Source organism: Rhineura floridana, chromosome 3, assembly GCF_030035675.1.
Source record: "Rhineura floridana isolate rRhiFlo1 chromosome 3, rRhiFlo1.hap2, whole genome shotgun sequence".
NCBI lineage: Eukaryota > Metazoa > Chordata > Lepidosauria > Squamata > Rhineuridae > Rhineura > Rhineura floridana.
In genome coordinates, this window is record NC_084482.1 from 155,887,414 (window position 1) to 155,948,361 (window position 60,948).

General features: G+C 43.0%; 1 protein-coding gene across 3 annotated transcripts; it reads right to left on the reverse strand.

The window, feature by feature from the left end:
* Positions 1–27,994: 27,994 nt before the first annotated feature.
* Positions 27,995–60,531, reverse strand: KLF15 (KLF transcription factor 15). Of its 3 annotated transcripts, none has more exons than XM_061618411.1 (4): positions 60,229–60,531; positions 59,606–60,027; positions 44,864–45,961; positions 27,995–31,701 (listed from the first exon to the last, which is right to left on the reverse strand). In XM_061618411.1, the coding sequence occupies exons 3-4, from the start codon at positions 45,904–45,906 to the stop codon at positions 31,533–31,535; spliced, it is 1,212 nt and encodes a 403-aa protein (XP_061474395.1). In that variant the 5' UTR covers positions 45,907–45,961; positions 59,606–60,027; positions 60,229–60,531; the 3' UTR covers positions 27,995–31,532. The 3 variants fall into 3 exon arrangements, with proteins under 3 accessions (XP_061474395.1, XP_061474394.1, XP_061474396.1); XM_061618412.1 differs by lacking the exon at positions 59,606–60,027 and adding an exon at positions 37,714–37,779 and having other exon boundaries at positions 31,616–31,701; XM_061618410.1 differs by lacking the exon at positions 59,606–60,027.
* Positions 60,532–60,948: the final 417 nt, after the last annotated feature.

The following is a 60,948-nucleotide window of genomic DNA, read 5'->3' on the forward strand; positions in this document are numbered from 1 at the left end:
ATGAAAGGTGTCCGCCTCTGTTCCTTTTCTCAGTGCTTAATTGCTTACAGTAATTAAGTGATTGATACTTAAATCTGACATTGACTCTCATTTGCCATTCTGTTGGCAAGTCACCCACTTTGGAAAGATTTCTTTTTTTAACTTTTACATTATTTTGTACGGTTTTGTAGCACCACCAGATTTGACCCTGGACTGTTCTGGAACCATGTTACCTTCTACCCTTATAATCCACAGAACAACTTATCACCATGCTGTTATAAAGCAGCCCCATATACAGTGCACTGCAGTAATCCAGCCTAGATGTTACCAAGCCGTGTGTGGCAGTGGTCAGGCAGTGGTCTGATTCAGCCTTCAGGCTCCTGAATGGTACAAACTTCTCCTTAGACCCAACCTGACTTTAAAATGATAACACTGTCAAGGAGATAAAGTGGGCATACCTCTGGTTATGCTGGGGACATGTCCTGTGTGATTGGCAGTCGTAAAGATTAAGAGATACACATTTGGACATGCACATTATTCTGTCTGTTCTATGTAACTCATAGAAAATACAGCTGATTCCCCTGGATACACATTGCTCTCCACAGAGGGGTGATCATTTGGCACCATAGTTCTTATATCTTTGGAGGTGAAAGTGGATTTAAATGGTCAGCACTATTTGTTGTCATTATTACTATTACGCTGTTGAAGCAAGCCAGTCTACTTGGGGGATTTCAGCCAAATAAGCCCAACAGCCAACAAAACAAAGCATTACATACATCTCTCATCTGGAAGTTATTTTTATTTGTGTTATTGTAAGTTGTCAGGGTGATGTCTGAGCTTGAGCCCCAAGGTGGAAAAATCTGGTGGTTGCTACACAGTGGATATCTCATGGCTGTTATGCTGAGCTGCAAGCTGGGTTGCCTCACAACAACACACGTTTGTAAAGAGAGGAGAATGTTGTCTGGTGCCCTGTGCTTTCTGATGCCAAGGGCACTCAATGAGGAGAAAATAGTCGATGGCTTTTCATAAGAGGAAATGAAGTCAAACCTTCCCACTTTTAAATGGGCACATAATATTTTGGGTTCCCTTGGTATCTGAAACCAAGCGAACCCAAAATACTGTTTTTAATACTGTTTTAATGGCATACAAAAGATCCTCCGTGGCGCAGAGTGGTAAGCGGCGGTAACGCAACCGAAGCTCTGCTCACGGCCGGAGTTCGATTCCAACAGAAGGAGGAAGTTGAATCTCCCGTAAAAGGGGTCGAGGTCCACTCAGCCTTCCATCCATCCGTGGTCGGTAAAATGAGTACGCGACATATGCTGGGGGGTAAAGAAAGGCCGGGGAAGGAACTGGCAATCCCACCCCATATATACGGTCTGCCTAGTAAACGTCGCAAGACGTCACCCTAAGAGTCGGAAGCGACTCACACTACAAGTGCGGGGACACCTTTACCTTTTAAAGGGCATACAACCCTATGTTCTTATAAGAAGAGCCCTGCCGCATCAGACCAAAAACCCTTCTCATTAAGATTCCCGCTTTCCACAGTGTCCAAATAGTTCCCTTTGAGTAGCCCTCAAGCAGGTGAAGGCAATAGTCCTCCACCACTGTTGGCCCAGCAGCTGGTATTCAGTAGGAGCATATTGCTTTTGAACGTTCAGGTTTTATGGCCATCATGGCAAAGAGCCATTGATAGACCAGAGCTTGAATGTGATGTGGGAGACATCAGCTGAAAACCCAGACAAGTCATGGATTCACTGAGTGGCTCTGGACAAGCTGATGTCTCTCAGCCTTGGTTCTCTGTCTATAAAGCTTAAGGTCTAAGTCCACGCTTCTGCGATACAAAAAGAAGTCTGTGCCTTGACAGCTCAAGCAACATCTTTTGCTAGGGAACTAGAGCAGAGTCATTTCCCTGGTGTAGAGGAAGGGAAGGCTTCCTCTAAAGATGTTTAGGCAAATTATAAGATAGGTCTATCAATGGGTATTAGCAATAAGAACATAAGAAGAGCCTGGTGAATCAGGCCAGTGGACCATCTGGTCCAGCATTCTGTTCTCCAGCCATGGGAAGCCCACAAGCAAGGCCTGAGAGCAAAAGCACTCTCCCCTCCTGCTGCTTCCAGCAACTGGTATTCAGAAACATGCTGCCTCTGACTATGGAGGCAAAGCATAGCCATCATGGCTAGTAGCCATTGAAAGTCAAATTCATGGAGGATAAGGCTAAGTCAACCAAGTTGGTTGCCATCACTGCCTCTTCTAGGAGCAAATTCTATAGTGTAACTATGCTCTTTGTGAAGTTCTTTCTTTTGTCTGTCCTGAATCTTCCAACATTCAGCTTCATTGGATATCCACAAGTTCTAAGTGTTATGAGAGAGGGAGAAAAATTTGTCTCTATCCACATTCTGCATGTCATGCATAATTTTATACACTTCTATCATGTCATCTCTTGCCTTTTCTTTAAACCAAAAAGCCCCAAATGCTGCAACTTGTCCTGCCCAAACTCGAAGGACTCAGACTCAGACAGGGCTGTGGTTTTTTCCTTTTATTGAAGTATGAGAAAGTTTCCATTCAGTGCGCTTCATGAATCTACCTACAGCTTACTCAGAACTCAGCCTTTCTCTAGGTCTAACAAGGCACAACTTCGCTTCACTAAGACGTTGACTCAGCAACTACTCCCCTCCTCCTCACTTGGCTTAAGTAAGGTTGGGCAAGCACTCTACTTGCTTGTGCTGTCACTGTTGAGAAAGCTCACACTGAGAAAGCACTGTTGAGAAAGCACTGTTGTAAAGCTCACACTGAGCAATGAACGTGGTGAACTGCTCCTTCTTCCCACTGTAACGGAGAGGCAGTCCAACGGGTGTCTTGACATGAGGCACAGGCACTGGTGGGGCTGGGGCAGCCCTCTGCTGCAAGGCTGACACTTGAGTCCCAAGCCAAGTCACTTGCAAGTGCAAGGTCCGATTCTTCGTTTGGAAGGTCTGCGTCTCGGCTCGGAGTTTCTCAACTTTGGCTAGCATGGTCCTCCCCTGTCCCACTGCTCACTTCCATCTCAGTCATTGGGCTGTTGGGTGAAGAAGGTGGTGGCTGAGTCAAATTGTTCTGCTTGAACTCGAAGAACTCAGACTCAGACACAGCTGTGCTTTTTTCTTTTATTGTAGTAAGAGAAAGTTTCAGTTCAGTGTACTTCATGAATCTACCTACGGCTTGCTCAGAACTCACCATCTCTCTAGGTCTAACTAGGCACAACTTATTATTATTGTTGTTGTTGTTGTTGTTGTTGTTATTGTTATTGTTATTGTTATTTATTACATTTATTAATCACCTATCTGGCTGGCCATCAGCCACTCTAGGCGATGTACAAAGCAAAAATGATACAGAAATGATACAGAATCTAAAAAACTAAACAATAAAATAATACCTAACCAGCATTAAGAATAACATAATACAACCAAACAAAACAATAAGAACAAGGAATCTTCCATGATCTTCTTCTGATCTTCTTCTCCAGGTGACCTCAAGGAGACTCCAAGTGCAACGCTAAGCGCACTTAGCATCGCACTTTGTGTGATGCCGAGGTGCGCGCCAAGGCGCTGCCTCAGGCAGCCCCTCTTCTTTATATGCCTGGAGCAGGGAAGACACAGGATGGCAGAGTTGTGGAGTAATTGGAGCAAGTGGCCACAGCTGCAACAGCATACAGGGTCTCGCAAACACAGCATTCTTCCACACACCTGCATTATGACATTGACTCAGTAACTACTCTCCCCTCCCTCAGCTTAAGTAAGCCTGGGGTGGGCACCCTACTTGCGTTTGCTAACTGTCACTGTTGGGAGTGCTCACACAGATGAAGACTCCACCTCAACTGTGCCTGTTGAATTTCCTGCTGCATTTGTGTCCTGGCGTGAGATGAAAGTGGAGCCCTGTCACTATCCTGTCTTCCCCCTCAGAGGGAGGAGGGCTGCCTGTGAGTGACGTGGGCACAGGGAGAGGGGAGCCATCAGGCTAGGAAACAACCAGCTGCTCAGGTTGACTCTCCACAGGGGGATCCAGAGCTGCTGGGGTTGAGCTGTCAAAGTCCAAAGCTGGGGCACCTCCTGAGTCCAACTCCCCACTCAGCCCCTCACTGGCTCAACCACCCCACTCTAAGTCCTCTTCTTCCTCTGCTTCGTTCTTGTCAGTCCACCCCCCTCCAGCAGGGCTCACAACACAACCTTTTCACACAGAGTGCCAGTGTAGTGTAGTGGTTAGAGTGTCAGACTGGTAGCTGGGTTCAAATCCCTGCTTGGCCATGAAGCTCACTGGGTGATCTTGGGCCAATAACTGTTTGTCATCCTATCTTACCTCACAGGTTTTGAGGATAAAGTTGGGAAGGGAAGAACCATGTATGCCACTTTGAGCTCCTTGGAGAAAATATGCCTTTTGCCATTTTATCACCCATTCACTTAGTTTGGAGAGGTCCTTTGCAATCCCTTTTTGTTTCAACAACCCTGAACAATATTTTAGTATCATCAACAAACTTTGCATCTCAGTTCTCACTCCTCACTTTAGATCATTTGTGAAGAAGTAAAAAAGCCCAAATCCCAATACCAATCCTTGAGTGGTTCCACTGTCTATTCCACAGTGATTCCAGTGAGAGAACTGTCAGTTTATTCCTATTCTCTCCTTTTTGTTTCCTAGCCAGTTCCTGATTCATAAGTGGACCTCTACTCTTATTCCATAACTGCTATGCTTACTCATGAGTTTTTGCTGAGGTACCATGTTGAAAGCTTTTTGAAGTCCAAGTACACTATGTCAACCAGATCACCTCTATCTATATGCTTGCTCAAACTCTCAAAGAACTCTAATAGGTTAGTGAGACAGGACTTACCCTCGCAGAAGCCATGCTGATCCTGCTTCAGCAAGGCTTGTTTTTCTATCAGTTTGGTTGTTTTATCTTTAGCAATACTTTCCACCAGTTTTCCTGGGACAGACATTAAGCTAACCGGCCTGCAATTTCAAGGATACCCCTGGATCCCATTTTAAAGATGAATGTTATATTGGCCACCTTCCAGTCCTTGGGTATGGAGACAGATCTGAGAGACGTTACATATTTTTGTTAGAAGATCAGCAATTTCACATTTGAGTTCTTTAAGAACGCTTAGGTAGATTCCATCTAGACCCAGTGATTTCTCAGTTTTTTATTTTGTCTTTTAAGCCTAGAACTTCATCTCTTGTCACCACTATTTACCTCAGTTCATCAGACTCCCTTTCTGCAAAAGTTAGTGCAGGCACAGGGATCTGCCCTATATCCTCTGCTGTGAGGACAAATGCAATGAATTCATTTAGCTTCTCTGCAATCTCCTTATCCTGCTTCTTTCAAAACTGAACAGTTTATCTTGTCAAGGTTAATTTCTGTAGTGGGGGGGGAATTGAAAGGACCCTCAGCTCCACATGTGTGCACAGGTTGCACAGACATAATGAAGTTGCAAAAATACCATATTAGTAAATTTATATAAACTTTAAGTTTCTAAATCGTCCAGTCCCATATTGTAAACAATGTCCTAGAATCTTTTCTTGAAAATGATAAATGCACACTTTACTGTGAAAAAACTGTAATTTGTAAGACAAAACAATTGACTTTAATATTCCTGTTAACAAACCAAAACCACATGGTATAATAATCAACATTAATTTCACAAGGAGTGTTGTTGTTGCAGGAGGCTATTAAAGCGCAGCAGGGAAAGCACCTGAATTTAGCAGTGACAATTCAAAGAGCACAGATGTGCAGAAAACCAGAAAAAAATCCAGTGAAGCTTTCTGCTACACAGCTCACCAAAAGGGCATTTACAAAAGACTGGAATAGATGGGGTTGCCAATGTGGTGCCCTCTAGCTGTTGAAGGATATATGGCCTGAAGGCACATGAGGTCACCACTTTGAGGAAGCTAAGCATATTTGGATTCACTTGAGAACCATGTGTGCTGCCCTCAGTTTTATGATGGAAGAAAGATGGGATATAAATGACTGGTGGGAGCTGGAGCCCACAACATCTGGAGGGCACCATGTTGACTATCCCTGACTCTCAGACCATTATCATTTCAATGCAAAAAGGAGAAGTATTCCAAATCTCCTTCTTGCCAGAAGCATCAGGTTTGTTGTTGCTGCTGTTTCATTCATTATACTGAATGACAGAGAGAAATAGTTCTGCCCAAACACAATCATTCACAGAGATAATAAAATGACAATAATGTACGCAGCTGTGCCTCCACAAGAAGAAGATCCCAACATCATGGCCAGAGAAAATCAAGAGCATCAAGACTCTGCCATTGATAGTACTATGCAAGTCCATCAATGCCATGAGTCATCCTTATCATACCCTTCATAACTGGTCTGGCTCTGAAAGTGCTCTAAGCCAGGCCATCCAAAACTCTTCCCAAAGAGCAGTATTCATTGTCTCCAATATGCTGTTTTCGGCATAGCCACAATGCTGGATAGACCTTGGGCATCTGAGGCTGTGTAGTGGAGTGATTGGGCTGCTGGTTGTCCAAATATGAGAAGCCCCTCACTCTGCTATGTGAACAGGAGACTACTACTACTTTGGTCTTCAGCATTAATTTTATCCTTATTTGTCACATTAGCTTGATATTAAGGCATCATTCTATATGGTTGAGTTCATAAACCTTGTATTTTAGCTATTTCATTTATATGTTTTATGTGTGTTCATATTTTTTGTAAGATTCAAGTTGGATTTTATTTTTATACACATTTTAGTAGCAATTCATATACTTTTTTGCTCCTACCCAATTGCATTTCCTTTTTTTATGTGTCTTGCTCATAGAGGCTTCCCTTGAAATGCAAATAGCAGCTTAGAAAGGCATTTTTTGTTGGGACCATGGCAAGGTCAGAAAGAGTTACAGTTCCTCTTTCTACCCCTCTATGATCCTGAGGTTGCTCAGGCTTCTCCATAGCTATTATTTAGATAACCAAATAAGTGCATTCACACAATTAACCTCATGTCTACTTGGGCCCTGTGAATTGCTTTGTTGGATCAGATCAAGATTCACTCAGGGTGCAATCCTACCTGTGGTGACTCCATCTATACGTGTACCCTAGGCTTCCTGGCCCACCTCAGTGACCCTCCTACAAGTCACAGTATAGGCCTTACAGCCCACAATGCCAGCAACAACCAGGGAAGAATCCTGTATATACTTACCTGGGAATAAATCTCATTGGAATCAGAATCTGAGTAAACTTGGAATCTGAGTAAACATGCATAGCGTTGCATTGTTTCTAGCAATGACCAGCCTGATCCTTCTGGGAATTCACAATACATTTTATTAGCCATGATAGCTAAAATAGAACCTCCATGTTCAGAGGTTCTTGAGTATCAGATACTGGGAGCATGAAGGTAATATTCCCCATTTGTTTGTCCCCAGTATCTGATACTCTGAACCTCTGAACATGGAGCTTCTATTTAGATATCATGGCTAACAGGATGTACATGAACACTAATGGATGAAAACTATAACTAGTGAGTGTGATATGGAGGGGTGTCACAAAATGGGGCAGAATGCAACCTATGTCCTTTATTTTGACCCAGAACAAACAAGAATGAGAGGAATCTGCAGAATATAGTTTTGCATAAGACACTGAAGTACAGTGAACATGTACAACACCAACTAGCTAGGATCTTAGATCAGCTCTTCTGGATCACACCAAAGTTCCAGCAAGTACATCCTATTTCCCACAATGGCCAACCAAATGCCTCTGGGAACCCACAAGTAGGGCTTGAATGTAAGAGGCATTTCCTGCTGTTGTTTCTCAGCAATAGGTATTTCCTACTGGGTATTCACTGGTATATTGCAATGCATCCCTCTTTAGTGGCATCCTCAGCTAGGGATGCTTGAAGAATCTGCCCAGCATGAAATACTTCTCGAACTCTATGAATATTCAGCAGAGGTGGATCAAGGTTATGATAGGCCCTGGGCTAGCAGGCTGTGGTGTGTCCCCTTATGCTGCTCTAACTCTGAACTCATATACATGACATTTGCATGCACACAGACACAATCAAAGAAAATATAATATAGAACAACAATGCAAGGGGAGAGGAATTACCACATATCTTAGTGAAACTTCATCTCCTATGCTTTCCTGGAAGCAAAGGACTCTAAGCCCCTTTCATGTGCAAATCATATGAAAGAGCCTTCTTGGGTACCATGGAGATGTGTCTCTGACCTGTTTGTGGGCTTCCCATAGGTATCTGGTTGGCCACTGTGAGAACAGGATGCTGGGTTAGATAGATCTTTGGTCTGATTCAGCAAGGCTCTTGAAGTCATTTGAATGACCTCTTATGCGCCCACGCACAGATTTGAGGGTTCTTCACTTTTCCCTTAAGCCTAAAGCTGTTCAGAGTCTTTGTATGTTAGCAACTACACTCACAGCAGTGTATCAGAACAGGCAGACTCAAAGAGGAAATTTCCACCAGAGATTTATTTTAGGACTGGGGAAAAATCAAGGTAAAAAGGAATGGAGTGCCACAGAAGAAGGAGATTGTGCTTTTTATTTACTGCACATTATTATACATGAGCATACATAACTCTGGCCATAGCCAGTAAATCAATAAATCAGAATTAATAATATAACACAAAACCAAAGGATTAAAAAATGTAAATGTACTGCCTTCAAGTAGATTCTGACTTATGGCGACCTTATGAATAGGGTTTTTGTAGTAAGCGGTATTCAGAGGTGGTTTACCATTGCCTTCCTCTGAGGCTGAGAAGCAGTGATTGGCCCAAGGTCACCCAGTGCGCTTCATGGCTGTGTGGGGATTCGAACCTTGGTCTCCCAGGTCGTAGTCCAACACTCTAACCACTACACCATGCTGGCTCTCTAAAGGTTATTAGGTAATACAATACATTCTTATACAGTCTAGATATCTTAACACATAGATAGAAAATTTAAATCTCACCCATGGGGGCTCAGATAAGCTTCGGAATCTCAGCAGTCAGGCAAACTGGCAGTAGCATTGGACCGGTCTATTAGGACTGGTGAAAAACTGCAGGTATGATCTCTCTTTTATAGTCTCTCAACTAGATCATTTGATCTGAAATTGCATCACCTTTCCATTCTCACAGACATTTTCCACAGACAGTTTCATATACATTCTCACAGTTAAGATCTATATCAGAACTCGGTTAAGGTAACTAACTAGACATCCGGAGAATCCCTAAAAGGTATTATTGTCCGGTCTCTTCAGTTGTATAACTCAGACTTGTTGACTTCTGTCTACTGTATGCCCAGACTTCCTGGAAGGGGAGAATGGGTACAGAATCAGCTTGCCTTTTAAAAGTGTATTTCATTACAACTCTGATGGGGGCAACTTCAAAACCCTCTAAAAACATAGATTTACATGCTACATACATAATATGTAAAGGGGCCTACTACACTCTTTTTCTTACAAAGGCTTTTCACCTGATGCCCAAAAGATCATACAAATAACTTCCCTGGTCCTACTCCTGACATCTAGAGGTAAGCTTTCTCTATGCCAACCTTTGTCCAACATGGTGCCTTCCAGCTATTTTGGACTGCAGCTGTTTTGGACTGTGCTGGCTGGGGCTGATGGGAGTTGTAGTCCAAAACAGGTGGAAGGCACCAGGTTGGATGAAGGCTGCTCTATGCAGATGTCCACCCTCAACTAAGTATGTGCTAGAATTTCACCCAATTTGGATTTGATACCAAATATTCCAGTAATTCACTGATTCTCTATCAGTGAGGATTGGATTTCTATTTACCATAGCATACAGTATACCATATCTACACCTTGTTCCTCTCTCCCACTCCTCTCATGGATGGGTTCCTCATTGCTCATCTGCTGTGCCCATTGGCCGCTATGTGTTGTTGTTTAACACCAGATCAGGACACAATAACACCACGCTAATCCATGATTTGATCGTGGATGAAGGTGCCGATTTGGTGTGCATTACCGAGACCTGGGTGGGTGAACTGGGAGGAGTTAATCTGACCCAGCTTTGCCCACCTGGATACTCGGTGCAACACCAGCACAAGCTGCAGGGACAAGTTGCTGTGATCTACAGAACGTCCATCTCGGTCACCAGGAAATCACTCTGTCTTGGAACTGGCTGTGAGGGCCTGCACCTGGTGTTGGACCAAGTAGACAGTAAACTAGGCTTGCCGCTGGTGTACCGTCCACCCTCCTGCCTGGCACCTTCTCTGACTGAGCTGGCTGAGGCCATCTCGGCTGTGGTATTGGAAGACACCAGAATGATAGTGCTGGGTGATTTCAATGTCCATGCTGAGGCTGCCTCTAGTATTCTGGCTTGGGACTCCTGGCCTCCATGACCATGGGGGTGTCTCAAGTTGTCATCGGCCCGACACATAGGACAGGGCACATCCTCAACTTGGTTTTTGCTACAGATGGAGGAAGGGGTGATCTGGAGATAAGGGGAGTGGATGTCACCCCATTGTCATGGTCAGACCACTTCCTGGTGAAATTTAGACTTATGGCTCTGATCCTTCCCTGCAGGGGTGGTGAAGAGATTAAGATGGTCCTCCCCCAGAGACTAATGGAACGCACAGATTCCTGAATGCCCCAGGGGAGTTCCCAGTAGATAGAGCAGGTGACCCTGTTGAAGCCCTTGTCATGCTGTAGAACAGTGAGGCACATCGGGCTCTTGACACAGTTACCCCCGAGCACTCTCTCCAGCATTGTGGAACCTGGTTTGCACCTTGGTACACCAGAGAGCTAAGGGCAATGAAATAGGCTGGACGATGGCTAGAGTGCAAGTGGTGAAAGACGTGCTGTGAGGCTGATCAGGCACGAGTAAAACATCATAACCGTGCCTACTGTGTGGCGGTGAGAGCAGCAAAGAAAGCCCACTTCTCTGCCACCATCACATCCTCAAGTAGCCGTCCAGTGGAGCTTTTCCGTATCGTCAGGGGTCTGTTGACATCAACTCCAGGAAATGGAGTATTAGTCCCTTTGGAGGCCCACTGTGAATTGTTTGCAAGGCACTTTGAGGGTAAAGTTGCTCGCCTCTGCAGCAGTCTTGATGCCCCATACAATCTACTATAGTCCCCAGTGAGGTGTCCAGTGCAACGTCTGCTGCAACTTCTTGGGAACAGTTTCCGTTGATGCAGCCTGATGATGTAGACAAGGTGCTTGTGATGATGCAGCCAGCAACATGTCCTCTAGACCCTTGCCCTTCTTGGCTTATTAAAGCTTGCCAAGGGGGTTTGACTGAGTGGATCCAGGGTGTGGTCACCGCATCATGTGGGAGGGAGTGGTTCCAGCCTCCCTGAAAGAGACGATGATTCAACCGCTCCTGAAAAAACCCACCCTGAACCCATTGGTCTGCGACAATTACCGACCAGTTGCAAATACCCCCTTCTTAGGGAACGTGATTGAGAGGGTTGTGGTGCAGCAATTGCAAGTACTCTTTGATGAAACAGATTACCTTGACCCATCCCAGTCTGAGTTCAGGCCTGGTTACGGGACTGAATCGGCCTTGGTTGCCATGATGGATGATCTTTATCGGGAGAAGGACAGGGGGAGTGCGACCCTGTTACTCTTACTTGATCTCTCAGCGGCTTTTGATGTCATTGACCATGGCATCCGTACAGTTCTGGTCGCCTCATCTCAAAAAGGATATTATAGAGTTGGAAAAGGTTCAGAAGAGGGCAACCAGAATGATCAAGGGGATGGAGTGACTCTTATGAAAGGTTGCAGCATTTGGGGCTTTTTAGTTTAGAGAAAAGGCGGGTCAGAGGAGACATGATAGAAGTGTATAAAATTATGCATGGTATTGAGAAAGTGGATAGAGAAAAGTTCTTCTCCCTCTCTCATAATACTAGAACTCGTGGACATTCAAAGAAGCTAAATGTTGGAAGATTCAGGACAGACAAAAGGAAGTACTTCTTTACTCAGTGCATAGTTAAACTATGGAATTTGCTCCCACAAGATGCAGTAATGGCCACCAGCTTGCATGGCTTTAAAAGAAGATTAGACAAATTCATGGAGGACAGGGTTATCAATGGCTTCTAGCCATGATGGCTGTGCTCTGCCACTCTAGTCAGAGGCAGTATGTTTCTGAAAACTAGTTGCTGGAAGCCTCAGGAGGGGACAGTGTTCTTGCACTCAGGTCCTGCTTGCGGGCTTCCGCCAGGCACCTGGTTAGCCACTGTGAGAACAGGATGCTAGACTAGATGGGCCACTGGCCTGATCCAGCAAGCTCTTCTGATGTTCTTATGTATTGGAGGCACTGTTTTACAGTGGTTCCGATCCTATCTCCAAGGTTGTTTTCAGAGAATAGCATTGGGTGATTATCTGTAGGCCCTCTAGCAGTTATGCTGTGGGGTGCTGCAGGGTACCATCTTGTCCCCCATGCTGTTTAATATCTAGATGAAGCCCTTAGGAGCAGTCATCAGGAGAGGGCAAAGTGTTAGCAGTACTCTGATGATACCCAGCTCTATTTCTCTGTAACATCTGAATCAGGAGAGGCCGTGCAAGCTCTGGACCGCTGCTTGGACTCGGTGGTGGGCTAGATGAGGGCCAATAAACTGAGTCTGAATCCTAGCAAGACAGAAGCACTGTGGGTTGGTGGTTCTCGAGTTCAGGTAATTGGTCAGTTGCCTGCTTTAGATGGGGTTGTACTCCCTCTGAAAGAGCAGGTCCATAATCTGGAAGTGCTCCTGGATCCATCTTTGTTGCTAGAGGCCCAGGTGACCTCCGTGGCTAGCAGTGCCTTTTACCAGCTTTGGCTGGTAAGACAGCTGTGGCCATTTCTGGACCGGGATAGCCTGAACACTGTTGTCCTTGCACTGGTAACCTCCAGGCTGGATTACTGTAATGCGCTCTATGTGGGGCTGCCCTTGAGGTTGGTCTGGAAGCTGGTGCAAAATGTGGCGGCGAGACTGCTCACTGGGGCAGGGTATTGCCAACATGTCACCCCGCTGCTGAAAGAATTGCACTGGCTGCCCATTTGCTACTGGGCTAAGTTGAAGGTTCTAGTTTTGGTGTACAAAGCCATATACAGCTTGGGACAAGGATACCTAAAGACCATCTTTTCCCTTATATACCCAGTTGATCACTGCACTCTGCAGGTGAGGGCCTCCTGCAGATACCATCTCATCAGGAGGTTCGTTGTGTACAATATAGGAAATGGACCTTTAGTGTGGCAGCACCTACCCTGTGGAATTCCCTCCCCTTAAATATTAGACAGGCGCCATCTCTGCTATCGTTTTGGCGCTTACTGATCTTCCTCTTTCAACAAGACTTTTAAGTTGAGACTTCATCCCAGTCTGCGTCTGTATTAGAATTGCTTTTTAATATGTTTTAAACCTCTTTTAAAAAACAATGTTTTTAATCTTTTTTTAAAAGACGTCTTGAAAGCTTTTTTTTAAAAAAATGTTTTTAAAGCTGTTTTGTTTTAATGTGTTTTAAAGTCTGTTTTTATTATTTTTTGTAGTGTTTTTAGTGCTTTTGTTTGCTGCTCTGGGCTCCTGGTAGAGGAAGAGTGGAATTTAAATGAAAATAATAATAATAATAACAACAACAACAACAACAATAATGATAATGATAATAAATGTAGAAATGTTCACAGCTATTTTTGAAAAAGGAACCTTTTTTTAAAAAAATGATTTATCAATATTTCCTTTGAAATTATCAATATTTCCTTGAAAATTATTTATATTAATATCAATATTATTTGTGAGGGAGAAAACAGCTCAGTAAAAGCAGCAGCTTTTGGACCAAGAACAAATTTGAATTGATACAGCCTGTTAGGTTGACAGAATGATTTTGAACTGGCACCAGCCAACAGATCCCATCCTTGCCCTTAACACATGGATGCTGAAGGAAAGCTCTGCATCACTGGGAGCAGAACAAACAGTGCAGCCATCTGGCTCTGTGTATTGCTGGAGAGTCCTTCATGTGATTGCACTGCCTACAAGCTGATTCCGACTTATGGTGACCCTATAACTAGGGTTTTCATGGTAAGCAGTATTCAGAGGTGGTTTACCATTGCCTCCCTCTGAGGCTGAGAGGCAGTGACTGGCCCAGGGACACTCAGTAAGCTTCATGGCTGTATGGGGATTGAAACCCTGGTCTCCCAGATTATAGGCCAACACTCCAACCACTATGCCACAAGAGGGCTTCAACCATCATCAAATGGTACATTCTGTGTCAGCTCATTTCCTCACTAGGACTCTAGTTGTTAATCTGTATGGTAGCCATTCAAAAAGACATTATTAGGTAGTGACTTAAAATTTTTGAGAAACCAAAATGTCAGATTTTTTGTATTACTTAAAAGGAGTTTATCTTAGGCACCCAGCTCATCTCTGGGCTTTGAGTGAAAAGAATAGATCCTCTCATGCTTGTAGTGCACATGAGCAGTAACGCAGCAGAAACAAAATTCCATGCTGCAGGAATTAACACATGAGCAACATTTTGGAGGCAAGCCTTGATCACTGATGGGCCCCCTGAGACAGTTGGCCTTGGGCTGTAGTTAAATTAGCCTTACCTTAGTTTGGCCATAATTATTGGCTCATATGCCTGTGCTCTCAGATAAGTGGAGAAAGTTTATTTAGAGTTCATAGTTAGAACAGCAACCATAAAGTTAGAACCATAGCAGAATCAGTTGTGTTTGCTGGACAGGCGGGAAGGAACAGCAAGTAGGTGATACAGATCCTTCCACCCCAATTCTCAACTGGGGTTTTCAATAATCACCTCAGCATAAGTATGCCTATTGGATCTAAGATAAAGTTTGCCCCTCAGTGTCAGTGATGCACTGATCCAATAAAACTGCTGAAAAGCAGATCACTTCCAACTAAAAGGACAGAATGTGAATATTTTAACATACCCTGTTTAATTCCAGAGGTCTGAAGCAAATTAAATGAATGATTAAATGAACTGGTACAAACCAAATGAAGACCTCTTTTCAACTAGTTTTCAAAAGTAGGAAGCCAACCCTATTCAAACACAATGTCCTATATTAATGGATGACAGTTTCAGTCACTAGATGTAGTGAATGAATTACCAGTTCTTCTGTTTTAAAAATGTGTTTTTACGAGTTTCCAGTTATTGCAAAGGAAGAAGGCTAGAAATGATTGGCAAAATAAAAGAAAGAATGAGTGAACTATAAGAGTTTATCCAGATGACAAAAACTTACCTTCTCCATCTCCTGCCACCTGACATTTAAACCTTTGTGTGATGTTTCTGACATCCTATGCACAACATCCAGTCTACCTGAATGGTTTGGAGGGCATCTTCTGGCTGCAGAAGACAGCCATATTGTGCTGTTCATCGTTTCTCCATTTTTTTAAGAGGAAGGTGCGGACTCCAAAGCTAGACAGAACCAAACAACTAAATCAAGCAAATCAAAGAAATCCAAGGGAAACAAAGAACCCAGTCTTGTATATAGTTTTGGGGGAGACTCATGAACACAGGTAACCACACCGAATGTGGTAGGCATAAAACAGTGTCAGAATCCAGTCACATTGTCAGAAGGCCTATTCCACACACCTGAAAACAAACAAAAATCTGAGTAGGTAAAGACATGGTCAGATTCTCCTAACCACATGGGTCCTTGCTATAGGCAACCAGGCAACCACAGGAAATTACTGTTTGGTAAACAGTCATCTATATTTTCCCTTTGGTGCATGCCACAAATCTCCAGATTCAACATGCAATCCTTGCACAGGATTTGACATGTGAGACTTTAATTTAAATTTCTAGTTCTCTGAGTTTCAGATAGCTGCTTGGGTAGATATTGGGTACACACAGAGAGGTGGAAGCTTGTTTGTTTGCTCACCTCTTTGTCTCTCCGGATGCTTCTAGATGGGAGTTTATTGTGGTATTTTGTTGGTGATACACACAATTTTTTTTCCTGCAGCATCCACATGGCATTGCCATCATGAAAATACTAGTCCATGCCTTTTTTTTTACATTGAATCTGAATTTCTCCTTATTGTGGAAAATTTGATAAGTAAAAATAACCCGTTATACATCTGCTGTCACTGTCAGTGTGGAAGCTCATTAGTGCTTTTTTTCCCCTTTTGGAGAACCGATATATCACATGTGTGGTGACATTTTACTGGGTGGCCTCTAACACTACACCCTTTCTTCTGTTTGCTCCTCACCTGAGCACATCCTAGACATTTTGTTCCTGGTGACCCAAACAACACAGGCATGTTTATTTCCACCTGCTGAAGGCATATGAGAACTTCAACAACCCAGTCTGGATGAGCGGTTCACTCAAGGTCTCCACACAGTACATGAAGAGGTTTAGCTATAGCTGCACCACTTACATAGGGCAATTATTATTATTATTATTATTATTATTATTATAAATGTATTGCAGAAGACCTCTTTATTATGCAAGCATTAGTCAGGGAAATTCTATCGCTCTTGCCCAAGACCTCAGTATTAATTGTTTTGCATAATCCAAACAGAAATGGATGCTGACACACACACAAAAATCACAAACCTCTGTTTTGCCCATTGTTAAACATAATAATTAAGCCTCTTGTACACTTCCTGGGATTTGTTTTTTAAAAAATGTGTGCATGCACAGGTACAGAAATACCCACATGCATGTCTAGAATGGAAAAGGGCAGGGGAGGGCAGGAGAGCCATGATTAAGAGGAGGGCCAACAAAAAAAATTATCTGGTTGCATTCCATTAAGCTCCACCCATTTCATATGGGCAGCAAGTAGCAGAAGAGCAATGAATACATGGGAATATGTGGAAGATAACGTGCCAAACGCACATGGAGAAAAGTCATTTGCAATCTTAGGGCCCCATCTGGAAGCACCTTCTGTCTCTGTCTCTTATAGCACCATCACTGAAGATGGTACTTTACAGAACTTCATAAGCAAACACCAGACAGCTCCCTGCCCACAAGGCACTTACAGTTTAGCATTCATACTGGGGAAGGCAACAGAGGGAGAGAGAAAGGACACTATTAGACTGTCGCTATCTGGGATGGGATTCAATCATATACTTGCAAACTCAGCCTGGGCAATTATAAAGGATTAGGAGGTCTTGTGCTACAAGCCAACTTTCCCCAGAGACCAGGCTTTTTGCAGTAAGGAAAGAGACCAGAAAATGCACTGGAAAGTGTGGGATAATCCTTCCTTTGATGCAATTGTCTAACCTCAGCACAAACAAATCAGAATGAAGACTCATTACATAGCTAGAGTCAGCTTATCTCCCTCCAAACAAATCAGGATAAATTTTCAACAAACAGGTTGTCTGGAAGTACCCAAAAGGAGCAAGCAAATACCTTTACATGTTCCTAAGCATGCTCAGAGTTTTGAAGGAGGATTAAGGGGTTAAGGCAAAGATCTTGAGGAAAAGGAATTTGTTGAGAACAGGAGAGGCAGCACCACATTCATGCTCTGGTAGTTGCAGACATCAGGAGCCATGGGCCAAATGCCCAGTGGTCAGGGAATGGACATGAATGGCCTTAACCTTCTGCATGTTTCCTGTGAGCAGTTTGCCACACTCTCCCATTGATGCCTAACTTCCATGCCTCCCTGCCTCCGGCCACCACATCTTTTACCCGTAAATCTCACATCCTCGAAAATGGATCTTGTAAAGCAGCAAAACAAATTATGCCAAAAAGTAAATGCTGGGATGCAAATGCAATTAATTTGCATGATTTATATGAAGCCCAGATTTATATTGCGTGGAGGGGGTTATTTTGGTCCAGAGCACATACAGATCCAACTGTGTGCACTCTCAGCTTGTAAACGACAGGGATTGGCACCTCTCCCAGCTGCTGGATCCTTTCTCTTTCCAACCAGCACAAACCCACTCTTCAGACTGAACTGGTGGACCTGTGTTTGTCATCCTTTGGCATAATAATATTTGCAAAACACTTTGCCCCCTCCCCCGCTGCCACTAGGGACCATCTCTATGTTTTCCGCTCAGTACGGCCTGGGACATGCTGTCCATGGAAAAATAACACTCATCAGAGAGAGAGGGAGAAAGAGAGAGGGAGAGAGACAGAGCAGGAGAGAAATGAGGCGACTACCTGGCTGCCATTTATAGAATCCTGAATAAATGCCAGTTTGAAAGCGGCCAAGCCTGGGTGTTTATGTCCTTCTTACATTTGCTATGGGATGGTTGATTAAATGCCTGGCGTCCATTTGGCACAATTGCCTGATATTATAATTACTCTCTGGAGCCTCAGCCAAGCCGCTGCTACAGATAATGGGAGCGACAGATGCTGACAAATAAGGTGTTAGAAAGACGCTATACAACTGTACTGCTCGGCTCTATGGACGTCCATGAAGCTCGTAATGCACTATAATACATTCATTACATTTTGTAGTAAAAAGCGAGTAGTGAATTCCAGTCGTTTCCAAAGGATATTGCCTAATTTTCCCTTTTTCATTGCATGTAATTAGGATGCAATCCTAGGCACAATTATTGGGGAGCAAGCTTCGATGACTACAATGGGACTTCTGAGTAAACATGCAAGTACAGAATGGAGCTGTTAGTTGCGTTGTTATGTGCCTTCAAGTCGATTACGACTTATGGCGACCCTATGAATCAGCGACCTCCAAGAGCATCTCTCATGAACCACCCTGTTCAGATCTTGTAAGTTCAGGTATGTGGCTCCCTTTATGGAATTAATCCATCTCTTGTTTGGCCTTCCTCTTTTTCTACTGACCACTGTTGTCCGTGCACTGGTAACCTCTAGGCTGAATTACTGTAATGCGCTCTATGTGGGGCTGCCCTTGAGGCTGGTCCGGAAGCTGCAGGTGGTGCAAACTACGGGGGCAAGACTGCTCACTGGAGCAGGGTATTACCAACATGTCACCCTGCTGCTGAAAGAATTGCACTGGCTCCCCATTTGCTACTGGGGCAAGTTCAAGGTTCTAGTTTTGGCATACAAAGCCCTATACAGCTCGGGACCAGGATACCTGAAAGATCGTCTTACCCCTTATATACCCAGTCGATCACTGCACTCTGCAGGTGAGGGCCTCCTGCAGATACCATCTTATCAGGAGGTTCGTTGTGTACAATATAGGAAACGGACCTTTAGTGTGGCAGCACCTGCCCTGTGGAATTCCCTCCCTTTGAATATTAGGCAGGCGCCATCTCTGCTATCTTTTTGGCGCCTTTTGAAGACTTTCCTCTTTCAACAAGACTTTTAAGTTGAGACCTATCCCAGTCTGCATCTGTGTCAGAATTGTTTATGTTTTTTAATAATGTTTTTAACCCTTTTTAAGGTTGTTTTTTAAAAATGTTTATAATGCTGTTTGGTTTTAATGTATTTTAAGATCTGTTTTTATGATGTTTTAAAGTGTTTTAGTGCTTTGTTTGCCACCCTAGGCTCCTGCTGGGAGGAAGGGTGGGATAAAAATTAATTAATTAAATAAATAAATAAATAATACTCCCTGCTGTTTCATATTACAATTCTCTGCATCTATTGCTGGAAACCACCTTGTGAGGACATTTTCTAAGAATGTGTTGCTGTTATGTGCCTTCAAGTTGATTATGATTTATGGCGACCCTATGAATCAGTGACCTCCAAGAGCATCTGTCATGGACCACCCTGTTCAGATCTTGTACGTTCAGGTCTGTGGCTTCCTTTTAGGAATCAATCCGTCTCTTGTTTGGCCTTCCTCTTTTTCTACTCCCTTCTGTTTTTCCCAGCATTATTGTCTTTTCCAGTGAATCATGTCTTCTCATGATGTGTCCAAAGTATGATAACCTCAGTTTCATCATTTTAGCTTCTAGTGACAGTTCTGGTTTAATTTGTTCTAACACCCAATTATTTGTCTTTTTCGCAGTCCATGGTATGCGCAAAGTTCTCCTCCAGCACCACATTTCAAATGAGTTGTTTTTTCTCTTATCCACCTTTTTCACTGTCCAACTTTCACATCCATACACAGAGATCAGGAATACCATAGTCTGAATGATCCTGACTTTGGTGTTCAGTGATACATCATTGCATTTGAGGACCTTTTCTAGTACTCTCACAGCTGCCCTCTCCAGTCCTAACCTTCTTCTGATTTCTTGACTATTGCCTCCATTTTGGTTAATGATTGTGCCGAGGTATTGATAATTCTTGACAAGTTCAATGTCCTCATTGTCAACTGTAAAGTTACGTAAATCTTCTGTTGTCATTACTTTAGTCTTTTTCACGTTCAACTGTAGTCCTGCTTTTGTGCTTTCCTCTTGAACTTTCATCAGCATTCTTTTCAAATCATTACTGTTTACTGCTAAGAGTATGGTATCGTCTGCATATCTTAAATTATTGATATTTGTTCCTCCAGTTTTCACACCTCCATCTTGGTCCAATCCCACTTTCCATATGATATGTTATGCGTACAGATTAAACAAATAGGGTGATAAAATACACCCCTGTCTCCAGGGCCGGCTCCAGGCATGCGAGGGCCCTTGGGCATCAGCTTGCCCTGGCCCCCCAGTGGGTGGGTGGGTGTGCGCGTATGTGTGTGCACGCACGGCCCCCCTGCTTGCCCCCCACGGGCCCCCTGCCTGTCTAGTCTTTACCATTGCCCTTAATGAAGATGGTGGCCGCAGTTTCCCTAAGGAAAACATCTCTAAGGCACATCTCTGCCATCAACTAAGATGGCGGCAGCGGCTTCAGTACCTTAGGGAAGCTGCGGCCGCCATCTTCATTAAAGGCAATGCTAAAAAGTCAGCTGACAGGTAAGTGGGGGAGTGGGGGGCGCTGATCATGGAAGGGGAGCGGAGGGCCCCTCAGGGGCCCCTCAGGGGCTCCTGTAGCTCCGGGGCCCTCGGGCCAGTGCCCAACCTGGCCGCCCTTTAGAACCGGCCCTGCCTGTCTCATACCCTTTCTGATGGGGAACCAACCACTTTCTCCATATTCTGTACTTCCAGTAGCCTCTTGTCCACAGTATATGTTGCGTATCAGAACAATCAGATGGTGTGGCACCCCCATTTCTTTTAAAGCGTTCCATAGTTTTTCATGATCTACACAGTCAAAGGCTTTGCTGTAATCTATAAAGCACAGGGTGATTTTCTTCCGAAATTCCTTGCTCCGTTCCATTATCCAACGTGTGTTTGAGATATGATCTCTGGTGCCTCTTCCCTTTCTAAATCCAGCTTGGACGTCTGGCATTTCTCACTCCATATATGGTAAGAGCCTTTGTTGTAGAATCTTGAGCATTACTTTACTTACATGGGATATTAAGGCAATAGTTTGATAATTATTGCATTTTCTGGGATCCCCTTTCTTTGGAAGTGGGATATATATTGAATGCTTACAGTCTGAGGATCATTGTTTAGTTTTCCATATTTCTTGATAAATATTTGTCAACATTTGGACAGATTCCATCTCAGTAGCTGGTAGCAACTCTACTGGTATGCCATCTATTCCTGGTGATTTGTTTCTTCCAAGAATTTTAAGAGCAGCTTTCACCTCACATTCTAAAATTTCTGGTTCTTCATCATACAGTTCCTCCATGAATGAATCTGTCATCTTGGCATCTCTTTTCTAGAGTTCTTCAGTGTATTGCTTCCATCTTCGTTTTATATCATCTCGGTCAGTCAGTGTGTTCCCCTGTTTATTATTCAACATCCCTACTCTTGGTTTAAATTTCCCTTTCATTTCTCTCATCTTTTGGAATAGGGCTCTTGTTCTTTTGTTGTCCTTTTCTATTTCTATACAATAACTATAGCAATAGTTTTATTTGTCCCTACGTACTAGTCGTTGTATAGTTGCATTTATGGTTCTGACTGTGTTTCTATCTCCTTTTGCTTTTGCTTTCCTTCTCTCTTTAACCATTTTAAGAGTTTCTTCAGTCATCCATTGAGGTCTTTCTCTCTTTTTAATTAGAGGTATTGTCTTTTTGCATTCTTCCCTGATAATGTCCCTGACTTCAGTCCATAGTTCTTCTGGTTCTCTGTCAATTAAGTTTAAAGCCTCAAACCTGTTCCTTATTTGATCTTTATATTATTCTGGGATGTTATTTAAATTGTATTTTGGCATTATGAGTGCTTTGTTCTTCTTCTTTAGCTTTACTCTGATTTTCTATACAACCAGTTCATGATCTGTACCGCAGTCTGCTCCTGGTCTTGTTTTTGCAGAAAGTATGGAACTTCTCCATCTTCTGTTGCCAATTATATAATCAAGTTGATTCCTATATTGACCTATATTGATGTGTACAGTCATCTTTTCGGTTGCTCGAAAAATGTGTTCACAAGAAACAAATTATTGGCTTCACAGAATTCAGTAAGTCTTTCTCCTGCTTCATTTCTGTCTCCTAAGCCCCATTTCCCCACAATTCCTAGTTCTTCTCTGTTCCCTACTTTTGCATTCCAGTCCCCTCATAATATCTTGTTTTGGTGTGTGATCAATTTCTTCCTGTACTTCTACGTAAAATCTCTCCAATTCTTCTTCTGTGTTTGACATTGGAGCGTAGACTTGGATGATGGTTATGTTAATAGGTTTCCCATTTAATCTCATTGATATCACTCGCTCAGACCTTGCGTTGTAGCTCCTAATTGCTTTGCTACATCACTTCTCACTATTAGAGCACCCGTTTCTTTCCTGCATAAAATATTTTGTAGTTGCCTGATTGAAAATGTCCCATTCCAGTCCATTTTAATTCACTCACGCCAAGTATTGTTATGTTGATATGCTCCATTTCTTGCTTGACAATTTCTAACTTTCCCTGATTCATGCTCCTCACATTCCATGTTCCAATTTTGTGCGTCGTACAACTCCGGACTCTCGTTTCACATCTGTGCACATCAGCCTCTGGGCTTCCTTTCGGCTTTGACCCAGCTGCATCATTAGTCACAGCGCTACTCATACTTGTCCTTTGTTCTTCCCCAGTAGCTCGTTGAGTGCCTTCTGACCTGGGGGGTCTCATCTTCCAGCACTATCCCGTGTTGGATTTTGGATACTCTGTTCATAGGGTTTTCTTGGTAAGAGGTATTCAGAGGTGGTTTACCATTGCCTTCCTCTGAGTCTGGATGCATCTTAGTCTGGTGTCTCAGCTTTGACCATTCCGCCTTGGGTGCCCCTGCTAGGAGTCTAGCCTCTTGGTCTAGACTCCTGACGGCATTGCTCTCAGCTTCTTCAACACTCTCAAACCGCCTCACCACGTTAAGATGGACAAATCTGTCCATTTCAGATCTCTAAGTTTCACATTTCATCAACATTTTAGTGCAGATTTCTCCTATTAAACATATTTTGTATGCAGTTTGACTAATATACACATTTTTGCAAGCAAGGTCCCCTAATATACCGCATTCCTGCATATTATTTTCACAAATGTATGCATTTTATACACACTTTACCCCAGTGTATGCATTTTTGTACACATTTCTTGGCCAGAGAACTGCAATGCAAAATCTGGAAAAGTGTGGATTTTGAAAGATGGCTGTGTTTCCAAACGTGCAAATTGAGTAGGTTTGCCTTTCAATGCAAACTGAATTGAATTTCTCCCCACATTCCTAGCTGTTAGTATATACCCTTTCCACAGCCCACTTGGATACCAAAGTACAGCAGGTGAAACATTTTGCTTACTTTCTCCAGTACTGTAAACTGTGAAGCTGTCATTAGCACAGCCAGCCCTACCATGAAGCAGAGCGAGGTGGTGTCCTCAGGTGGCAAATGATAGAGGAAGGAGAGCAGCAGCAAAATGGTGGAAAGGACAAAGCTATGCCTGCCTTAAGCCAGCCTTCTGCCTTCAAGTGCAGTGGAAGGCACAGCCCTACCACCAGTGTTGAAGCAGGATTCAGTTGCCAGTCCAGTTGCTTATGTACATGGAATGAGAAGAGGCACCATCTTGATCTTTGCCCCTGGCAGCAAGATGTCATAGACTAGCCCTGGTTGATAGCCTGCCCTCAAAGTGGGGACGGGAGGAATAGGACTAGAATGGAAAAACCACTAAAAGAAGGTTATTTTCAATATGATTACTTGCATCTTTGATGCCTTCACAGAAGCAAAAACAGGAGATGATTCACAAGCAGGTGCCAAGAATTCTTTTTTATAAAGTTGCCCAATGTTTGGATTTTAAAAAATTGTAATGAGAGACAAGCATAAGGTTTTTTTGTAGCAAAAAAAAAAGTGATTCCAAAAGCCAACACAACATGAACCTCTTTCACACATCTCTCCACTTCTTTTCAGTGCAATGCTACACAGTACTCAGAAGTTAAGTCCCATTGAGTTCAGTAGACTTACCCCCAGGTAAATGTGTACATGATCGAAGCTTTAATCACTTTGCTAGGCTGGGAGTTGAGGGGCAGGTACTATTGAGAACTTGAAAGGGAGGGGCAGGACTGTGTCTGGGGGAGATGTGGCCAGTAGCGTAGTGGCAAATTCAGAAGTGCAGGATCCCTTCATGATAGTCACAGCCACACATGCCCTTTTTGCTGCAGAGTTGAGAATGAGATCCTAGTTAATGCCTTCTCCCACAACAGCAGACGTCTCTAAGAGCCAATCAGCATGAAAGGGGAGACTGTGGCTGAATCACCTCCAATCAGAATCACTTCCTGCTCTAATCAGCAGGAAAAGGCAAGGAGGCATGTTAGACGACTCTTCTTAGTGGCTGACATGCTCCTCTTTGATGCTGATTGGCTCATAGGATGCTGGAGACATAGGGACCCTGCTGGGATCCTGCTCCAAAAAAAGATCCCGGATGACTACACCCCTGGATGTGGCCTACCCCTTGTGATGGGGAGGAGGGCATGTAACCTACCACCAAATGCTCCTTCCCCCAGGAACTGCGGCTGGAAAACCCAACAAGGCTGTAACCCCATGCACATGCTTCCTGGTTTAATGCCCCACATTAATGCCACAGACCCTATTCATGTTAGCTGTAAAGCCCATCAAGTTTAGCTTACGTCCTAGCAAGTTTGCTAGGGACAGCAGTCTTGGTCTTAATCACTAGTTCCATACCATGAACCAGTTGCTCACTTGACATAAAACAAGTGTACTTCTGTCAACTGTTGGAGTCTTATAAAACACCAAGGCTTCAGCTTACATAACACAGCAAAGGGTCAGAGTAATCATTAACCTTGCCCCTTTTCCAGTTCACTTTGTTATCAAGTCACCTGTTTGCCTGGATTAAACATATAGCAATATGTGAGGGGAGGAAAAGCATTTCCAGAGCTGCAGCTCCACAGTGTTCCTAGACCCATGGAATTCAGGGGAGAAAGGGACCAAGGACAGACATACCAAAGGAAGGTGGTTTCAAAAAGGACCAAGATCTGCCTTCTTTCATTCAAATGGTTTCAAGAAACTCTGATGTGTTCACAGGGAAATAGCCCTAATAATGCACAGCTGAAACATTGGAAAGATTTATTTTATTTATTTATTTAGAGTATTTCTAGCCTGCTCTTCATTGAATAATTTCAATCCCAGAGTAGTAAAGATCTTAAAGACTTGTTAGGAACATGTAAGCATGAAAAGGAATGCTCTTGGCATTTGACTGACATCCCCTTCTTTAGCCTGTGTGTGTGTGTGTGTGTGTGTGCGTGCGCGCATGGGTGTGTATATATTTTACTAGACAAGGCTAGGGATGTCAGAACGCATCGTTTTCCATTCTACCCTGTATTTGTTGCATTCAGCACTGCTTCTGTTCCACTGCAGTTTGCCTTCTGTCAATAACTATGCTATTCATCTCACCGTCCTCTGTGGTGAAATTACGACACTTAAATTGTATAAGTTACATTGTCATTATGTTATTCCACCCCATTTGTTTCAATGCAAAGGAAATGCAATGCAAATGGAAGGGAGGGACATAATCCATTATATAACATTTGCAGAAAGCAACAAAACTACAGCAAATACCTATAGTATTTGCTGGATTGATTTCCATTCCAGAGATGGGACAAATAAGCTAACATTGGCAGTTTCTGCTCCCATTTCTGTATTTGTCAAAATTCTCCAACATCCCTAGACAAGGTCTGGGTCATAACGTGAGGCTGGCATATTTTTGAAAGGATGTTTGATGAAATGGGCAGCTGCCAATGAAAATTTATGCTTTGAGGGAAGGGCTGTAGCTCACTGGTAGAGCATCTGCTTGTCATGCAAAATGCCCCAGGTTCAATCCATGGCATTTCCAGGTAGGTCTGGGAGAAATTCTGTGCCTGAAACACTGGAGAGCTGCTGCCAGTCAGTGTAGTGCTGAACTAAATGAGCCAGTGGTCTGACTTAGTAGAAGGCAGCTTCCTATGTTCCTATGCTATCAATGTGGGTCAGCTTGTACAATCAGCAGCAGTAATGTATTTTTTTTCTGGACTGTGCCATTGCAGGTGGGGGGGGTTGCAGGCTTTTAATATGCCCTCCTGGGCAGGTTGGTGGGGAGGAATCTCACTTCGTATTCTAAACAAGCATATCCAGAGAAGACCAATGCTTTTGCTGTGATTCCTTCTCTCTCTGTCTCTACTTTGTTATGCTCAGAGTATTATTTTTCACAAGGGGAACATTCAAACTTGTAAAAAGTCTCCCACCTGCAGCCAGAAAAGTGATATAGTCCAGGAAAAGACTGAGCACTTGATTCTTCTGATTGTATCAAGTGGCTCTTTGAAATGTAGTTCTTGTGACCTTCCTTGCCACAGATGAAGAGCTTGCTCATACACTGTGAAGAAGCAGGAGGTGCAAAAGCGCAAGGGATCTGTGTATCTTCTATCCCCACATCTGAGTTTGTTTGGGGTTTTTTTGTAATTTGTGGAATGGAGCTCACAGATCATGCATGATCAGATCCATGAGCTCTCAAATAGCTTCTGGAGGCCATGGATATGCCAACTAAATTATAGCCATGACTGAATCCACTTTAAAGAAGCACAAGGCACTCACTTCACAAAGTTGGAAGAGACCTCGAGGGCCATCCAGTTCAAGCTCCTGAAATGGCAGAATTTCCTAGACTTAAATCATGTGACAGAAGGTGTTCCTCCAAGGCCACAGAGATTTCATATACTGCATCATTAAAATGCTTGCGAATAAATATACTTGCCATGTATCCAATCATCTGTTTCATCAGATGAAAAGGGTTTTGGATTTTCCTACATCACTGATTCCCAAACAGTGAGTTGTGTGTGATGCATCATGAAGATCTGGCAGGCATCTCATAGGCAGAATGCCAAGCTGCCAGCCGTGGTCTGGGAAAAATGTCATTATGAGGGGCTAATTAAAATGTTGCTGGTGCATCCCCTTAGTAAAAGGCTTATGAAAACAGTCACCGGAAGCAGAGTTTACGCACATAATGCAAGTTCACACAGACACAGGAGACTGCAAGAGACATGCTCAGGCTTGTATGCACCGCCATGACATTTAGAACATTGTGTGTGGAGCACCACATACTTACATACATTTGTATGCAAGCCCTATCCCCATTCAAAATGATCCAGGCTATGGCCAGAAGGCACATGAGCCCACCACATTGCTAAACCTGATCAACAAATGGCAAGGAAGGGTCACTGGACCCAACACACATTTATGATCAGTTTACAGTTTTGCTCTGCATGAGCTAAAATGCCAGATGCTAGCCATTGGTTATGCCAGCACACCAAAGGGGAAAGGGCTGTCGTTCAGTGGTAGAGCATAATGCGGAAGGTCTCAGGTTCAGTTCCTGACATCTCCAGGTAGGGCTTGAATGTCCCCTATCTGAAACCCTGGAGACCTGCAGCCAATCAGTGTAGCCAATAAGATAGATAAGGCTGAGGAACCTTTGGCCCTCTAGATAGTTGCTGGGCTCCAATTTCCATCAGACCCAGAAGCATGGCCAAAGATCAGAGATGATGGGAGTTGTATTCCAACAACATCTCAGAGGCAAAAGGTTCCTCGGCCCTGAGCTAGATGGGCCAATGGTCTGACTCAGTAGAAGGCAGCTTCCTGTGTTTTTAAATGCAGAACTTGGCTGCTTTTTACCATCCATGCAGGCAAGCAGCTCCACAGACCCCTCAAAACATGTGGGTAGAAACCAAGAAAAGCATATCACATCATTTGTAAAATCTCAATTTTCTTTTTATTGTCAAAGTAAATATATTTTATGAAGAACAAAAGGAAAAAATATACAGAATTGTAACTTATGTACACTGGCTTTAAAGATACTCTTTTGTTTCCAATTTACACCATTTTTTCATATGTTATTAAAAGATATTTTATATAGATATGCAATATGTACAGTTTTATTTACATACATTCATAGGATGTGAGATAAAAACCAGTCAATAGAAGAGAGATTCATTTATACTTGTTTCTTAGACAACAAAAGGAATGCATTCCTAGAGGAAGGTAGTGAGTGGAGCTATTGCTCTTACATGGCAATGTAGTCTCCATTTTGACCTAGTACTAATGCTAGAATTGCAGTATTTTATTTCCCACTTAGCTAACAACAACAACAACAAAAAGACAGACAGACAGGGCAATCCTCCAGAAGTTAATTGCAACCAAGTCCCATTGAAATCAATGCAACTTCAGTTAGCAGCAGCAACTAATCTTGTCCCATTGCTTGCAGTGAGGTTGAGTCATGACTAATATTTGTTTGTTTGTTTGTTGATTGATTGATTTATATCCCACCCTTCCTCCCAGCAGGAGCTCAGGGTGGCAATGTTTGCTCAGTTGTGTTGCTAGACCAGGCACCATCTGTTATCAGAGAGAAGATACAACACCCTTTATTGTGTTTTATTGTATTTTAAACAAATATGGGATTGCTTTGCTAGAAAACATTCTACGATCAGCAGAGTACATAAAGACAAAAAGGGGGTGGGAGGAAATGTTTCCTAACACAATATTTTTGCTGCCAGCTTTGGATTACATGTATATATTTTTATAGATATATATATTCCATTTGTTGTTGTTTAGCCCTCGAGACAACTACCACTCTAGAACACCAGATGCCCCAGTTGCATTGCTTTCTGAATTGTGAGCCATGAGGATACTCCTTACTTGGGTACTGCTTGCTGTCAACAGCTCAAAAAGTGCTTTCACAAAACATTCACTAAGTCTTTAAGTCCTCCCGCCCCAGACACTGGGGATCATGATTTCATTCCATATTGTAAACACAGGGAAACTAGCTTAGCATTTCTTCACACATCAGTCTGAGAAGATGCTAAGAGCCATCACAGTACTGTTGTGGCTATCATAAGCCATATAAGGATGATTGCTTTTTTGCAGGAGCTACATAGACTCCTGCAGGAATGGTACTTGATGCAGGCTGTAAGCACAGTGAAACTCAGTGGCACAGTGAGTGGCAGAAACAAGTTATCACTCTTATATTCAGTCCTCCCAAATCGTGATCACTGGACTATAATCCTTTGCCCTATGGAAGGGCCTACATGTGGGCATCACCCCTCTCCACTGCACAATCATCTATATATAGCACATTGGCCTAGCTGTAGTTTGGGCACTGTGGAAAGCCAATGTTCAGCGCTTCTTCTTAATACCAGCCACACACACCCCAGTCAACTATCATACATTCAGCCTGCTTTAGATTCTGTAGGGACACTCCTTGCAGTGGCTGGATTATGGCTTTATGGCACATGAAGCAGCAGTTAAGGACTGTTCCTATCCTGTTAGGTCTTCTGTTGAACTTCCCAGCAGAGAACAAAGGTGAAAGCTTGGGATCAATCATTGGGTACCTTGGAGAGATTGTCCTTGGGAACCCTCCCAACCTAACATATCCTGTTGGCTGTACTTGGCAGTTCTATTGTTTGATGGTGAAAGGCCTTCATTTAGGTTAGATTTAGGTTTATTAAATTGAGTTGAATTTATGGCAAATTTAATGTAGCCAAAGATTTTGAATTTTGGGGGGAGGGGAGGGAAATACTAGGTTGTATCCAAAGCAGCACTTCTGTTTCTCTTGTCCCCCTCCACATGGCCCCAAATCTTCTCTGGAGGGTCCCCCAACCCACCAGAGCTGATTTTGAGGGTGTGCAGAGGCTGCCAGGAGAACAGCAGCACTGGATAGCGACCTCTGACAGCTTTCCAGATACAAAGAATGACTGGGATGTATGCGCAGAGGGTCTCTCAGCCACTGCCATAGCCCATTCAGTTGTTCAGTATGGGGACAATGAACGTGCATGGAGGGATAATCTTGGTAGGAGGCTCCATCCTCAATCTATGCATATTTATTAGAACATCTGAAGAGAGCCCCATGCACACAAACATCTGGCTGAGGGACAGAGCCTGTTGCTGAGATGTGCTTCACTCAATGCAGGTGTATTATCCCTGGACTGAATGACTGAAAGGGATTGATATATTTTAGAAATCAGGGCAATGGGGCAAAGGACACAAATTCTGTGTTTTTATCTTTTTGTTCCCCCCCCCTTTGGGTTGCCGATTTCAAAACCACTGGCCTCAGGAGGGGCAGAGGTGGAGCCAAGATATAACCTGGCAGAATGGGATGGAACACAGAGGAATCTTGTCAGTCAGGAGACGAATCAAGAAGAATTAATTTGGTAGGTTATGAGCATCGAGCCTGACAGACTGTAGCAGGCTGTGTGCAGAACTGGGAAGAATGTGGAGTTTACAAGCTTTTCTGGCCACATATCTGGTAACTGACAGAATATGGTGTGATTCGGAAGAGACCAGCTGGTTAGCAACTTCCCACACAGAAACACACACATGCACACACCAGATATGCTCCTTCTATTCTTCCTTTTTTTCATAGCCTCTACATTGCAGTAGTTGGGTAATTTTAGACTCTGGACTTAATGGTATTATGAGAGGTCCCTTTTAGGTGATAATGTGTATTACTTACTTCCAAAGCCTTGCTATGTTTGTGGGCCTTCCTGCTCATAAGCTCTGCTGGATTAGGCCAAAGATCCATCCAGACCAGCATCCTCTTTTCACAGTGGCCAACCTCATGCCCGTGGGAAGCCCACAACAGGACCTGAACACAATAGCTCTCTCCCCATGTCTGCTTTCCAGAAATTGGTATTCAGAGGCCTACTACCTTTGACAGTGGAGACAGAACACAGCCATCATGGCTAGCAGCCATTGATAGCCTTATCCTTCATGAGATTGATTGCCTTATCCTGTGCTTCTACTGCTGAGTGGGGCCTTCAACTTCTGTCCCAAAGGTCAGTCCCTGACAGCACCTCCAAGCCCCAACACATTCCTAGCTGAGGAACAACTAAATATGACACACAAAACACAAGCACACAAACACACACAAGAGCATTGTTTTCATTTCACAATGAATTTGCTGCTTCCAAACTGGACAAATAGGCCAACTTAATAATAATACTTTTTAAAAAAAACCCCTCACAGTGAATAGCCCTGTACATGAGCAAAGCCCTCAGGAATGCCAGAACTATAATTAACTAGCAGCAAGTAGCCCATAAATTATCGTAGCGCAGAGGAAAACAGCTAAAAATAAAATGCTATAATTTTGAAAGGACGAAGCAGCAGCAAAGGAAAGGAAAGAAAGAAGGCAAAGATGGCGGGCATTTGGTTTGTTTGTTTGTTTTAAAAAAAGAGATACATGTGTGTGAAGTTATGGCATCAGCTGTTATACGGAGACAAATAAATTATCGCAGGAAAGATACTGAACAAAGTTCTGCCAGTGGCTGTTCTTGAATGAAGGGATGAAAAGGAGTGGGCAGGACACATCAGTTCACTGAGCGCATAGAGCGGCTGCTTCTAGGAAACCGGTGGACTTTGACATGCTTGGACAAGTGGTCACTTCGAGCAAACTTCTTCTCACACACGGGGCATTGATAAGGCTTCACTCCAGAATGGGAACGCCTGTGCCGAGAAAGCTCATCTGAACGCGAGAACCTGAAAGTTTAATAAGAAAAGGCGATCAGCAACACTTTAGGCTATGGGATTGGCACCGACGTACTTTTTTTAAAAAATCCCATAGACCAGAATATGTGACATTAGCATAGTGCAGTCACAAGAAGCCCAAACCAATGAAAATAGTATAAAAATTGCATGTAAAATGAACATTTATATAAAAATGAGTGGTAACCACTGTTGTGTAGCAATTACAACCCTTCACATGAACACCTCAAATTGTTATATTATTATAAGAGATCTCCTGGATTGCATCCCATTTCAAGCTTCTTCAGAACAAAACTGAGAATTTCTTGCAGATGCAGCTGTCAATCCCCTTATAGCTTCCTTTGGCTTTTCAAAACTGTTAAACTTCATTAATCTGGTATAGTTCTTCTATAACAGCGCCTTAATCAATGGAGCTATGCTATTGCTGCTTCCAAAGATAAAGTTTCAAAATACAGAAAAGGGGTGACTTCTGTTGCTGTTGCTTTTTTTAAAGTACTTTCTATCCCGGGAATTTAATTTATTTAAGTAAATATCCTCCCTTTATTCCACCACGGAAATCAACATGATATACACAGAGTTGCTGGGGTGTCTCCTATCCAGGCTTTGACCAGATTAAAACCAGCTTACCTTCAGCAAGGTAACTGCATCATGTGCCCTTAAACTAAGGGTGGGGAACTGGATCTAGCCAGTGGACTGGATCCTTATTTATCTTCTGGACTTTCCCAAATTTGATAGGCAGGTTGGGCTGTCTACTTGTCAATCACCAGGCATCACAAGGATATCAGGGGTTATGCTTTTGCTATGCACAGAAGCCCCCAAAAGCAGCTTATCATTGGGGTTTGTGCAGCACCGTGCATGATGCTTTGCAAGCCTTGACAATCAGCTGTTTGTCAGGGCCCACAACACATTGTGCACGGGGCTTTGCAAGTGCCACTGATGAGGTGATCAGCAGTACCTACAAACTCCCTTTCACCCCAGCTCCATCTTTACCTGCCCCACATTGGATATATTTTTCTTTTATTTAAGCTATTTATATACCACTTAATTACTAAAGTTCCTAAGCGGTGTTCATAAAAATTTAAAAGCTAACTGGATAAGAGCAATTAAAATTATATTAATCATAAACACTGAAAACTTCCTTAAAATGCCTGATGAAATAGAAAGCACCTGAAATTCAGTGGGGAGGGGGCCTGTGTAATCTCAATTGATAGATATGACACTCATACAACAAATGCTCCTCTCATATAGGAGCATACATATCAACAGTATCTTGATCACAGTAGGGCTCAGTTAGATTGCTAATAAAGAGAGAGAGAAATTGACCCTAAGCCAGCAAAGTTATTCTCTGAACTTCTTACATCTTAGACAGTCCCATATAACACCAGTAAAGGGAAAAGAGCAAAACTAAATACTTTTTCAATATTGAGATGAACTCATAAAGAGTAGCAAGGCAGGACAATTTCTAGCTACAAATAATACTGACATTCCTCTGTAAAATCCAAGGGTTCATGATGCACAACCAAAATATTGCCCCTTTTAAAAGATGGTGTCACAAAGTAGATGTAAGCCAGGCAGAACAGCAGCAAAGTTTGGCACAGAAAAGAATTCCTAAGAAATATTGTCAGCTGTTTGTATATAGTAAATGAATGAACTCACAGTTATTTACTAAGTGAAAATTAAAAGAGGGGAGCATCTGTAAAATGTATTTGCATGAAAATATGGCAGACCACTGCATTTAATGCATTTTTTTAAAAGGCGGGGCATTTTTCACAAAAGAAATGCAGATTTTTTAAAGATTAGATAATTTCTTTGCTTTCATTGTTTGATGCTTGGATTTATTTCAATTTCAGTACAGAGACAGGGTGAAGCTTCCATTTCATGATCCAAATACAATTTCTCATTCTCTGTATAGATTCTTTTATACTTACTTAGCATACCTCAGCAAAAATGCAGAGCCCATTGGGATTATTCTTTATCATGAGCAAAATCAGGGGGAAATGCATATGCACATCAAAGATATGTGCTATCTGAGCCATGGAAAGCAACATGAGTTAATATGGAAAAAATATACTTTGCATCATGACTAAACCCTGCAGCTGATCAGGTAACAATGTTGCTATGCTTGCTTGGGAAGATCAGCTTACTATACCCACAGAAATAAACTCATGCTCCCTATGTGTTTACAAAAAAAAGAAAGAAAAAGAAACGCCCAAAGGTTAGAACATATGAAACAGGTAGAATCCTCTGGATTGTTATGTAAGCCCCCTTTGCAATTGTGATGCTCTAGCTTTTCACACTTTTATTTGTTCATTTTTGTATCATATGGTTTTACAGTACACAGAATGGTGTCTCACATCCATAAAGAGTTAGAGTCATTTATGATTCTTGGGCAAAGAGGCAGGTCCTATGACAGATGCTGGAACCATGATAGTGAGCTGTCTGGGTTTCAGCAGAATATCAGCAATTAGCTGAGTCTAGAAACAGAGGAAAGGGGAGATCTTTATCCATTTGCTAATGGTTCAAAACCTCTAAGGTAAAAAGTACTTCAGTGCTTCAGTGGAGGGCCAGTTCCACCATTAGACATAGTCAGGTGGCTGCCTCAGGCTAATTTGCAGTGTGATCAAAGGGCAACAAGTTGTTAGTTATTTAGTTTATTAATGTTGTGTTTTTTCTGTCTCAGGTAGTAAAACAACTTGGACTAGCCTTGGATACTATGCACCTTAACTGGATGGGGGGGGAATCACCATATGGAATTATAGGAGGGGAGAGCTATTGTATGTTCCTACTGTCATCATTCCCCACATATGGAAATATCTGTCATACTGCTTATGTCGTATTTAAGTAGCTTCCCAGATATCCCTACACTTTTTATTATATTATGTAAGGCACACCAAGAGACAATATTTGCTTTGTGTCACTTAATACAGTGCTTTATAACACTGTTGTTTTCTAGACTACTAATGTGATTTGCTTGTTTTTCATAGAGCTACCATATTTTCTCAGTGCTTGGAATGAACTAGTTCGGTTCAATGAAATTCACAAAATTAGTTCCAAGATTTCTGAACTACACCTGAAAAGTAGTTCCCATAATTGCTGAACGTGAACTGAACGTGAATTAGGTTCATTTAGGGACAGAACTTTGAATAACAATAACAAAGGTTAAAATCATACCCCTGGATTTGTTAATCAAAGAGGCTCACACAGAACCATGTTGTTGCTGTTATTATTTTAGCATCAAAGATCCAGCTTTTCAATTAAATTGGACAAGAATAACACACAAATAAGTCATAACTGACTTGAAGGCATATAACAACAACAACATGCACATAAAGGAATAGTATTTTGAAGGAACAGCTGGTATATTTTGATTTTCAAGGACTGTTATATAAAATTTCAGGTGTCACATCCTAAAATATCAAGGATGGGAGTTAAATATCAATTTCATATGTCAAATACCAACCTTGGAATTGGATATTTGAGTTCAGCATGAAATCTGAGTTCAAGTATGTGAACTGCAGCAGATTCCAAATGAATACAGAATGAATTTCAGAGTTAAATATGGCAATCCAGCCATTAAATCTATCAATCTCTTTCCAAATTATAAGTCCATAACTCACACATTTGCTTGTTGCTTTGTCCCAAGTTCTGGTAACACTTAGCTCTGTTGGTGTACCTTTTTAACCATATGCAGTATTAACATATACATGAAAATGGAAATGGACTGCCTTCAAGTTGATTCCGACTTAAGATGACCCTATAATTAGGGTTTTCATGGTAAACGGTATTCAGAGGGGGTTTACCATTGCCTTCTTCTGAGGCTGAGAGGCAGTGACTGGCCCAAGGTCACCCAGTGAGCTTCATGGCTGTGTGAGGATTCGAACCCTGGACTCCCAGGTTATAGTCAAACACTTTAACCACTACGTCACACTGGCTGTCAACATATACATAAATACCTTGAAATGCATTTCTAGAGGAGATTCAGTGCAAATGAATTATATCAGGCCTAAGTGACTTTCTCTTATGAGGGGTATTCTGGAAATCCACCATGATGGATACCATTGTTGAGATCAGTTTCTGAATTGCATTGTTATGCATGCTATCTTATAATTGGGTTTAAGAAATCATTGAAAATCATTCATTCCAAGGGAAGATAGTTCTCATTTGCCTGCAGGGCTTTTTTATTGTTTTACACTATCAGAGTATTTATTTTGTATAATCTCATACTAGTACAACAGTGACAAAGATTCTGGGATAAATGACCCCAGAGTAAGGTCTGAAGGCACATGAGGCTACCCCCCTGCTGAAGCTAAGCTGGTCTAGGACTGGTCAGTGCCTGGATGGATAACCGACTGGGAACTACATGTATGCTGCCTTGGGTTCCATGACAGAAGAAAGGAATACTATAAACAAACTGAAAATGACCTGTGGTTGACCTGGTATTGCCTTGTTCAACCCCCAGCTGCTTTTTAATCCAGGGAGTTTCCATACCTGCTATGTGATGCGGCTTTCTCACATTGTGAGTTTCCCTCCTTCTGACAGTGGCTATCATAGGAACATATAAGTCTGCCTTGCATCAGATCAGACCATTTGTCCATCTAGTTCAACATTGTCTATTCTGACTGGCAGTGGGTCTCTGGGTTTTCAGGCAGAGGCCTTTCCCATCGCTTTCTAGTTGATTCTTTTAAGTGGAGATGCCAGGGATTGAATGTGGGACCTTTGGAATGTAAAGCACCTGCTTGACTACTGAGGTTTGTTCCCTCCCCATGCCATCAAAGTCAAACAAGAGTGGGGGAAGGGAAATCATAGTTTGATGATGCTTTGTTACTTGGCAGTTTTAGATGTTATACTGCAGGGGTGACTCATTACTGTCACAACATGTAAGACAAACAACTGAAGTTAGATGACAGATTGTCAGCCTGTACAAAACCACTGCTATTGCTGCTGATACTGTTGTCATCATACTACTAACAGAAGGAGGGCTGTACCACACATTGATAATCAATGTGGTAATCAATGTGGCACCACCAGATGTTGTTGGACTCCAACTTGCATCATCTCTGACCCCTTGCCATGCTGGCTGGGGCTGATGGGAGATGTACGGTACCATGTTGACTACCCATGGAACAGACAAATGGAGAAAAGAAGCCAATCTGTAGAAGATTTGTTCGCATACTGGCACATCAGATTTCCTGATGCATTTTGAAAATTCAGGTTCTCTTTTGAGGGAAACTACTCAACATCTAATCAAGAACGGAACGGTTGCAACCAGAACCCCATTATAAATTCTTACATTTTCTAACAAAGTTGTTATTAAATTAATTGCCTTGGTGAACATTTAAACAGAAAAACAGCTCTTGAAAACTGCTCTCTCCAGAAAAGCAGAGGGAGAAAAGCTTTTTGTTTTCTAGAAAAGCTGCACTTAGGTGGTCATGTGTCCTACTTTACAGATGGCAGTTCTCTATTTTCAAGGGCTGTCAGAGGACAGTTGTCTGTTTGAAGGTATCCTCTTTTTGAAGGGCAGACCACTCCAAGTCTGGTTTAAAGATAAGGAACCATAAAAAGGGAGAGCAGGAGCCTTGCGTTTGACTATCAACAGTTCACAGCACCTAACTGTTAGGTAGGGGCTGCTGACTGCACCTACACCTGCTCAGCAGACTGAGCAGGCTCACAAGGTAGCCGGTGTCTTCCCCATTCTGATAAGATGTATTTCTGATTAAATTGTAACAATTATTTATAAATTTGCATCTATACATATAAATTACCATATGCAAATTTCAGTCACGTTTGTGTACTCTTTTTCTTTTCCTTTCTTTCTTTTTTTTTGGCGGGGGTGATGCACATCCTCTTTTTTGGCAATGCATAATTGGTCACCCAGCTATAACTTCCCAATGTTAGCCTTTCAGCTGTTCAGTTACTGGTGAGACATTGAGCAGTTTCCCTTGAGGGCGAATATGGATGCTCAAAACACCTCAGGAATTCTGATTGTAAAAAAATAAAATCTTGCACCTGTCAGCTCCAGATTTCTTTTATTCTTCTGTTGTCCTCCTAACTCCACGGTACCCTGGGCTTGTTCTGTGGTGAAAAGAAAGAAAGAACGTGGTGGTTGCAAGGCCCAGAGCATGGTGACAACAGCAGCTTGATTGATTTGGCAGGGTGGTGGGTAAGTCATTGCCAGCCTAGAAGGCAGAGGGACCCAAATGAAAGCTCTTTCAGAACCAAAGATGTCCCTCCCATCTGCACCTTCTACCTGTCTACCCCACCTGTTCTTCTCTCTCTTCTTGTCTCTGCAGGGGGAGATGCAGAATGAAATGAGCCTCAAAGCCAAGCGTAGCCAACATGGTGCCACTCAGGTGTTGCTGGATTACAACTCCCACCATCCCTGACTATCGACCATGCTGGCTGGGGCTCAAAGCCAAAGTGCCACCATGAGCATACTAATGCCTACAAAGCTCTGGCCCACCAATTTTTCCAATGATGTATAAAGAAGATTGGTTAAGGGCTCCCTTGGTGCTGGCATACACAAACGGCTTATTCTGGAATAGTCCTGCTGAAGGCAGGAAGCGCTGTAGAAGTCCTCAGGAATGTAAGAGAACTGGACTCTACAGCACAGAGTTAAAAAGACTGAGATGGCAAGGCATTGGGAAAAGATTGCCAACCAACCAGGTTTTGCTTTTTTAAAAAAAGCCCAACTAGATTTTCTTTCTTTTGCTTTGAAGCCAGAAAAGCTAGGGATTTCCCCTCATCTCTTCTCCCCCCCTCCTTAAAGCTATGCACTTTTAACAAACAGGCAGCACATGTGATGGGCACTTACCCTTGACTCCATACCTATACTCATTCTGAGCTCTGTATTATTATTTTTTTTTTCAAGAGTTGGCAACTCTTGTAGTGATCAGAGTGTCAGATTGGAGCTGGGATACCAGGGCTCAAGTTCCCACTTAGCCATGAAACTCACTGAGCAATCTCGGGCCAGTTATGGTCTTTCAGCCTAACTAATGTCACAGGGTTGTTGTGAGGATAAAATGTAGAAGTGAGAACCATGTCTGCCACCCACCTTGGGATCCTTAGAGAAAAAGTGGGACACGACTTCCGGGAAGGATTGCTTAGCTTGTGCCTGCCTCTGAGACGAGCTCTCGTCTCAGAGGAAGCTTTTTCAGTTTTAAAACCAGCCAAAAGGTTTTTTTTTTACTGGTAAAAACTTTCTCCCAGGCAAGGGAGAAACGAAGAGATTATCCACAAGCTTCGTTGTGTTTGTTGGGGGACTTGAATTCATTAGGAACGAAGGACCTGCCAGCAACGTCAGACGGAGCCAGGGAATTTCAAGCAAGCTCAAACTGATTAAGCAAGACTTTTTTTTTCTTTAAAGAAAAACGTATTCTAACAGGCAAGCATTCTTCTATCTACTCTTATCATTTTGTTATCGTTATAGTAAAAGAGATTTATTAAAGGATCGGCAACAAAGAATCCCTGGGTGAGTTATAACTTTCTCTCATATACATGGAATTAAGGAGGAAGAAAATTGAAATAGCCTATCTTTATTTTTTATTGCAAAAAGCTGGCATGGAATTGAGCATTTTAAAGATATAAACGGATGAGGGGCAACTAATCTAAAGAGGAAATCTGATTTTATGACATTTGAGACTATTTTTTCTGGTCTACTTTTTTTTTTTTTGACGAATCTGCTTACTTTTTATGCCACTAATTTTTTGGATGCTGTGAACTAAATTTGTTTTGCACTTTTGGACACATAAGAGATAAGGCGGTTTGTGCTGTCTAGAGGGTGATGTCAGCAGGCTTGGAGGATTAACTCCTTTGTGACTGGAAAAAGAAATAAACTGTTCTTTGCTTGGGAATAGTTAAGAATGACAATCAAGAAGGTGGCTGAGACCCTGGATGTACAGGAAGGGGTTCTCTATCTAGATATGTTTCAGAAAATAATGAATGAGATTAAGCTGGTGAGACAGGAGCTGAGACAGAGCAGACAAGAGATGAAAAGTGAATTTGGCAAAATGAGACAGGAGCTGAAGGAAATTCAGGATTCTGTGAGAGGGGAGGTGGATGAGACCAAAGATATGGCTGGACAAATAAAAGAAGATGAAAGAAAAATTAAAGGAAAGGTTCAAGCCCTGGAGATTGGAATAGATATATCAAATATGGACTTGGAAAAAGATTTGGATTTTATGGCTGTGATGGATCCTGGAGACAAATATCACTGTTTGGAATTCAGCGCTGTCTTTGAAGGAATTGGTGAAGAGATTAGAGATAAAGATATCAACGGTTCAAAAAAATTCCTGGATTGGAAGGATTTGATGGAACTTGAAATGGAGAAAGTTTACAGAATTAATTCCAGATGTGTGACTATGGAAAAACTCTCGGGAGATGTGATGGTGCATTCTGTGGAAAGGAGGAGCAGAGATGCAGCTTTACAACAGCATTTCAGTGGTACATTCGGAATTAATGGCAAGGAAATATTTGTGATGAAAGAAATTCCTATCAGACTTTTATTATATGACTATGACTATGACAGCAAGATTATTATGGGTGCAAGGATGGAGATGGAAGATGGAATTAACACTGAGAATGGCTATTGAAACTACTGGACCTAGCAGACTTGATGAGATGGATTAATTGACATGTTTATTTGGAGAAAAATCAATGGATATATTTCTCAAGGAGTGGAAGCCTCTCTTTGACTTTTTGCGGAAAGAATAAAGTAATGTTAATGAGATTTGATGATTAATTAAGATAACTACTGGAGAAAAGTGATTTTGTAATATATTAAGAGACAGGTTTGTTATATATTATAGATCTATAACTGATCTGCGACAAATCGGAAGTCAACATTTTATTTTATTGTATTAGTTATTAATTTGTTTTTTTGTTTTGTTTTGTTCTGTTTTGTTTTTTGAAACTTTGAATAAAAATTAATGATAAAAAAGAGAAAAAGTGGGACACGTACATGTAAAAATTTAAACACTCTGCAGTAATACCTTGATGACCTTGTTTTTAATGTCACTGTCCATCTAATGAGAAAGAAGGAAGAGCTTTAGTGCTGTTCATAGCTAAGTGTTATGCCTCCAGTTATATATATCAGGGACATCTTCTTTAATTGCTTTTGGTGCAGATTTTATTTCAAACCAACAAACACTTTCAATGCATCTTCTCAGAAAAAGAAACCCTACCCATGTTGGCACAAAGAAGAAAAGACTGAAGGAAATATATCAGAATCATATCTCTTGGGCCTGTATGTTCATTTGGGGTGATAAAGAAAACTGGAAAAGAACAGAAGCTCCAGATGTACTCAGCACACAGTCATGTGAGGTCCCAGCTCTCTCTGAACTTCTAGAAAGTAAACATGCACCACTGATAAAAGGAGGACTGTGTGATTCCATGCTCAGTTAGCTTTAGCTCTTTGCCAATCTAACTGATGTCCAAGAACACCACACCATGTGTGCTGGAATCCCAGACTTAGCCTACAGAGAGGCATACTAGAAGAAAACAAGCCCCTTGGAAAATGTGCAGCCTCCTCTTCCTTTGAGTAACAAATCCCAGTTGCAAAGGTCTAGACCGGAGGTTGGCAACCTCAGTCCCAGAGGCCAGATACAGCCATCTAGAACTCACTAGCTGGCCCTCAGGACTCCCCAGATCATGCTCTACTCAAGACCATGCCCCTGATACCCAAGCCATGACCCTTGCTGGCCCTGCTCTGCCTTCTCCTTTACTTTTGCCTCCCTGGAATGTAACACTGAACATTGATCTCGTGTCTTCCATCCGTCTCCTCATCATTCTGACCATGTGAAATGTGCATATCAGCCAATGCGGGTGACATTGGCACTGACTCAAAATTAACCACAATGAATATCTCCCATCCAAAAGATTAAAGTATGTGATGATCCACAGAATCTGTAGTTTCTCAATTAAAGAATGTGATAGACCTCTAGCGAATTATGTTATTAAGCTCTACAGCACTTAGTACGCCACCATTTCTCCTCTGTCTGTACCAGACCTACACAGCTTGTGATACATCTAGCCCAAAGCAGTTCATAGCTGTGTATTGAGGTCTACTGGGCACATGGTGGCCCTTCTTCTTCTTTTTGCACACCCAAGGAGGCAGCAAAACATGAGGACTATCAAAGCTCTGGTGGGCAATCAAACACAGTTGGTAGACCTCATTCAGATGAGTCAGCCAACACTCACACAAGCAGGCAGACAGTCACAAGTGTAAGGTGCAAGCAAGTTCCCCCTCCCACTAATCCAACACTTTTATATAACACACCTCCACGTCACCTGGAACATATCCACTATCCTCTCTCCTATGGTAAATGTACAACTGCCATTTTCTGAATTGCAGGGACATTCAACAAAGGTGAGTCTCTCGTTTTCATAAAGAGGCTGTCTTAGACATTCTGTTTATAGCAGGGCTGGGGGCCAAATGTGGCCCTCCAGGCCTCTCTGTTTGACCCTCAGGCCCCTCTCCAGGCCACATCTCCTCTCCAGCCACATCCCCCACTGGGATGAGTGTTTTTGCATGGCTGGAAAGTGTCCTTGAACTCTGAGGATAATGCCTCTTGCTTGCCTGGATATAGGGAGAGCTGAGTGAGTCTGTGTAGAAACTAGTCTACTGTATAAAGGTAAAATTGTGTTGCAAGCCCCACTTTGCTTCTGGTCCTACCCATCACTGGCATGTGCCTCCAGAAGGTTGCCAAGAAGGGAATGCAGCCCTTGGGCTGAAAAAGGTTTCCCACACCACTGCTTTGAAGTAGGGGTGGGGAAGCTTGGCCTTCCAGAACTACAACATCCATCAGTTCCAGCCAGTATGGCCAATGATCAAGGCTGATAGGAGTTGCAGTCCAACAATATATGGAGGGCCAAAGGTCCCCCATACATGCTCTAAAGCATAATAAAAATAATGATTACTTCAGACCTTTCTGTATAGCTCATTACATTTTTACCTGTTGCCCCCTTGACTCTTGTCATCCATGCTCACCTCCCTTGAAGTTAGGAAGAAGACATCAAAGTATGGCTATAATAAAACACAACCTCAGAAGAAAGCATGGAAATATAAAGTGGTCTAGAGATTCACCTCGAGGGCTCAGATGGGCTTGTCAGGATTCAGATCCATTGGCTAGAGAATACCAATGTTGCAAAATGCTTTGGTTTTTTTACCAGTATTTTTAAAAACCTGAACATTGATCATAATTTCCTCATATCCCTCTCACAGAAACAATTTTTTCCACAAAAATATTTACAATAGGGTTCACAGTTATAGAGAGCAAATATAAATGACATGACAGGAAGAGATCAGGACAGGAGGCAAACTTTGTAGTTAATAGTCAACTATTTCCCTAAAAACCACACGGAAGAAGTGTTATGAGTTGTGCCTTGCAGGCACAGAACAATCAACCTAGAGAAGTGTCCCATATTTTGAAGTTCAAGGATGTAAATACTGAGTCAGGCCAAATGTCCAACCAAGAATCTCATGCCTCCAGGGATGACCAAAGCTGGGGACTACATAGGAAAACCAAAGCAGTTACGTGGTGATTTATCTGTCTAGTTTCACTCACTTAGAGCCTGCAGAAATTAGAGGTTTAGGGGCCTTTTAACTAATCTTCCCCTATCCTGAATAGTGGCAAATGTATTTCTTCTTCAAGTATCCATGCCCAATTATGAAGCGCTGTAACGACCACCCTTCATGCCATTATTATTTTACCACTGCAAGATTACATTTGTAGTCACATTATAGTAGAGAACTGCAAGGATGACAGTCACAGTACAGATTCTCAGCATGTGGATCAGTTGCAGACCAATAAACATTCAGGAGATCAGATTTACAAAAGAGTACAGAATTTGTGTTGATTCATAGTCAGAAATGAGTGTTGAGCCATTCATAGAGCTGAGATTTCCATGGATTTAGATGTGTGCATTGCCATTCACATTTGTTGTTGTTATGTGCCTTCAGGTTTATTTCGACTTATTGTGTCCCTATGAATCAGCGACCTCCAATAACATCTGTTGTAAACCACCCTGCTAGGTTCTTGTAAAAGTCTGAGAAATATATATTTTATTAATCCTTTTTCTTTTCTTTTTTGCTAACTGCAATTATAGTAATACCTCAGTTAAGGAACACTCCAGGAAAAAAGCTCCTTTTAACAAAGGCTTTTTAAAAGATGAAACTGATGAGCTTTGCTTTGTTGTGGATAAATTTTCAAGTCTGTGCCTTTGCTTTGAGGTGAAACTGACCAGGCTGAGTCTTTGCTTTAAGGTGAAACTGACTAGCAAGTGTATTTGCTTTGCATTAAAGAGATCTCTTGCTTTCTCCCAGGGCTGGAGAGCAAAGGATCCAATACATTCAAAAGGGGAGAAGAAGGGGAGGGAAGGGGAGGGAGGGAGGAGGAGGAGTGGGTGGGTGGGTGGGGGCCAGGTAGGCACTTTTTAAAGTCCCTGTTGAAGCTGCCCTCACTATCTATGAGTGGGTGTAGGAACCTATCCCTATTATTTCCATGTTATTCCTACCACTGGTAGGAAAGTTTCTGTTACAGAAGCAATGTCCAGGAACGCATCTGCTTGGTTAACTGAGGTGTCACTGTATAAGAAAATAAGAAACTGTTTTATACCAGGTCAGACCATTGGTCCATCTAGCCTAGTACTGTCTGCTCTGACCAACAGCAGATTTCCAGGATTCCGGGTCTGTGTCTTTCATATTACCTGCCACCTAATCATTTAACTAGAGATGATAGGGACTGAGCCTGGGACCTTTTGTATGCAAAGCATGTGCTCTGCCACTGAGCTCTAGTTGAGCTCTTTGTTTTGGTAGTGCAGAAAGTACATTGCAGTTGAACCAATCATAGAAAACTTGAAATGGCGGTTTTAACAAGCTCAATCTCTCTTTTATGAATTGAGATACCAGTTGTTAGTGTGTGTTTTTGATTTAAAAAATATTTTGTACCACTAAATTCCAACAGGTTGTGTAATTCAATTCATAGATATTCCTAGAATTATCTGATTTTTAGATAATGTGCTTAAATTCTAATTATCATGAGGAACTAGAGAAGAACACATGTTCATAAATTAATTTTGTTCACAATCACTGCTGACAAATGACATGGAATGAATGGTCATATTTATGAAGCCCAGTCCGCCACCACATCCCAGTACTAACCTCCATCCACAACCGGGCCAAGTGCACGCAAAGGGTTTTTCTCCTGTGTGCCTTCTCAGATGGGCTTTCAAATGGCTGCTTTTGGTGTACATCTTGGTACATCCAGGGAAAGTACATTTGTGCATTTTAATGAGTTCTGCCGCAGGATTCTTTTGAAACTTTTGACCCATGATGACCCCAGTTTGACCCTGGATGGTACCTCCTGGCCCAATTGGCTTTGCAGCTATCGGAACTGGGGCTATGCGGACAAATTTAGAGGATGAGTTCAAGTTAGATGATTGAACAAGCTGTGGCACAAGAGCAAATGTTTGCCCTTGGATGTTGACCAGGAGCTGTGCAATTTTAATGTTCTCTTGCACTGGTTCTTGTGAACTAGGGCTCATGTTTGATGCTTGTTTAACTTGTACTGGTTGGATTTGGAGCATGACAGGTATTCCTCCATCGAGGGACATTGCTCCATTTGATGCATGGCTACTTTCCATTATGTTGCTTGATTGTTCACTTTTACTATCTTTTAAACTAATACTGGGCCCCATGTGGTCTTTTGGCTGTATGGAAGCCACAGTAATCTGGCTACAAGCTCTCATGTCTTTGGTCTCACTTTTAGATCCTTCCTTGAGGTCCGTCTCCATGTTCTCTTCCAGAAACTCCTCAATCTCCTCAAGGGTGGGCTGAAATGGTCCAGACTCTTCCATCTCCACTGTGAATTCAGGCATCCTAAAATGTTCCTCCTTCACAATAGGCTGAGGTCTCCTTTTGTCCCACCAAGAGGCATGGCCATTCCCCAAGGATGCCTGGGACAACAAGTAGTCCAAAATACTGTCCTGACTCTCAGCACTTGACGAGCTCCCATAGCTTGAGCTAAGAACCTGGGACTCGGGACTGGAACAAGAGCAAAAGCTCGAAGAATCGCTGTCGTCTTCTGACAAGGGGGAGGGCAGCATTTGGTATGACCTCCCAATGGCTGCCATGTCCCCAAAGTATCCAATCAGAGGCCTTGTGGATGAGAAAGATTCACCCGCAGGAAGCAAGTGATCCACCATTCCTGGATAATCTCTTTACGGGTATCCCACCAGCATGTACCAATAGAGCGAAAGCCTGAATATGGGGAACACAAACACAGAGTCAGAAGTCAGGTTCAATCATTCATCTCAATGCGCTAAAATGACAAAGCTCTCTCCAGCCTGGCTTAGAATCCTTGCTGCGTGCACATGTTGCTACATGTTTTGATATTGCCTGTTATCACCCAAGAGGATTTCTTGAATGCTTTTTTCCATGATTGCACCACATGCTTGCAAAAGAATCCTCTCAGAAACACCATTTCACAACTATGTGTTCTTGAGATTTACAACAGCCTACTTTCCAAAAGATTGCTGGCAAGAAAAAATGACTTTCAATGTCCTTTTGCTTAGCTGTGAATCTTGCAGCCAATGCTAAAGGGTACAGAGAAGGGGGAAACCTGCTGAAAATTTTACTGTCCCCAAACCTCCATATCAAATAGAGTGTTTATTACTGGGCTGTAGCTTTCCACTGGCTTCATTTTTAACTTTCTCACATATACAGATAGAGGCTAATTAGCGTAATGCAAGTCTCAGTGCGGCAGGAGCTAAGAATACTGGCTCAACTTCAACAGTGAATTCACTAGGAGGATTTCTCCCTCCAGATTAATGAATCAAATTTTCTACTGCCATTATCTTTTGCACTGCTCTTTATACAGCCTTGAACCAAGAGGGATTAATTAATTACCATACCTTGGCAAATTGGGACCCAATCCCTCCCTTCCAAAATAAAGGATTATAGACAAGAGATTACTGTCAAAATATAGTTCTGGCTTGTAACTCTGGCATGCCCACAAGTCCACTGTAAAACTAGAGCAACTTCTGTCCAATATATCCTCCTGCCTATCATCTGAAATGCTGCCTTGGGATGATCTAAACCATGTGACAGAGTCTAAATTTGGAAGACTTGTGTTAGAATTAGCATCTCAACTCTGGCTTTGGATTTCAAAGCATTGTGACCAATCACATTGTGCCATGTTCCGACACGCATCAGTTCACTCAGTCTCGGGAGGAAGGCCTGGAAGTCCATTTTCTATGGAAGCCAATAAGGGGTGGGGGGGAATCAAGAGCAGACCTCTCCCACTCTTAGTCGCCCTAAGCAAAACTCTCATAGCACAAGTCGCAAAGTACGAAAGGGAAAAGAAACCATTTTGGGCAGACAATTATTTGTCCTTCTGGTCAAGGTGAATCTACTTCAGCACAGCTCTTTCTCCTTAGGAGCAGAGCTTGGAAACGTTACTTTTTTGAACTACAACTCCCATCAGCCCAATCCAGTGGCCAAGCTGGCTGGGGCTGATGGGAGCTGTAGTTTAAAAAAGTAACTTTTCCAAGCTCTGCTTAGGAGGTATGTGGATTGTGAAGGCAAGTCCTTTAATCTGGGTTTGGAAGAAGGAGGGCGAGGGTGAGAAGGTGCAATGAAAACCATATGGCCGAACACAAGGCAGATCTTGAACACACCTTTTGCACAGTCATACTCAGCACACTTCTCTGCTATTGCTGCCACAGCCATTTTGCCATGAATTGCTGATATTGTCCAGAGGGAGGCAAAAGATGCTGATTACCCCTGCATAATCCACACTGTTTATTTTGCGTATTTGATTTTTTTGTTCAGCTTAAGGAAATAAAATCCTAAGCATGCACTCCACGGCTGATATGGCAATAGATATTTTGCACACATATTCCATCAGCACCAGTCCACTGATCTTCCCCAGGATGCCTGAATGAGTAAAAGTACATTTCTTCGAGATACAGCTTCCTGCTTGATGCAAGCATGGGGATGTGGACAGTTACTAGTTCTGAAGCAAAGGCTTTCCAAGTGGTATGCTTTACACACAAATGTGAGCCATTTCTTCCTGTCAAATGACAACACTTATGAAATGCTCACGTGTTGAACAGGAGGAAGTTCAAGAAAAGGTCAGATTTCATGGTGCAAACAAATAAAATTAAAAAAGAGCCTTATGGCACCTTAAAGGCTAACCAATTTACTATGGCATAGGCTTTCGTGGACTACAGGTCACTTCATAAAGTGTTGTCCTGAGTTATAGATACATAAATGGTTGCAGGGGTTTGTAAATTGTGAGATCAGAAAGAAACGAAATGCAAAAAAGTACAGAAGGTGATAACTATATCTTATTAACAGTGATCATTCACAAAAAGGAGCCATTGATTAATATATGTTGTGCAATAAAAATCCATTGTGCTGGTTCAATCCATAAACCAATTCGTAAGCAATAGCTTTGACCTTCTCCATGTATTGTAATTCATGTTTTGCATTGCATTTTTCACGTCATTTTGTGCAATAATTACTGCAAATAATAAATACGATTCCTTACATATTGGAGTTATGTGTCTAAAGACACTACAGATCAGATCCTGACCTCCAAAGTTTTCTCCGAGTTTATAGTGCAATCCTATACATGTTTATTTATAAATTCCTGTGAATTAAATTGGACTTATTCCCAGGTATAGGATTGCAGGCTTAATTAGTTTAATTGGTAGATTGATCAACTAAAGCTTTAGTTGATTAGCTGATATTGGTAGGGAAACTGTTTTATCAGTGGGAGTGAAAGTTAAGGACACAGTTTTATTTGTTCAGGCAGAATGAGCATGGTAAGGAATAACAAATGAAATACTACAGATGGGCTTTCCTTCTAACAATGAGTTATTATTAAATTATAATCTCAGACTTGCTTTAGCATCTCACAGAGAGGGGGCCACCCATATAGAAGTTTTGGTAATATGCAAATTAATGTCTACTTTTTAAAAATCAGTCAACAAGCAGGTAGTCCTTTAATTCATAACAGACCTAATTTATCCCAGAATTTTAGGAGTGAAAGAAAGAACTATTTCAACTAAACCAGGCTGAACAACCTATAAAACGGATGTCTGGCATCTCCTTTGATTCTTGGTTGTGTAAAACACTGAAACAGCAACAGTTGCAACTTGTAAAGCTGCAGTTTGTTTCCGTTTGTCCTGGGGTTTCCAAAACAGCCTTGACAGGACCCAGACAATTGTGCTGGGGACTGGGGACCTGGTCTCTGGGATTTCAGAGGTTTCTGCTATATCCCCCAGGCTTTTATAAATCTACACGAAACTTCTGAGAGAGTTTGGGGAGTAAGTATCCGAAGCTGACAAAACAGCTGTTTCTCCTTTTTTCACCAAAGTCACATGTGCTGGTAGAAGCCCCAAACAGGTGGTCGCGGTTTAGTGACAGATTGGATGACACTCAGTGAAGATAAACAGAAGTGGCTCGCCAGGTAGGACAGAGCTGCTACACCAACGTCCCGGCAGGTGAGTCACTGTAGCTTACCAGAAGAGAGGTGGTGGGGAAGTCGGCATGGTGGGAAAGCACCAGTAGGAGCCCCGGATTGGTTCTGCCAGTGCAACTGCACCTCCCCGACCTCCCCTCCACCTTGCCCCTCCCTCTCCTGGTAAGCAACCGTGACCCACCAGCCAGGAGCTAGCACAGTGGCTCTGGCCCACCTAACAAGCTGCTTCTGAAGATAAACCAAGTGGAACTCAATCAATGGCTACAAGCCACAATGGCTGTATATTGCCTTCAGAGTCAGAGGAACTATGCCTCTGAATACCAGCTGGTAGGGAGCATGAGTGAGAAACTGCTGCTGTGATCATGACCTGCTTCTGGCCATCTGTTTGGCCACCATGAGAGCAGAATGCTAGCCCAGATAGGCCTTTGCTCTGATCCATCAGGGCTCTTCTTTTGTTAGGGCAGCCACTTTTGTCATTGCCAAAGAAAAAAAATGGGTCCCCAAAGAAGAGGACACAAGAGGATATGGATTTGCACAAGTTTACATATGTGGATGTTGATGCATGTATGCAAATTTATCATCACCAACATCATCCCGCCCTTCCTCCCAAAAGGAGCCCAGGGTGGCAATCGAATGATAAAACACAAAAAAATCTTAAAAACAAAACATCTTAAAGGCATCTTTAAAACATCTTTTAAAAAACAATTCCCATACAAATGTAGCCTGGGATAAGATAGTAGCTACTTAAAAGGCTGGGTGAAAGAAAAGGGTTTAGAAATGATCGCTGTAATTTAAACAGAAATACAATATATCTCACCATAATCAGGACAACTGTGACTAGGTGACCTGGTGCCTGCAGAGTCTGTTGTCCATTGTGGATGGGGAACGTCAAGGTCCCCTGCTGCTCTCCCTTCTAATGGTTCATTACCTTTAACTGGACTTGGACCAGACAGTCTTTCAAACAGAGGAGACCTTCAAACAGAGGCCTGTCCTCTGACAGAGATGATGGCCATCTCTGAAGTAGGACACATGCTCATCCTATCTTATTACATTATCCTGTGTAATCCAGATGTTAACATTGGGAGACTTGATTGATCTGGGTGTTGGCAGTTCTATTGCACTGGATGGGGTTGTATTCCTCCCAAAGGACCAGATGAGCAGCCTGGGGATGTTTCTAGTTCTGGCATTATTCCTGGACATACAAAAAAGAAAGTTCTTCATGCAGAGTATAGTTAAACTATGGAATTCACTGCCACAAGAGGCAGTGATGGCGACCAACTCAGATGGCTTTAAAAGAAGATTAGACAAATTCATGGAGGATAAGGCTGTCATTGGCTACTAGCCATGATGGCTGTGCTCTGTCACCATAGTCAGAAGCAGTATGCTTCTGAAAACCATTAGCTGATAGCTACAGGTCCTGCTTATAAGGGCTTCCCATGGGCAACTGGCTGGCCACTGTGAGAACAGGATGTTGGACTAGATGGGCCACTGGCCTGATCCAGCAGACTCTTTTTATGGTCTTATGTTCTCAATTCGAACTGAGCAGCTGTGACCAAGAGTGGCTTTTTTACCAGTTGGGTTTGATACAACAGTTGGGGCCACTCCTAAAAAAATGATGATCTGGCCAGTAGTGGCCAGTGTGGTGAGAGCCACCCTTCCACATGGACGTTGCTGCCAATTTATTTATTTATTTATTATTTTGATGTATACCCCACCCTTCCTTCCAGCAGGAGCCCAGCGTGGCAAACAAAAGCACTAAAAGCACTTTAAACATCATAGAAACAGACTTTAAAATACATCAAAACAAAATACCTTAAAAAACATTCTTTAAAAAAGCTTTCAAGACTTCTTTTTAAAAGGTTAAAAACATTGGGGGTTTTTAAAAAAAAGTTTTAAAAACATGTTAAAAAGCAATTCCAACACAGAAGCAGCCTGGGATAAGGTCTCAACTTAAAAGGCTTGTTGAAAAACAAAGGTCTTCAATAGGCGCCGAAAAGATAACAGAGATGGCACCTGCCTGATATTTAAGGGGAGGGAATTCCACAGGGTAGGTTCCCGCCACACTAAAGTTCTGTTTCCTATGTTGTGCAGAACAGACCTCTTGATAAGAAGGTATCTGCATCTGACCTGGATGGGGCAGGGCAGGGCAGCAAGGAGGTTGGGGCTGTGCAGGTGCAATGATGGGAGCATCACACTGGCTCCCCCAGTGTGTCTACACAGTGCCATTTTCACCGCTCTCCTGCTGCCCTCCCCAGCCCCATCCAGGTAAGCTGCAGCAATGCTGTGGTTGGGTGGGTCTGTGGCTCCACCCCAGCACATTGACTGCTACTGGATCTGGCCACAGCAATACATGCTTTCGTAACTTTCAGGCTGGGCTAGTGTAACCCATTCTGTGTGTGATTACCTTTGAAAACTGGAAACTTCAAAATGCGGCAGCCTGTTTATCAGTGGGAGAGAGCCATTGGGAGCAGACAACACAAGTGCTGAATGAACTGCGCTGGCCCTCAATTAATTTCTAGACACATTTCAGACAAGTGTTTGTTGCAAATCTGTGATGCCCTAAATGAACTTTGCCAGGGTACATAAGTGAGTGCCTACTCCAGTACACACACACACAGACACCAATTCAAAATGTTTGGATCTTTGAAAGAAGCTCTGCTCTTCTAAGTTAGATTAATGGAAATAAAGAAGAAGCTCTTCTGGGTAAAGGCATCCTTCTTATAGAATTCTCTTCCCAGAGGTGCCCAACAAAATGGTTTGCTCTCTGCTTTTTAGCATTTTATCCTGGCAAGCATTTTTTTGGGGGGGGGTAGGGAATTATATTTTAATTACTCCTCTTGGCTCCTGTATCATGCTGCTCTGAATCTGTTCTTAGCATCTTGATGTTTTTAGATTGCAATTGAAAGAATGTATTCAGCTATGTTTTGTCATGAGATTTTGGTACGGTCATTTTTATATTAAAATCATTAGCTGTTCTGCAAACATTGTTGTGCCATGTGGTAGGATATAACATTTCAAAGCAAATTTGATCACAGGCTGAAACCTGACCTGGAAGTAAGCCCCACTGAAGCCAATGGTACTTACTTCTGAATGGACGTGCATAGGACTATGCTGTGAGAATTGCTTCCCAGTTTACAGAGCAGCCTAGGTGCATTGACATGTGTTGCAGATACCATGTAACAGGGTAAAGGGAAGCAGGTATCTCCAAACATGCAGGGAACACAAGCTGGGAAGCTATGGCATATCTCAACTCTAAGGTGGCTACTTATCCACCCCCAAAAAAGAGGATCACAGAGGACATATATTTGAATAAAAGTGCATGTGCTACTTTTTATGTACATATGCAATATAGAAATAATTACTACAATTTAAATAGAAATACAATACATCTCACAATTGCAGGGAAGACTGTGAGCCTGTTCAGTCTGCTGTCCAGATGCTCACTGTTGATGGGCAACTTAAAAGTCCCTTCTCATGGTTTCTTTAGCATTCACCTGGACTTGTACTAGACGGCTCTTCAAACAGAGGACACCTTCAACAGAGGGTTGTCCTCTGTTAGGCAGGGCGCATGGTCTCCCTACTCCATTTCCTGCACATGTCTACAATATGTCACAGAGTATTTGATTCGCACACTTCTCCTCTGGACTTTACCACCGCTATTCAGCACAGAGTTAGGCACACTTTAGCCCATTGATCTGAATGGATTTAAAACTCACATAACTCAGTGTTGGATTGTGACCAATGGGTTTACTGCAGAAAATGGTGTTGTACCCAGGTTACTATGCCAAGGACTAGGAAAAGCGATATTTTAGGAGGAAAGTGTGCATGCAAGAAATGGGACACAGCTGAACAGATAGACAGATAGAGAGACAGAATAATAAACAGAATCTTTCCAGTTGCAAATCTATACCTGCTTCCCTGGGAGTAAGCCTCACTACACTCAGTAGGGCTTACTCCTGAATAGAAATGTATAGGGTTACACTGTCATTTTAAACCAGGGGTGGCTGGACTACAGCTCCTGTCCACTGGCCACACTGGCTAGGGCTGATAGTAGCTGGAGCCCAATGACATCTGTAGGGCCACCGGTTAGCTACTCTTGTTTTGAATTGGCTTTGTCACCTCAGAAGCTAGCAGTTCAGCCTGTGAGTGGGACAATATTTCATTTCAGGGATTTCATCAGAATATATGACCTTTAAATCAGGATCCATGGGGCAGAGGAGGGAAAGAGAGGACTAATGTGAGGGTCTGCAAATGATGAGAGTGTTTCCTAATACGGGGCCAGCTGTTATTCATCTTACATTCCCATATCCATCTGGCACCAATTGATGCTCTCTTACCAAAGAAATGTGAACGTGAGGCAAAGGGTAAAACCCTAAAGGCACAGAGGTCAGTAGACTTATGTGAGATCTTATACCACTTTTCTTGCCCCATCAAGGCTGTCACCGAAGCCGCAGGGAAATCTGGGTATTGGAGGAACGTGCTGGATTCATCACCCTACTTTTTTTGACCTGAGATTCTTAAACGTCAGAGTCAAGGCTCCAACAATTTATCAATGAATAGGTTCCTGTCATATGCCACTGAAATGCAGTCAGCTCTGGAGTGAAGAACATCAGCACTTTCACAGGATAAAAAGAGCTCTCCAAGCCTCTGCAGTATGATCACAATATTGCTTGCTTCCTACTGATCTTTAGGAGTTGTCTTGTTCTGAACAACAGTTGCCTGTTGTTTAGGTCACCAGCTAAATATTCAAAGGGCAGCAAATGTATTACATGCCAGTGTATTGCTGTATTTCATAGTAAGCATTCAGAGGAGAACACAAAAAGCTATGCAAAAACTGAGCTGCATATCACTGCAGGGAACATTAGAGGACTACGGGGGAGGGGGGGCAGATATTGCTGCTAACACTGTAAGCCTATTTGGTGCCTTTTCAACAGCTGTGGATATGCTGACAGCTACTCTTTTTAGAGTTGCCAATATCTCTTCTCTTTGATGCAACATAATCCTATCAATCTGTGTTCTCCCTACTACAACAGACTGTACAATTATAATGCACAGCCATAGGATTACCTGTTTGCAGTATGCACAAGTCAGATTGAGACATAATCAGTGTGCTTGCATAAATTCCCTGGAATGCCTTGCCCCAGAAATTCCAAGAAACTCAGAACAGCTTATCGTGCAAATGCCATTGTTTTCATGTTGGGAAAGCACCACACCAAGAGTTAGTGTGGACCGGCGCTGGATTGGTTTCCATCAAGAAAACTTAGGCCGCAAGCCTCTGCTTAATTATAAAGGGATAAACAGGACCCCTCGCTCCTCACAGATTCACCCAAGATGAAAGGGAGCTGCACTAGCTAGCCCTGCCCCTCTCCACTCTCCACGCAATCTGCCACAGTGAGTATGAGCCCTAGTATGTGTGGTCCCTTATGTATCTGACCCTTGGAAAGACAGCATAATCCAGTCTCAATTCCTCCTCCTCTCTCTCCCATTCTTTCTGTATATGCTTATATATGCCAGTTCCCAACATTCCATCACACACTGGTCATATCCACGCCATACATTTTATGCACATTTAAAGCATATGACTTCCCCCAAAGAATCCTGGGAACTGTAGTTTATCCCTCACAGAGCTACAATTCCCAGCACCCTTAACAAACTACAGTTACCAGGATTTGAGGGAGGGAGGGGGCTCATGCACTATAAATGTGCATTAAATATGCTCTAAATGTTTGGTATGGGTGTGATCACTGGAAGATGACTAAGAAGCAGAACTTTGGATAGGGCAATGCAAATGAAGAGGTGGGGCTATGCAAATAGAAGTTGGCTCGATTTTATCACCAGGAGCAGAATGCAATTGTCTTTATACACACACACTTCAGCATCCTGGAGTGCAACTCTTCACCATTTACCCTGCACATCAGTTTTATCCTACAGAGACAGACAACTAAATCACTGTGCTTGGGGACACCATAGCAGTGAGAGCAAAATCTGTCCTCCACAGCTGATCTGGGTGGCTTGGATCCTACTGATTCCTCAGGCACAGACACATGTATACAAATGCATGCATGTATATCTGTGACAAGAGCATACAAATACAGGCTGTATCTCCTTAAAAAACAAACCCTCTCTCCATTGTTGCTTCACCTTTTATAACAGGCTGCTAGTAACAGTTATAATGCTCCTAGTGTTGTTGTTTTTTATTATTCTGCCTGGAAGGAAAAGCTTCCAGATGACAGTGCAGAGTAGGCTGGACATAGCCTCCAGTAGTGAAGAAATACAGCAGTATATATTGTGTGGAACAATAATCGCATATAATAACCCAGTTTTATTCATTGACTTGTATCCCATGCTTACTTCCACCAGCTCAGGTTAGTAAACATGGGGTTATCACATTTCGTCCTTGCAACAACCCAGTAAAGTGGTTTCTATACCCCCAGGGTGAGTGCCTGGTGGGGATAGTTTGTGCCCCTTTGGGTGAGAGACAAGGGGGAGTGTTTGGTATGAATGTTTTATTGAGAGAGAGAGAGAGAGAGAGAGAGAGAGAGAGAGAGAGAGAGCATTATTTGGTTGTATGTATGTAGATTTGAGTGGTTTGCATGGTGTGGTGTGGATATATGAGTGTGCTGTTTTTAGGATGTGAGCCTGAATTATGTGAGTGCTTGTGGAGTGTGATTTTAGGTGTGCTAAAACAGTAAGCTTGAGTGTGTTGGTTTAGAATGCTGATATGTTTGATGAACATGAATGTGTTGATCTTGTAAGGGTGTGCTTGAGTAAACTGAATGATATCTATTTTCAGCTGTAATTAGATGAAATTCTGTTATAAAGATTTTTATTTTTTTTTCTTGAATCCTAGGGAATATTTTGTTTAGTCTATGTTTGTCATGATTTTTTCTTGTATTTCTTGTACTGAACTTTATATGCAATATTTATACTATATGTTGATGCTAAAGAGGATGTTTTGTTCAGTTGATTGTATTTTAGCAATTGGGGGGTTGTATCTGATGTTTTCAAATGTTTTGACTTTCGTTGTACACCACTTAGAGTTTTATTTAAATGTAAGTGTTATATAAATGATCTACATAAATAAATAATAAAGTAGGTTTGGTTGAGAAACATTGACATTACTAAGACCACCCAATGAACTTCATAACTGAGCAGAGATTTGAGCCCAAGTGTTTTTGGTCCAAGTCTAACGCTCTGCATATTTGGTTGTTTTTCAACATAGTTTGACAACCTGCCAACACATGAAAACTCAAAAGAGATACATTTACAGCCCATCATATGCTCTGCATTGTATACTGGGTCAGCATAAAAGGATGAAAATACATAAAGCATCTAATAATCATCATTATAATAATCTTTTACTGTCATCTGCTCTCAAGCTGGTTTAAAAATATGCTTGCTGTTAAATGCTGCAATAAAGGTTTCCTGATTAAGAAGCCTCCAGTCTGCATAGCACATGACTATTCACTGGTGCCAGTTAAACATTTAAGAGAAAGGCACATTTGACAGTGCACAGCAATAGCTTCAGTATGTTAATTCTGTGTTTGTTCTTACTACATGGTTGCAGCTATGCACAGTACCAAGACCATCTTCTTAGTTCCTTTAAGTATTAGATTTCACTTTACAACTTTACAAGGGCAAGTTTCTAGATCTCATGGGTGGAGAAAATATTTAAAAAGTCAAGAGCACATCTGCAAAAGACTCCTAGGGCAATATGCAATCTTAGTCCTGCTCAGAGTAGACCCACTGAAATTAATTGATATGGCTAACTTATGCCCATTGATTTCAATGCATCTATTATGAGTATAAGTTAATTGTATACAACTGTTAGAGAAGGTCAAAGAACAGTTTCTTGCAAACAAGGTTAAGCACGTTTCTCTCTTTCTCTCCATGAAGGGCCATCCCAGCTCCTTTATCTCACCCTACTGCCCACCATGGGACCCCCTCCCCTTTCCTGTTGCACTCTGTTGTCATTAGAAATTTAGAATACACATAACCTGCCATGGTAAGTAAACTTGTAGTAAGCAAAGATCCCTGGTAATAAAGGAGAGGGAGGTGATTCAGAAGAATCTATACTGTACAAGATCAAAACATAATCAAAACGCTGGCCATGTTTTCCGCCTTTTCACACAGCCTTGTCAAAATTTCTGCAGAAGCAGAGGGTGGGGAGAAATCCCTTTCCTTGCTAAAAAGCCAACAGCCTTTAAAAACTCATCCATTCTCCATTGTTTTCTGGAGGAGGAAAGACTTTGTTTACAGCAATAGTGGCCAAAGCCTTTAATCCACGGCTCTGGATTGTGTACATTCCGCTTTGACCTTCCTGCTGGTCACACACACACACGCGTCCCAAACCTGTCTTTGCTCATCTATCAAGAGGTGAATGGACAAAAGCTTTGGGATTCATTGCACTGGGTGTGGAGGGAGGGCGAATGAGGGACAGAAATGGAAGGATACATTTCATATTCCTTCAAGAATCGCGGGCTGTGGTTTTTGCAGGGGGGTGGGGGCTGTTTTTGCTTCCTCTAAATAGCCCGGTGTGTTTAACCCAACCACAACTTCACAAGGCTGGGCATTAAAGAGACTGACTGGACACTCTGTTACTGGTGCACTTCTCTCGTCTGCAATCCCTCCCTTTGGCCTCTGAAGTTTGGAATGACCGACAGTAACCCTGCAAGCCTCTCTCTCTCTCTCTCTCTCTCTCAACCTTACCATAACAGCCCTAACAGAGCAAAGCACAGCTGCCTCCTCCTGTTGCTGCTGTAGGTGACTTTCCCACCACTACCTCCCAAAAAGAGCCTCACCACCACCACCAGCACTCACCCCCGTTCAACAGTTGTGCAGGGAAACCAGTAAACATGACCTTGCTAGAGCTAACAGAACTCCTCTTCCATCTCCAACATGACAATGGACATTTGTGAAGAAGTTTGCCCTCAAGGAGGCTGCCTCATGCCATCAGGCCATTCGTCCATCTAGTGCAGTATTGTCCGCACTGCAGCTCCCCAAGGTTTCAGACAGGGGTCCTTCAGGGCCCTACCTAGAGATGCCGGAGATTGAATCTGGGACCTTCTGCATGCCAAGCAGGCGCCCTACCACCGAGTTAAGGCCTTTCTCCGTAAGCAACAGCAGCAGTTGCAAAGAAAGGGAAGGAAAGACCCTTCCTAATTGTGACAGCAGTTTTGGAACAGAACGAGGACCGCTTCACACACGCTGTGGGCATTTTTCTCCTACATGGGTGTAGACTCTTCCCATGCACTTTCCCATTACAATCACACACTTTCCCATTACAATCACACACTCTCCAGCTGCCCAAACAGCTGTTTGGCAGGCTGGGAGGAGCATGGTTTACATGAAGAGGAAGGCACAGGAGGATCCCTCTCCCCATGTGCCTTCCTGCCCATTGCGATCATGCCCCGCTTCCCGAACAATAAAAACTGGTGGCAGGCAGGGGTAATTCAGCAGTGGGCCTGCCCTCCAGGGAGCACTGAAGGCCTGCAACATGTGTCCTCTGGGCTGTGGGTTGCCCACATGTGGTTCAGAGGCAAAAGGTAAAGCCTTCCATTCAGTGTCATGTGTGAAAAGCCACATGATTTCACCATATGCTTGAAAGCGACCACATTGACATGTGGCAAAATAAACCCGTGATTGTCTCTCATGATAGTGTGGACATGTTTCACACTCCCCCCATATGAGAAATCATCCTGAGCTTCCTAGAAAGGGTATGGGATACCTTTCAACAGAGGCTTTGAAGCGGGGGCTGGGACTCAGGAATTAGCTGTTAGGAATAGCTGCCTAGTCCTAAAGCAGGATTTGGGACTGACTACATGACGTTTGATTGTCGGATTGTATTATTAGCTCCCCAGTGAGGAAATACAGAGTCTTTTATTGGTTCAGTTACTGCTATTGACGACAGGCAGTGCAAGCTTTTAAATCGCATAGAATTCTTCATTAGATTAAAGGTTCTTTGTAGCTCAGAAGCTGCCCTACTGTATTACGCTACATAAATTCATTCCGTTTTAAAAGGCAGACTGCTGTCTGTTTTGTCATCTCTGCCCTATTCTCTGGGACTTAACCCAGCAACAACAACTGTCTTTCACAGTTAGCCGGGGCGCTCCTCGTTACAGTGAACTCCAGAGCAATCGCCATCTGCAATGCCCATGAGCTTAAACCCACAGCCATGTGTTCGTGTTTCACTCCATGGGGTAGCGGGATGGGGGTCGAGAGAGAAAGCCAGGAGTGAAGCTTTGAAACAAACTAGAGTCACTCGTTTTTAACCTGGTGAAAGGAATCAAGCGTGCAAGGGAAAGGGGGTTGAAAGGGGCGTCCCTTAACAATTCAGGAGGAAGGCGCAGACATCGGATCCTTTACACGCAAAACCGGGCGGGAGCCCTGGGCTAAAATAGGAAGTGGGAAAGTACCTGCATGCTTATTTGTGATTGAAGGGAAGGCGATTGCCGCCAGCCCCAGCTCTGAGAAGGCATGAAGCAACCTCCCGCTGATGAAAACAGCTAACCCAAGCACTCCTCTTTAACATATGGTGGGAGAAGCCGCTCGCAGGTCGTTCCTTTATCGGGGTCCCGGACGCCGGAGGAGATCGGAATGCATCGGAATCTATAGGCGAGGATCTCGTCCTTCGGCAAGGATCTGGAACGGGAGCCGCGGCACTCTCTCGCCCTCCTCCCCCGCTCCTCGTCAACATCTTAGCGCGCCCACACGCACGCACCCCGCGTGCAAAGCGGGCTCTTCTTGGGGCCAGCCGCATCTCCAGCACTGTGAACGCGGCTAATCGATGCTTCGATTCGGCGACCCTGGTCTCCATCCGCCCTCCAGGCCGCCACATCTGCAGCCAAACGATCGCATTCCCCATTAGCATTTGCTGCGCACACATAATCATCATCATCATCGCCGCTGGCGCCGGATTCCTTTACAAGAAGCTGGCCTCTTTTTCCACTGAGGATTTTTCTCTTCCCCACCGCCCGTCCCGCATTGTACCCCCCCATGCACCTTATTATAGGCCAGAATTGTCTCATTTGCTTCTTACCTGAACTTATTCTCTCAACACCCCGGGGTGAGGGTGAGCGTGAGGAGGTGGGAAGACACCCCAAAATTTAAAAGACAAAAAGTTCCCAATTGGCTGCCGCTCCTCTGGACATTTAAAAAAGAAGAGGGGAGAAGAATGAAAAGAAAAAACAAGGCGATTTTAAAACCCCAGCATTTCTCCCCCAAGGAGGTGAGTGACTGGGTGGCAAAGGATGTCCTTGAGAGTCGCCTGGAAGCACACAGGGTCCCGATCTGCGACCAGCAGCACGCCTGGTGATGTGTCCTTTAGCTCTCCTAGCATAGTACTATATCCCCATCACATGACTGCCAGGGAGGTTATCACAGTAAAAGCAGGGGAAGGCTTGAAGGAGGCTCGACCCAAACTGGCCACCTCATTGGCTGAGGGAAAGTCAAGGGGCTGACCTGAGGTTTTGTCGTCAATGGAAGCATCTGGTATGCAAGTCTTGCTCTCGCCCCTCCTTTCTCCCTCCGCCCCCCCCCCCGCGGTCCATTTTTGTATCAAAGCCCAGGAAGGAATGTTTGGCGGCTTCTCCTTGCTTACTCTATCTCTGAGCCATGACAGAAAAGCTCATGTAAAGGCGAGGTAGAAATCCCTCAGGCATATATTTAGACGGCTGATCTCACTCGGAAGGAACCCCCCCCCCCCCGGGGCCATATGTCCCTCTGACAATCGCTTGTCGTTTGAGTTGCTTTTGTTTTG

What these genes read in the sequence shown, in the direction of transcription:
- KLF15 (XM_061618410.1), bottom strand. Translation starts at nt 45,906, where the DNA reads ATGGTGGATCACTTGCTTCCTGCGGGTGAATCTTTCTCATCCACAAGG. An exon ending in TGGCCCGGTTGTGGATGGAG is followed by an intron (nt 31,702 to 44,863) that starts GTTAGTACTGGG and finishes TTAAACTTTCAG; the next exon opens with GTTCTCGCGTTCAGATGAGC.